Here is a 72089-nt window from a genome sequence, read left to right as displayed (position 1 = left end):
TTGACCACATACAAATACGACGAGCTGATCGGATCTCTGCTGACTCATGAGATCTTTATGAAAAACTTCGAAGCAAAAGAAAAGTCAGAGGACAAGAAACAAAAATCACTTGTCATGAAAACTGACTCAACCGAAGCTGACTCATCAGATGATGAGGAGATGCCCTTGTTTACAAGAAAAATGAAGAAGCTGTTCAGAAAGAACGATAGGAACAGCAAGAGGTCATACAAAAGAAGCGACAGGTACAAAGCTGAGTCCAGTGACATCAGATACAAAAAGGACAGCTCCAAGCCTGTCACATGCTTTGAGTGCCATCAAACTGGGCACATTAAGTCAAGATGTCCCAACTTAAAGAAAGAAAAGAAGGGAAGCAAGAAGGCAATGGTGGCCATATGGAGTGACAGTGATGACTCAACATCATCAGAAGCTGAAGCCACTGAGTCGGCAAACATCTGTTTCATGGCCGATGATGCTGCTAACCACACTCGATATGAGCAAGCTGGCCTTTCAGAGGAATCAGCACAAGAGGAACACCCCAATGAGGTAACATCCTTACACCTGCTTAGAAATGAAATGATTAATGCCTTGAGTGATCTATATACACTGACTAAAAAGTGTAATAAGAAAATAAAAGCACTCAGCAGGCGCTGTGACGAGATTGAAGAGGTCAAACTTAGTGATCTTCGATATCTTCTCCAAGACAATTCAACTTTGCATGACAACATAGAAATTATGCACAAGTTTGTCTCGAAAGTCCAATCAGATTCAAAGAAACTGAGAAAGGACGTCACAACCCTATAGAACCAAATAAAAGGTTCAACAAAAAAATCCCACGCGGAGTACTCAGGTATTGGTCAGCGTAGACAGTCCACTCAGTGTGACTGTTGTGGGAAAAGAGGTCACACAATAGATGTGTGCTGGTATAATCGGCGGATTGTCCAATGTGACTTCTGCGGAAAGAAAGGCCATACTACTAAGGTATATTGGCATGCTCAGCACAATGGTGCTGACCAAAAACAAAGTCACCCCAAAAGGGTAACATTCTGTGACTTCTGTGGTAAAGCTGGTCACACAATAAATATATGTCGTCACAAACTAAAACATGACATAGCACCTATTTATGCTAACCAACGAGGACCCAAAAAGAATTGGGTACCTAAAGATGAATAGTTTAAAATGCAGGTAAGCCTGAGATGCGTGGAGAAAACAAAACTATGGTATATTGATAGCGCATGCTCGAGGCACATGACTGGTGATGAAACTCAGTTCATCACACTTGAGCTTAAACAAGGTGGAAACTAAGCTTTGGAGACAATAAAAAGGGAAAGATAGTAGGATCAGGTACTATCGGAGGTAATCCCACTATTGACTCAGTCTCCTTAGTTAAAGGTCTCAAATACAATCTATTGAGCGTAACTCAGCTGTGTGACAGCGGTAGACAGATTGTATTTGATGCTACTCAGTGTCGGATACTCGAGAGAAAAACAAAAAATTTGATTTTAACTGCCCCTCGTGTTGACAACGTATATATGTTGAGTTTAGAAAAACAATTTTCAAAAAATATATGCTTAGTATCTAAATAGGATAACTCCTGGCTATGGCATAGGAGACTTGGTCATGTAAGCATGGACCTCCTTGCCAAATTAGCTAGAAAGCAATTAGTTGAGGGATTGCCCAAATTGAAATTTGAAAAAGATCAATTATGTAATGCTTCTCAGCAAGGTAAACAAACGAAAAAGACTTTTCAAAGTAAAAATATTGTCTCAACCAAGAGACCATTGGAATTACTACACTTGGATCTTTTCGGACCTATCCAGCCACTCAGCTTGGGAGGTAAGAAATTTCTCTTAGTCATTGTAGACGATTTCTCTCGGTACACTTGGATCATCTTGCTGAGTGGCAAGGATGAAACTTTTGAGATGTTCACAACACTGATTAAAAAGCTTGAAAATGACAAAAACCTAAGAGTAGCTCATATTAGAAGTCACAATGGCGGAAGAATTCAAAAACCAACAGTTCGATGAATTCTATGAAGTCAGTGGCATTGACCATAACTTTTCTGCTCCTAGGACACCTCAACAAAATGGGGTTGTTGAAAGGAAGAACAGAACAATAGTTGAAATTGCTAGGACAATGTTGAGCGAAAATAGGCTTCCAAAGTATTTCTGGGGTGAAGCTGTCCACACAGCATGCTATATACTCAATAGGGCTTTAGTTAGACCTATTCTTAAGAAAACCCCATATGAACTTTGGAAAGGACGAAAGCCCAACATTGGCTACTTTCGTGCCTTTGGGTGTAAATGTTTTATACTCAATACAAAAGATAACCTTGCAAAATTTGATGCTAAAGCTGACGAAGCGATCTTTTTAGGGTACTCAACTAACAGTAAAGCATATAGGGTGTATAATAAACGAACTCAAGTTGTAGAAGAGTCTATCCATATCGAGTTAGATGAAACTGACCCTGCAGGAAAGACAACTTAGTCCGCTTAAGATGAATCAAGCTCAGCTTCCGCTGACCAAACAGGAGCCGCTGAGTCATCAATACAAGGGCTCACCAAAGGTAAAAACGAAACCGAAATTACCTTTACTGACCAGTCTACTTCCGCAGATATTGTAGAAACACCTATTCCAGACAACTCAACATTACCTAAAGAAATAAAAATTCCAAGAGGACATTCGGAGAAGTCCATTCTTGATGCTGCTGACAACAAGCTGATGACAAGAGACCAGCTTAGAAAGTATCCCCGAAATGTTGCATTCGTCTCAGTACATGAGCCAAAGAACTTCTCAGAAGCTGAGCATGACGAACATTGGATCAATGCTATGCGAGAGGAGCTTGATCAATTCAAAAGAAATGAGGTATGGGATCTAGTACCAAAACCTAGGAATCAAAAGACCAAAGGAACTAAGTGGGTCTTTAGAAATAAACTAGACGAGCAAGGCAATGTGGTCAGAAACAAAGCCCGACTTGTAGCCCAAGGCTATAGTCAGCAAGAAGGCATTGACTACGGTGAGACCTTTGCTCCCGTTGCTAGGTTAGAGGCTACACGAATATTGTGTGCATATGCTAGCTATATGAACTTTAAACTATATCAAATGGATGTCAAAAGTGCTTTTCTTAATGGATTTATAAACGAAGAGGTCTATGTTAGTCAGCCTCCAAGGTTTGAAGATCCAAAACTTCCAAACCACATCTATAAAATCAAGAAGGCCCTATACGGCTTGAAACAAGCACCACGTGCTTGGTATGAGAGGTTGACCAATTTTCTGCTGACCAGGAACTATATCAGCGGCAAAGCTGACACAACCTTATTCATTAAGAAAAAGGGTAAAAATACCCTGTTGGCACAAATTTACGTAGATGACATAATTTTTGGTGCTACTGATGAATATGTGTAAAGAATTTAGTAAACAGATGCAAACTGAGTTCGAGATGTCTATGATGGGGGAACTCAACTTCTTCCTTAGTTTACAAATCAAGCAAGGGAATAACGACATCTTCATTAGTCAGTCCAAGTACGCCAAAGAAATGTTAAAGAAATTCGATATGGAAGAATGTAAGCCCATATCAACCCCAATGGGTACTGACACTGTCCTTTGGGCTGACGAGAAAGGTAAGTCAGTAGATAGCAAGCTATATCGAGGTATGATAGGCTCTCTACTTTATCTTACTGCTAGTAGACCTGACATTCAGTACTCAGTATGTTATTGCGCAAGATATCAAGCTGGCCCCAGAGAATCTCATCTTATAGCTGTAAAAAGAATTTTCAGATATTTGCAGAGCTCAGTTAATGCAGGTTTATGGTATCCAAATACAAATGACTTCACACTCATTGGATACACTGACGCTGACTATGGACGAGATAAGCTAGAACGTAAGAGCACTTCAGGAGGATGTCACTTCCTAGGAAGCTGTCTAGTATCTTGGTTCAGTAAGAAGCAATCGTCAGTAGCCCTGTCTACAACTGAAGTTGAGTACATTGCTGCTGGAAGCTGTGTGGCCCAGGTCCTATGGATTAAGCAACAGCTAAATGATTTTGGAGTCAAAACGGAAACAATAGAGGTCAAATGTGACAATAAGAGTGCCATTGACCTATCTAAAAATCCAATCCAACACAGCAGGATGAACCATGTTAGCATAAGGCATCACTTCATCAGAGATCATGTACTCAAGGGTGAGATCAAGCTGACCAACGTACCAACAGATGAACAGCTTACGGATATCTTCACTAAGCCTTTGGCTCGTGAGCAATTCAACATACTAAGGGAAGCAATCGGTATGTCTAATCCTCTTCAATAAAATTCTATGTTTAAATTGAATGATTGAGTGATTACCATGCTGAGTGAGTTGTGCCAAATTAGTAACTATTGCATGTTGAGTCAAACATAATATAAAATCACTTCATACTGAGTAGACTTACATACTGAGTGATTATCTTAAGCTAAGTTACTAAGCACACGAATAATTCTCCTACGTAAAACTGACTACTCAAAATTTCAAACGTTTAAAATTCTTAACGTTGAGTAAAAGATCCGTTGCACAATTAATGCTAGCACGCGTATTAAATAGCTACCTAGGATGACGTAATCATAATAATTAGAAGACACATGCGCCGATTGTATCATAAATGCCAGAATCATTGTCGATTGATTATCTCGAGGTCAACCCGCCATTCCAACGATTCAGATCAACTCGATACCCCTATAAATAGTGAACGGATTCCCATCTGTGTCTCTTTACACACAAAAATTCTGGTATTCAATCCCTCTCTCTATAGAATCCCAAAACCTCTCAAAATCTCTCTAAGAATCATATCAAACGATTCACAAAATATCTCCGGTGCCGGTTACGACGACAACCGCTCCGATGAAAACGCTCAATCTCCTGGTCAGCAAGAATACGTCGAGACTCCCACCAAGTCTCAAGAACACGGTCAGCATGACCAAACTCCGAGCAAGAACCCCCAGGCTGACCTTGCAACTTTCTCGAAAAAGAAACAGAAAAAGGATAAGGGGAAGAAACCGATGGAAAGAACTTACTCACTGGTATACAGCAGTGTCAGGGGATACAAGGTTGACCATTCACGCTGGTTTTCTGATGGATTCGTAAAAGCTGAAAAACCCTTCTGCGAATGGATCTCTAAAAATGGCTGGACCGAGCTATTTTCCATTCGAGAAGCTACCTACCCAGAATTAGTAAAGGAATTCTACGCCAACTTGAGGGCCGCTGATGATGACAGGGACTACATGGTCACCAAGGTCCAAGGGAAAGAAATCTTTGTCAATCCTCCCTATCTTGCTACCTTGTTCAAGCTGACCAACAAAGGAGCCAAACTCAGAACCACCAACGACCACACTAAAATTGAATATCCCACTGAGTTTTGCAAACCCGATGGTCATATTGGGGAAATCGCTAGCACTTCCATGGGTCAGAACCAGAAGATGGCCCATTACATCCTGACGAACTTTCTCTTCCCCAAGGTCAACTCCACATCCTCAGCGTCAAATTTTGAGCAATTCTTTATCTGGCATATGCTGACCTACAAACCACTCAACATGCCGGTTTTTCTCATCGGTGCTTTCCAACGAAGCACTGGCACTCTTAGGTTAGGCTCACTGATCACCAAAATTCTTAAAGACTACCAAGTGAGTTTAGTTGAGGAAATCAACGTGTGGGGAACGGAGATTTCAGCTGGCATACTGTTCGGTCTGGCCTACGACCAACCCATCGTGCCCAAGAAAGGAAAGGAGGCCGCGGTTAAGGAAACAGAGGGCATGGTGACCAGAGAGGGGAAGAAAATAAAGCAAGCTCGCACTGACAGAAAAAGGAAAACTATTCAAACCTCTTCCAAAGACATTGACGCTGCCCCGAAAAAGATTCGGATTGTATCAAGAGGAAAGAAAGTTGATGTTGAGCAAGGTCAGGAGGAACCTAAGTCAGCAGAAACACTGAAAAGGCAAGTTGAGCCTGAGGAGGAAAAAGAGGACACTCCCGAGCAGCCTCTGAGAAAGAAGAAAAAGATCTCCTCTGGGTTAAACCCTATTGATGCACCCCCTCTTGCCTCTGTAATATATGAAGACTCACACTTTGTGAGAAGTCAAGAGATTGATCTCGAGAAAACACCTACAGACCAAGAAGAAGAATTGGGTAATCTCGGAGGTCAGTTTGATGTTGAGAAGACAATGGCTGCTGAGCATGTACAGACAGTTAACGTTGAGCATGTTGAAGAACAAACTGAGCCAACAGCGAAGGATCACGCTGACCTAGAGGTAAACTCATCTTCTGAATCTCTTGACTCTATTCCAGCTGACCTCTCTCCTCCAAAGGCTAAGAAATTCAAACGGCTCAAGAAAAAGGCTCATAAATCTCCAGTCATTGACCTTCTGGATGATTCTCCTCTACGGGATCCCATCACTGACCTCACTACAATGCAATTCAAATTCTTCTCCAATGCCACTGAGCCTTCTCCAAGGAAACTCCAGAAAAAGCAAGCCTCTGTTTCTCAAGCTGAGGAACAAGCCGATCCCAAGACTCTAAAAAATCCAATCTTTATCAAGCAAGTGCTTGAAGTTCCTGCTGGTCAAATCACTGAGTCAGCGTAGGAAAAGTCTGCTCGAGTCAACTTTGAAATTCCTCAATCTTCAACTCCAATTCCAGCTGACACTGAGCCAGTCAATAACTATGCCGATCATCCTCTTCCAAATCCTTCAACGCAGAACGATAACCAGTCAGTTCTTGCTGGTAATCTGAATAAAAGTCCAGCCGCTGACCTCGCTGGCACATCTGCTTCTGGACAGCACCAAACACCTCCCCCATCCGGTGCTACTCATATTCCAACATCTGGGCAATAAAATGATGAATCCTACGCGTAATTGCATGCTACTGAGTCTGGACACCGAATCATCGACTCAGCTCAAGCCCTACTTCAGGATATTCATTAATCCAATGCTGAAGCCGCTGGGTCTGTTCACGTGGAGCCAACTCAACTTTCTTCTATCACTCAGCTTTTGACTGAAATCAAGGGTCTTAAGGATCTACTGAGTGTCATGACATCACTTCAGTCTCAACAACCCAAGCAGGAATCTATAGTGAAGTTGGCTGAACTCCAGCTGACAATGGTAAATCATATGAACTCTCTCTAGGGTCAACTCAACAATTTGTCAGCTGTGAACTCAATGTATGCGACCTCTGCTGAGGTTCATCAACTTTTTACCCAGCTCAACTCTGAGCAGAACAGAACGCGTGAATTAATCTCCTCTTCTTCCCAGTGCTCCATTGAGCAAAACAGTGAGGCTGTCCGCCTACTCAACTTAAGTAAGGAAGAAATGGAAACTGACCAAGTCAAGACGAATGAAATCCTGCAATACTCCCAAGCCACCTTCAAACATGTGCGCCACACGAATGCTCAACGTCAGTTCTACGATTCGGCTTTGCTCAAGATGTATCATCAAGCTTATGCCATACTGACTGACACTATCACCTGGGTAGGCAAATCCCAAGAATATATTTTGAGTATGCTCAGTGCCTCTATCAGGATTCCCGGTTCTGTCTTGGACGATGGTGTTCCTATTTTCGATGGTCTAAGTGAAAGCACGAAAAGGCTTAAGGCGTATTCCGTGAGATTAACTCGTGCTGCTCTCAACGACAGTTTCATTCCTCCTCCGCCCGATGCTAGCAAAATGGGGGAGAAAAAACAAGCTAATGGAACTCAGCACAAATCAAGGGAAACAGGAGGAGAAGCATCTGGCAGTCAACAACAAAGAAACGCCAAGGGAAAAGGCAAAATTAATTCTGGCCAAGTCAACAAGAAGAAATAGTTTGGCTAGATTTTCTAAGTTTAGATCTTGACTTGTAACTTTTATCTACTTGGCGTATTCTATCTTGCTGACCATCTATATATTTATGCATTTCTTATTCACATTGACTAATCTTATGTGATGCTTACTTGCGTATTGTGTTGCCTTAATTGAACAAACAAACAAAAGAAAAAGGAAAATACTCAGTACACATTAGCTTCGATACGTTTTTTGTTCTTCATAACTCTGATACCTAAACTGACCATGTATCAAACTGAGTAAACACATGTTCCAACATATTGACCTCTTCTGAAAGCTGACCTAGGCTCATCTGAATTAGATCTTAGAAGGTCTAGAATTGAACTTAGTCAGTACAAGCATGCCTTGATTTTTTCTCAATTAAATCTTGGAAGGTTTAGAGTTAAGTCAAATAGATGCAACCCTTACGGGGGAGTAATTTCAGAAGAACAAAAAATAATTCAATCAAGGGGGACTTCAAAATCGAGTTCCATAATTAAAAATTTTGCCAACATCAAAATGGGAGAGTTTGTTGAAACACCTTTCCACATGATTTTGATCTGACAAAATTATTTAAGTTAATCCATGATTAAGGGATAATTAAATTTAAGTGCTTTGATTTAATTGTACTAATATGTTTGTTCAATGTTGAGCATAAATATAAATGAAAATAGAAATAAAAAGTAAGACAGGACAAAGTCAACATGAGAACATAGCATAAGCTGAGTGAAGTGCAACTCAGCGTAATAGAAGATAAGTCATCCTCTGAACAGAAGCTTGAAGATCAAGCTAAACAATGAAGCTGAGTGGAACGCAACTCAATATCAAAAGTAGAGAAGTCTTCTTGGGAACTATATCTTGCAGAACGAAGCTAACCATGGAAGCTGAGTAAAAGAGAACTCAGTATCAGAATTGGCAACAATCATAGACAACGGCTATCAAAGTCAAGCTGAGTGATCTTCAGGACAGCGCGAATGATCCGTTTGCTAAAAGACAAGATCCGACAACTGTCTGCAACAATTCAGAAGCTTTGGAATTATGCATGGATACAGTTTCGATATGCATGGGTCAACTGTTCGTTAGCTAAAAGATGAACTGGCGCAAGAAGACGAAACCTGCGAGAAAAAGATAAACCTGACGACTGTGGAATGCAGACGACAGGATTGGCCTGCAAATCTGAAGCTGACCAGAACATGTCGCCGGAAGGAGCCGTTTGAATCCAACGGATAATTCCGGATTCGAATGATTGAGCTTTCAGGTTTCAACTATAAAAGGACAAGTATACTTCTTGGATCCTTTGCCGATTGCCGAAATACAAAAAGAAAGCATACATACAAAAGCACATCAAAACAAGAAAAAGATCTTACACCAAATTTCCAATTCTGTGTAAAAGCTAGAGTGATTTTTGTAATCATCTAAAGTGTTCTTTGTGCGAAAAAGAACAATTTTGTATCAATAGTAAATTGAGGGAGCTGTGCTGAGTACTCGGTTTTAAGTACTCAGTGGTAGAGAAATCTAGGTGTTCGGTTATAGCACTTAGTAGGAGTTGAGTAGACGAATAGAGGACGGTACTCTTGCATATTCAATTGCCTTGTAAACGGTTTGTGCTCTACCTTTAAAGAGCTCAGTATTGGATTTAAAAATCCCGAAGGGATTCTGGGGACTGGACGTAGGCGGAGAGTCCGAACCAGGATAAGTCGTGCTGAGTAATCTCTAACTCTCTCTCAATATCTGCTTGTATGTGTTGCTTGTTACATCTACTCAGTATATAAATCGCTTAAAGATAACACTGAGTAAATCAGAGTGCTGAGTTGGAAGCTGACCACAAAAGTGTCATTTCCCAACTCGCAAGTAAAACAGCTCTAGTCAGCATCTGACTAAAACTGTCTTACGCCTCACTCGGCCATGCTGACCAAAGCTGAGTTGTAAAACTCAAAGAATTATATTAAGTCAGCATAATTAAAACGCAGAAAAATTACATTAGTTCCTAACCCCCCCTCCTCTTGGAACTAATCACACGGGACCAACACCTATTTGTATGGAGAACAAGAAAAAGAACAGATCCAATGCTTACGAATTTGAATGATTAAGAAGAAAATCAAGAAGAAGAACACTCAAAGTTGATTTCAGATGCATTAGAGTTTAAATGAAAGAAAAACAAAGGAAAAGAAGAACGCAAATCCAAATTGACTAACAGAATCTTCATTAGAGTCTAACGACAGGGACTAAACAGTTCTCCGAGAAAAACGTTATGGACTAAACAGTTCACCGAGAAAAACGTTAGGGACTTTATCGTGTATTTTTGAAAATACAGGAACTAAACAGTGTGTTTTGTCAAAATATAGGGACTAATAAATTAATTACCCTAAAATTTATAACTAGTCTAAATCACGTATTCTTCTTTTTTTTTTTTGTTCTTCCAAACTTTGGTTTATTAAATTATAGTTCATACATTTTTCATGATACTTTAATTTAATTTGTTACATTTTAATTATTTATAATGACAATTTAATTTTAATATATAGTTTATTTTTTTAATATAAATATATTAGATGGATGAGGGCGAGTCCGGCTGGATTTGGGAATTAGTTATTTTAGTTTAAAAAGAATACCAGCTATTTTGTGATAGTAAGAGTGTTATTCACCTTGAAAAGAATTCCTCTTTCCATTCCAGATCAAAGCATATTAATGTGAGATATCACTGGATCAGAGATATGTTGGAGATAAAACTATTCTAACTTGAAAAGATTCATACAAATGAAAATGTATCAGACATGTTAACTAAAATTCTACCAAAAAAAAGAAAATTCAAATTCTGTCGAATGGCTGTAGATGTAACAAAAGCCCTCATATAATTGGAAGGGGGAGACTTATCGTAAAAATCCCAATTAAAGGGACCTTTTTTATAATTTGTAATATTGATTTAATAAAAATAAAGAAAAAAGAAAAAAAAAATTATTAGTTGGGTGGCACCGATTTTGGTGCCAACCCAATTAATAACTTTGTAGATATGCTCAACAAGAGTGTTGACATATGACATGTTTGCTATATAATAGCAAACATGTATTCATAGAGTATGAGAGGAAAAGAATATAGTGAGAGAAAGTAAAATTTATTTTGGTGGAGAGAGTAAGTTATTCTTGAGTTAGTGTGGTTTAATTTTTTGAAATGGTAGTCTGATTATTTTTAGAGAGATAAAATAAAAAGGGTTAAGGTGCAAAAATACCCCTAACGTTTTGGGCTAGGAGCAATTTTACCCCTAACGTCTAAAATGGTGCAATTTTACCCCTAACGTTGGAAGCCAAGAGCAATTTTACCTCTAACGTTGATAAATTGGGTCAATTTCAGACACTATTATAAAACACAGAAATTTTTATTCATTATTTTGCACCAATTGCATAACAATTCGTTCTAAAAAAAGAATTTCATGTTTTTTATAATTTAATAATAGAATTTGAGATTAATATTTATAAATTCGGTGGATTTTTTGAATTTTTTTTTGTCTAATCCGTACAAAAAAGACAGTATATTTTTTTATTTTTTTCACATCCTAACAAATGTTTGTGATTTGTTACTCATAAAATGACACATGTATGAAGTGTAGATAACAAGATTCATGACCGAGAAGAAAGTTTGATGAATTATTTCTCAAATTGACCCAATTTATTAACGTTAGGGGTAAAATTGCTCTTGGTTTCCAACGTTAGGGGTAAAATTGCACCATTTTAGACGTTAGGGGTAAAATTGCTCCTAACTCAAAACGTTAGGGGTATTTTTGCACCTTAACCCAAATAAAAATGATAAGATAATTATTTTTGGGAAAATACCTTAGTGCTACTCTTTTAGTTTTATCTCATTGTAATTCTAGTTTTTAGAAAACATCCTCTAACTGGAACATTGTAATTCTAGTTTTTAGAAAACATCCTCTAAATGATAAGATAAGTATACCTACTATTATATAGTGGAAGAATTTACTTTCGAGTTTAGTCATAGACGTAGTCCGTAACAGTGAACCACGTTAAATTATTGGTATCATTTTTATGAATTGTTTTGCTTAGTAATATTTTTCTATGGAATATTTTCACGTTATTCCTAATAGTTTTTATCCTAAAATAAATAAGAATATCAACTTGTGTAAAATAAAAGAAAACCCCACAAAAAAACAAACACGTATCCATGTTTGTGATTGTTATATAGAAACTGACCAATCACATTTCAGCGCATTGATAACCATTAGTATAATTGATGATACTACCCAATTTAATCCAAACGTTAAAAAAAATGGTAGATTTAACATTAACGTATGAAACAATGCAATTTTAATCTTAAAGTTTTCAAGTAATATCAATTTTAATCATGCGTTATCAAAAATAAGAAAAAACTGATTTGGCTCGTATTTAACTGTCACTTCAGACATTCTAAATATCAATTATATCTAAGATATTTATTGTATTACTGACAAAATTACAAAAATTCCATTAAAATGTTAAAAAGTAAATTTGTTACATATAAATTAATCATAAAAATTTTTCTCAAACTGTCGAAAATTATTTACGATGTTATTAATATAACTTTTCTCTCTCTTTTCTCTCTGCTAGGGTTTTATGGTGAAAAGGGTTAGGGATAGATCTAGGGAAAGGGGGGCGGCGGTTGGCGGTGAGGGGGTGGTGTCGACATCGGCATGGGCGGATCAGGTAGGGGGTATCGGCGGGGCTGGGAAGGGCGGGCTGGAGGAGTGGGGCGCTAGGGGAGAAGGGTGGAGGGAGGACGTGGGGCGTGAGGGGGTGATGGTTTCTCGGGAGGCGTCGGGCGGCGCGGCAGTGAGGCTGGGGGATGAGGGGCGTGAGGGCGTGAAGGAGGCTAGGGAGGCGCCGGGTGTCCAGGCTGTGCGGCTGGGGGTTAACGCTCGGGCGGTTGGGACGGGCATGGTGTCTGATGCTGGGGGCAAGGCGCCGCCGCTGCTGGGAGGCGCTGCTGGGCACTGCGAGTCGAGCGCCGGCGCTGTCAGGGAGTTTGCGGGCAGGGCTGTTTCTGTGCAGGATGGGGATGCGGCAGTGGAGCAGGCTACCTCAGGACAGATCCAGGATAGTAAAGGGGTTTCGGGTAGGTTTGGTGATGAATGTGGGGATCAGATTCAGGGGAACGCGGTTTCCCCCAAATCTAGGGTTGGTATGAATGGATCTCTCAAACCTATTGGAGAGTCGGCAAATAAATTCAGTGTTATTCCTGGATTAGGGAAAAGTTCATGGAGAGATACAGTAATGGGGGTGGTCGAGGAGGAGCCTTGTATGGAGGAAGTGTTGATGGAGGGGGAGTCTGATGAAGTGTATTCTAATTCTGATGAAGAGGATGGTGAACAAGATGATCCTCTTTGTCCTGTGATTCGGCTCTCCTCAGCGGATAAGCGGGAGCTTAGGGATAAGTGGAAGATTTCTTTAATAGTAACGGTGCTTGGGAAGAGAATTAGCTTTAACTATTTCGCTCAAAGGATCTAAGCTCAGTGGGCTAAGAAAGGAAAAGTCAGTATTACTGACTTAGAAAATGACTACTATGTCATTAAATTTACTCGAGTTGAGGATTATAATGTTGTGATCAATGGGGGTCTGTATATTATTTCTAATCATGTTCTGGCCTTACGGCCTTGGGTTCCCAATTTTAATCCTCATGATTGCTCGGTTAACAGGATTTTGATATGGGTTAGGTTCCCGGGCCTACCTATCGAATATTATAGTGAAAGTTTTCTTAATAAAATAGGAGGTCTGGTTGGGAAGGTTCACCATGTGGACAAAACTACAGTTGGGGCTATTAGAGGCAAGTTTGGAAGGGTTTGTATTGATATTGATCTTGCAAAACCTCTGTTGTCAAAATTCTGTGTTCATAACAAGGTGTACTTTATTGAGTATGAAGGTTTACATAATATTTGTTTTGATTGTGGTATGTATGGTCATACTCGGGAGGGATGCCCCAAAAGGGAGAAGGTGTTAGAGGAGGTAGTTGAGGGTGTTATCGGAAGAGCTGAAGGGATCCAAGGTGATAGGGGGAATTTTGGCCCCTGGATGGTGGCTAAGAGGTCTGCTAGACGAAGGACACGTCCTTCGGTTGTTCAAAATCGTCCCCCTGATATTAACGTTAATATAAAGTCTACCCTGCCAAATCCTATTGTCAAGGAGAAGCCTAACCCTAAAATTATGGGGGATTCTGGGGCTGCTTCAGGCATCACTTCAGGATCTAGATTTGGGGCCCTAACTATTGAGGAAGTCCAAGATTCTGACCAGGCTGACGAGCATATTGATCAAAGCATGCCAGGCTTAGAATCTGTTGAACCATCAAATAAGGTGGTTGAAAATGTTAATCCCCTTTTTGTCTCCAAAGGTGAATCCCAGGTGGGGTCCCAGGCTTTGGCATCTCAAGGGAAGAAGAAGATAAATGAGGTTAGTATTCCTAATCACTGTGGTGATCCTGGTATTGGGAAGGCTATGGGTGTTAACAAAACTAGTTTGAAAAAGCTTAAAGGGAAGCAAAAAAAGTGTCCATAACACTATGGTTTTGTCAGATAAGAGAGGGCCTGCGGGTACCTCGGCGAGGCTCTCAGGAGCCCCTAATAAATACCTGGTTTAGGGTTGTGGGTGCGGTCAGTTGTCCTCCAGTCTATGGATTTGTTGCTTTGGAATGTTAGAGGTGCGGCTAGCAAGGCTACCCGTATCCATGTTAATGATTTAATTAAACAATTTAATCCTTCTTGTTTTGCTTTAATGGAAACTAAGATTAGTGGAGCAAAAGCAGATGAGGTGGTTAAAAAGTTTAGGAACTAGAACTGTGTTAGATCGGAGGCTACTGGCCGGGCTGGTGGGATTTGGCTTTTTTGGACCCCAGATCGTGTTCATTTCGATATAATTAGTATGGATAAACAGTTTATTCATAGTAAAGTGAGTGTTTCTGGTAATAAACCCTTTTTTATTACCCTGGTGTATGCTGATCATGTCCTGGCAAATCAGAAACGGCTTTGGGAGTTTCTTTACTCTATGAGTGTTAACATAACTAAGTCTTGGTTTGTGGCTGGTGACTTTAATGATATTGCCCTTATGAGTGATCAGAGAGGGGGTTCGCATCACTATGTTAACCGTTGCCTTAATCATAAGAATAGTATGGATTTATGTGGGCTTTCTGATCTGGGTGCCTCTGGTCATAAGTTCACTTGGAAGCGCAACAATACTTTTGTTCGTTTGGACAAAGTTTATGCTAATGTTTCAGCTCAATCTAGATTTCCTGAAGGTTCTGTGTTAAATCTCTCGTTCCGTCATTCGGATCACTGTCCTATCTTATTCAGGCTGATGAGAGGCAATCGGCCTAGAGGGGAGAGACAGTTCCGGTATCAGGTGGCTTGGGAGTCTCAACCTAAGTTTAAGGAATTCGTTCAAGATAATTGGAAGCCTCACTCGAATGTCCTTCAAGCTGTTGAGGGATTCAGAAAGAATGTGCTGGGGTGGAATAAAAACGTCTTTGGGCATATTATTAGGAGGAAGAATAAATTATTGAGTAGAATTGAGGGCATTCAGCGTAGGTTGGAGGTTAGGTTCGATCACGGTTTGGATGGCCTTCTCAAAACCCTTCAGAAGGAGTTGGAAGCTGTGCTTCGGCAGGAAGAACTTCTTTGGTTTCAAAAGTCTAGGAAAGCCTGGATCAAAGATGGGGATCGGAATACCAGGTATTTTCATCTCTCTACCATCATTAGAAGACAGAGGAATAGGATTGATGCTATTAAAAACTCTAATGGTGATTGGGTTTATGAGGACGAACATATTCGGCACTTGGCCCTAGACTTCTATAGGGACCTTTTTAAAGAGGAACCTGTTGATCTGGATAAGGCTTAATCTGTTGATACCTTTCCCATGGTGGGAGAGGATAGAATTCTGGAAGCCTTCCATCCTATCTCCCTGAAAGAAATTGATCAAGCCATTTTTAGTATTGGGGCTACTAAAGCTCCTGGGGTTGATGGTCTGCCTGCTGGCTTTTACCATAAACACTGAGAGGTTGTGAAGGAAGGCATTTACAACTTCATCAAAGGTGTTTTTAATGGCTCTCAGGATATCGGGCTGGTTAACAGAACCCTTCTTGTTCTGATTTCTAAAGTTGAGAAGCCTTCTTCTTTCTTACATATGAGGCCTATCAGTCTTTGTAATGTTCTCTATAAGACTATTACAAAGATTGTGGCAAATAGAATTCGTTGCATTCTTCCTGAGATCATTAGTCAGAATCAGGGAAGCTTTGTGCCTGGTAGACAAATGATGGATAATGTGGTGATTGCCCAAGAGATGGTCCACACTATGAAGATCAAAAAGGGAAAGAAAGGTATTGTGGCTCTTAAGTTGGATCTGGAGAAAGGCTATGATCGCATTAACTGGAGTTTTCTTATGGAGAGTCTAGAGAGAGCAAGGATCCCGGACAATTGGAGAAGGTTAATAAAGGTTTGTATCTCTTCTCCTGTTTTTCAAGTTTTGATCAATGGGGATATGTTGGAGGAATTCTCTCCTGGCCGGGGTATCCGTCAAGGGGATCCTATGAGCCCTTTCTTATTTGTTATTGCAATGAAAGGTTGTCTCACCTGATCCAAGATGCTGTTGATAATTGGAAATTCCACCCGGTGGCCATCAATAAGTTCTGTCCCCAGGTTACTCACTTGTTCTTTGCAGATGATGTTCTAATCTTTCTGGAAGGTAATGAGGAGCAGTTAAGTATCATTATGGATATTCTTGATTATTTCTGTTCTGCCTCTGGTCAGAAGCTCAATGTCCAGAAGTTCAGGATGATGTGCTCTAAGAATATGAACCAGAGAGCCTGTAAAAGGATGAGTGATCTGTCTGGAATTCCTCTGACTTGCTCTCTTGGGAAGTATCTGGGTATTCCCCTCCATAGTGAGAGAGTGTCGAAAGTGTCTTTTAAAGATACTTTGGATAAAGCTAATATGAAGTGTGTCACTTGGAAAGCTAAGACTCTCTCTCTCGCTGACCGACTTACGTTGATTCAATCTGTCAATTGTGCGACTCCCAATCACATTATGCAGGCTTGTCATCTTCCTGAGCCTGTTCTCAAGGACCTTGATAAAATTAATCGTAGGTTCCTATGGGGAGAAGCTGAGGAGGGGAGGAAGATCCACCTCGTTCCTTGGAATGAGGTTTGTCAACCTAAGGATATGGGAGGTCTGGGCATTAGGAAAGCTAGAGATAATAATAAAGTCTTATTAATGAAACTCCTGTGGCGAATGTGGCAGCTTCCTTCAGCTCTTTGGGTTCAGCTTTTATGCGGGAAATATCGGAAGGATAAGGTGTTTGGGGGTCCTAAGGATAGAGTGGTTAATTGTTCCTTTCTTTGGAAAGGCATTAGTGCGGTTTTTGATGAGTTTTGTTCAGGGATTGGGTGGAATATGGGAAATGGTAGATCCATCAGCTTCTGGAATGATATATGGATTGGGAAAAAGCCTTTATTGGAAGTTTGTGCTTCTTTGCCGCCTTTGGAAATTCAAAACTGGAGGATTGCAGATGTGGTGGATTCTGAGGGTGAGTGGATTTGGTCAAAATTTGATTCCTACCTCAGTCTGGAATCGCTCCTTAGAATTAGAGGAGTTCAGATTAGTAGTAAAATTGTAGACAAGGATAGTTACTGTTGATCTTTGACGAACAACGGGGCATATTCTTGTAAATCAGCTTTTCAGGCGTTCTATCAGGAGGTGGATACCTCGTCCCCAGGGGTGTGGAAGATTATTTGGGCCTTAAAAGTGTCGTACCGTATTAGAAGTTTCCTGTGGCTAGGGGTTAAAAATAGGTTGCTTACTAATTCGGATAGGAAAAGGAGGCATCTGGTGGAGTCTGGAGCTTGTGGCAGATGCAGAGGTAATGAAGAGACTTTGTGCCATACTCTCAGGGATTGTGAGAAAAGTAAAGAGGTTTGGAGGAGAGTTCTCCCTAAGAATGTGCTTTCTTCTTTTTTAGCCCACTCTGAGAATGATTGGTTTGTGGATGTGATTAATGGGAAACTTCTGGCTGAGTTGAATCATGGTGTTCTTTTATTTGTGGTGGTTTGCCATCAGATTTGGAGATGGAGAAATGATGAGATTTTTGGAGGAGAAACAGTGTTTTTGCCGAATGTCTTAGATTTCTTTTCCAAAAAGATTAGCACCTTGGTTGATAGCTATGTTGAGGACCCCTTGGCTAGGGCTGTTCAGAGGAAGGAGGTCCATCTTTTAGGCTGGTGTAGGCCGAGCGAAGGTGTGGTTAAGCTTAACACTGATGGTTCTTGTCTAATGGACGGGAGAATTGCCGCAGGAGGGGTTCTGAGAGATGATGGTGGCAGTTGGGTTTCTGGTTTCTCTCAGAATTTGGGTATTGGTTCGTCTTTTTCTGCAGAGTTTTGGGGGATTTTTTCTGGCCTGAAGCTAGCAAAAAATCTGGGGGTGAAGAAGCTTCTTGTCGAGTCAGATAACCTTGAAGCGGTTAAAATGTTTTCTGAGAACAATGCTATTTGCCTAAATAGCCAAAACTTAATCAAAGACATTAGAAGAATTGGCTACTCCTTTGATTCTCTTAGCTTTGCTCATATTTATATGGAGCAAAATCGTGTAGCGGACCGTCTTGCGGTGGAAGGGCATTCAAGAATGTTGGGTCTCTTTATCTTTTCTTCTCCTCCGGTCTTCGTTTTTTCTATGATCTTGGAGGATGTGGTGGGGTCAGTTTTCGTAGGCTGATCCCGGGTTAAGCGGCTTTTGTTGTTTGTTTTTCTTTTCCTATCCTATCAAAAAAAAAATTAATATAACTAATAAACCAATAAAAATTTATGAAATTGCTTCAATTTATCGACACACTTGTTTAGAATGTTTAGTGTGATAGTTAAATAAAAGTAAAACCAATCTTTTTAAATTGTGATAATGTAGAGCTAAAATTGATCTTATTTAAAAATGTTAATATTAAATTTTACTGTTATCCTATAATTTAATAAAGATACAATTTGTCACATCTGTGTCTAAATTTCTAGAATTTATATCTTGATAGTAATATATATTATATTTATTAGGTGGGTGATTTTTATTTGGTGTTATATGATAAGTTTGGAGTTAATTTGAAGGGTTTATGTATAAATTAAAAGCTAAGATAATTTTAAGAGATTATAGAAAGATGGAGGATCAAATGTGATATTTACCATATTTTGGATATATATATTGCAAATTTGTTCCAGAGTGATCATCCATTATCTTCTTTCCTTTTTTTCTTTCTTTTCTTTTTCAATTCCTTTTCATCAATTTTCTCTGAAACGTTTCTTCACCGTTTCTTTGATTTACGGAGATTGGACCGTCCAAATCACTCGGAATTGGAAACATAGCATCCTTATCTATAGATCTAAGTCCTAACCGAAGAGTTTTTGAGTTTCGGTAATAGTTGGAGCGAAACGTCTTAGACAGGATTTAGACGAGAATGGAACGGGTGTATTTTAGCCGAGGTAAGTAACTATCAACTATATTTTGAGTTTTATGTATATGGATATATTTATATCAAAGAATTTTCAGAAATTGACATCTTAGGGTTTATACAGGTATTTTATAAATTGGGGTTTTTCATGATTTTGCTTTTTATTGTGAAATTACGGTTCAAATGAAGCTATTGATTATGCTTCTATGTGAATTTCAGATTTTACTTGATTATTGGTTGATTTACATATATACATATATGTTTTTTGTTTCAATATATATCTATCTTGAACAAAATGAATTTGTTAATTTCTTACGGATTGTTTTTGGATTGAGAAATCTGTTGCGGTTTTTGTTGTTATTATTTTGGATTGAAGTCCAAATATGATTTTTATGATACAAAATGGCTAATTGAAGCCAAATGATTTATGGTTATGAAATAGTTTGGAATTTGATTGTGAAAGGATATTTTGAGCACGTTATGATTTTATGATTTTATATCCATCGAGAGTTATCCGGATCGGTGGTTTTATATTTGAAGACCATGTTCAGTGAGGGACATGGCCTGTATACACAGTCTTAAGACCTATTGGGTATGGCAGCGAAGTGTTGGGTAAGACCATATGGGATAGGCAATGTTAAGAGACGTCTCGATTATATATGTGGTTATGTATTGATACTTCAGGGGAAAAACTCGAGGATGGATACAATGTTTTAAGTTCATTTGGATTATATTTTCGGTTATGATTGATTTTGATATAAGGTTTTACGTTTGATTGATTACGAGTTGGTTTGATAAAATATTTATTTGATTACAAGTTGGTTTGATAAAACATTCATTTGATTCTGAATGGGTTTGCTGAAACGTTTATTTGTTTTGATTCGTTTTGACAAGATAAAGGTTTTGATTAAATCCCTTTATAAATGTATATATGTAGCTATGTTAAATAAAGTTGGTTTTTATAGCTGATAGTTTCTTACTGAGATTTTTGTCTCACGTTTTTAAATGTTTTAATGTTTTTAGGTGAGAAAGTACAGGATATAGAGAAAGTTACCGACCGATTAGGTGAGCTTTGGAAGTTGGCTGCTTATTGTTAGAATTATGGTTAGAACTTTGGTATGTCGATTGTAATATATTGGAATTGGTAAATATATATTGAGATCCTTAGTAAATATTATGATCTTTCTATTTCACGCCCGATGCCGATTGAGGTCGTCTAGGGTCGGGTGTGACACAATTAGTATTAAATTTTTATTAATGCATGGTTGAAATTTAAATATCTAATAATACTGTATTCACTTTTTTTTTCGTAAAAAAAAAACAAATGTTCACTTTCTAAAATTTAAAAATCAAATCTCAAAAATATTATTATTATTAAAATTTTAAAATTATTCTAACCTGGTTAATTACATGACCATAAAAGACATAATATCCGTTTGGCTCTCAAAACTAAAGCTTCAAAATTAATTAGAACCTTAAATTATCAAAATCATTAATCAGATCCATGAAGAAAGCAAAAATCATCAATTGAGCTCTCATTTTAAGCAAAAATCATCAATTGAGGTCTCATCGAAAACCATTCGGTTGAACAGTTTCAGATCTTATTTCCCAAACTTATTTTGAACCAACACAGAGATTATTACGGTCTATATCAAACAGTCACAATTTCTGATTTTAGGATCGAATGGGGATCCAATTAATGGTTTTTATTTAGTTCAGATAAATGATTTTGATAGTTTAGAGTCCTAATTAACTTTGAAACTTTTAGTTTGAGGAGCAAAATGGTGTAATACCCAACATAAAATGGTCCAAATCTTTGTTATTCTAAAATATTATTATAATTGTTAGAATATAGGCATAATATCCATTTGGCTTTCTAAACTAAGGTTTCAAAATCAATTAACACCTTAAACTATAAAAATCATCAATCAGAATTCTGAGCTAATAAAAAATCATCAATTGAGTCCACATTCTAAACAAAAATCATCAATTGAGGTCTAATGGAATATCATTCGATTGAACAGTTTCAGATCATCTTTCCTAAATCCATTTCAAACCAACACAGAGATTATTACATACTATATTAAATATTCACAGTTTCTGATTTTAGAATAGAAATAGGATTCAATCGATGATTTTTGCTTAATTTAGAGATCTAATTAATGATTTTGATAGTTTAGGATCTTAATTTACTTTGAAGTTTTAGTTTAGTAACAAAAAAAAAATATGTGTAATGCCTAGAATATAAGTATTTTTTGAAAGTATTATTGATAATAGTTTTTTTAATGAATTATTAATAAGAGTTAAAAACCAAACTTGTATTCTTATTCATTTTTGAAAAATATAAAATAAAGGGTAAATAATTTATTAGTCCATATCTTTTTACCTAACACACTGTTTACTCTGCCCGATTTTGAAAAACACATTACAAGATTCCTATCTTTTATCAATATTAACTCTTTGGTCTTTCTGTCTATTTTTTTTAGATTTTTAACCGTTATATTTGACATAAACAGACAGATAGAAAATAATAGAATAACATGTTTATTTTGTATCATATTATGGATGCCTGAAAGATAAGATATGTTCGGTTAAAAATCTAAAAAAAAATAGATATAATGATAAAAAAAAATTAATATTAACAAAAAATAGAAAACTTATAATGTGTTTTTCAAAACAGAGAAATTAAACCGTACGGTTAAGTAAAAAAAAACTAATAAATTATTTACCCTAAAATAAAAATAAGTATCCATGTTTGGAATCCTTGCGTATAAAAAGGGACCAACCACAATTCAGCACAGGGACAAGACCTTTTCACTTTGCATCTTGTCCATTTTATAAGCAGATAACTTCTTCCTCTCATATATCTTCATTTGCAGCTTTTCTCAAAATCCATATGTAAACCAGCTTCTTCAATTGAATCTATATGATGGAATCCGAAGAGAAAGAAGATACAATGTTATGGATTTCTCCATCCTATCGTAGAATTAGAATTGAGAGTCTTGGAAATTTTGTAAGTATTTTCTCTACTTTTATTCATACTTATAACTCATTTATGTTTCGAAACTCTGAATCTGTTTGATTTATCTGTTGTTTGATGTTACGGTTTGCTATTGAAAAAACATAAATTCGTTGTTGTTAGAAAAAACTCATTTGCTTTTCATGTATAAAAAGACAAACAATAATTTTCTAACCAAATACCTAAAATTTTCGGTCGGTAAAGAACTTAGGTTCTTTCACTTGTAGTCATATGATCAATTTTTTTTTCTTTTACATTAATTGTTAAATCTTGGCAAAAAGCATTAGTAGCTTCCTGATCTTTCATTGTTTGGTTCGTTAAGTTTCTGATCTTTTATTTGGATACATTAAACGCCTATGACCAAAAAAATTAATTTTAAACATAAAATTCGGTTAACGTATTGTTATTCATTGCATATGCATTCAAAATTTGTATTTTTTCACTGTTTGAAAGCTATTTTGGATATGTAATGTGGCTTGTAGGAAAACTGTAAAAACCTTAATTCAAACTGTAAAATTATTTCTTTAATAATTTCAAATACAAATGAAATTAATAACGTATTTTAATAAAATCAGATGTTCATAACTTACTAATTTGGTCATAAAAGGCTTAATAAGACCAAAAATAAATGATCAGGTGTTTAATATATCTAAATAAAAGATTTGGAGTTTAATGAATCAAAAAAATGAAAGATTAGGGCCCAATGATGCTTTTTGCCTTAAATTTTTTAATTAGCGGAAATAATTGATAATTTTGTTTATGGGGTTATTTTATATAATATTAAAATAGTAAGAATAGTGTGCTCTTAGTTTAGAGAAACTAAAATATACTATTCAAAAACTAATTAAACTATAAATTTTTATATGTTAACTATTAGTTTAAATTTTTAATTCATGATATTGTATCAGAAATCAAGAGTTTAAATTATGAGCATCTTATTTATTGACTAAATTATAGGATATGGCAATTTGGACACTCAAGCTAATCTTCAGGGCCACACTAGCATTATAGCACCGCGTTGCACTCTTTGTCAGTTATCATCGAAATTTGTCCTGGTACAATGATCAACCAGCAAATATCCGTTAAGAGGATTTCGGCATCTCATCCCACCCTATGTATAGTTGTTCGATTTGGTATGTCTCGAGCAGGAGGAGGATGAGACATTTCAAGATTATTATGAAAGATGGATGGTCATGTTACAACGTCTTCGAGATCCTCCAGCCACATCAACAATCATTACTATCTTTTTGTGTGGAGCGCATCCCATGTTTCATGGGTTGATAAGGCTTGGCACACTCAACTCCTTCGAGCATGTCCGCCGAGTAGGGGTCCATATAGAAAGGCTTATAAAGGAAGAAGAATTGGGTTTAGGAACAGACAACAGCAACGCCGCCAGCAGCTTGATAAAAAAAATCTTTCTGAAAATCAATTGATAAGAAAAAAATTTAAAAACTTATCAAATATTTACACTTTAATTAGTAAATTTTAAAGAGGTCCTTATTGTTTATTTTGGATAGACTTCTAAATTGTTAGGACCGGCCCTGTTCAAACTTATTGTTTTTATCTCGGTTAATTTTATACTACTTGAAAATGGAGTGTTTTGAGACTAAGCCTTTGGTAAAAAAAAATGGTATTTATATTAGTCACATATTCTTTAATCTATGGAATCTTTATTATTGTTATTCATCCTAATGAATTGGGAGTCTTTGGAAATTTTTGTAAGCAATTTCCTATTTATTGTTTTAATTTTATTTTCATGCATGTTAGAATTGTTTGTAATGAAACCGGGTATTATCTGATCTTAATGGAACTATTCAAACCTTGTGTAAAAGAATTTGGGATGAGTATGAGATTTAAAAAATTTATATGATGAGTATGAAACGAGTATGAGATTATCCCTTTGAGTACCCAGTATCCGTTAGGATAATAGGATTGGTAATTCAAAAAATAATTGGATATAAGATTGACACTATCTGTTGTCATCCCTACTTCTATTTGTATGTATTGGCATGATTCTATGCTTTTAACATTAGGAAAAATTTAGTCGATAGCTTCCAAAATGTTGTCATTTTTACCAATAGTAAGAACTATATCGTTTTTATAGATTTATACTGGTTCGACCTTCGGCCTACGTCTAGTCCTCACAATACCTTCTTCTAAACTTTAATCCACTATTGAACTCTTTCGGAGGTAGATAACAAACATTTTACAATATAGCCTAAGTTTAAGTAAGGTACATTTCTTTACTACAACATTCAACTAAATCACTGTTTGATGCTTATAATCGAAGCAATAAAAAGCGCTACTGATTTTACAATTGAAAAGATTACACTTTTGGATGACAAATGTATTTGAACTAATCTCTCTCAAATTAATAACACGGATATGAATTAGCTTTCTGTTTTTGCTCTTTGCTATGTTTTCACTATTGCAATGTATCTCATTTTAAGCTTGATGATCGGTTGTGAATATTGAGCTTGAACTTGGGTTTTATAGGTGGAGCTTTCAAACTAATCGTTTAAATCAGAAGGAGGTTGTCGCGAAGAAACAACTTCTGTTCTTTCTGGAGCTTCTAATTGCTCTGCCCATACTTCCATTTAAGGAAACTAGTTGTTTCCTGCCTTCAAAAGATCATTGACTGTTGAGAGCTTCAATCAATGATCTTTTTCTGATTCTGATTCCGCAAACTGTAGGTTGGTCATTTCCATTTTGGTGATAACTGATAGAGATGAATTTCTGATAGAATCTTTTGTCTTCTGTATTTTATCCAGAACATGAAAGTCTTCTTTCTGACTTTGCTTATGGGTTTCTGGTTCTGGTTCTAGGCTTCTCGACTAGGCCTTTAGTTCTTAAGGCCTTTTTGCTATCTTTTGAATTAGCCACTAATGCCTTATATAATATTAATCACTTGAACAAAATTGTTAGTACATAAAAACATTATAATTATTCTGAATTTTAATAGTTAGAGGGGTCTAATTCTTTAATTGTAATTTTTGTTATATTCAAAACTTCATCAACATTGGGTTTCAACAGCGTTATTGTTTGATGAGGTAATCATTTCATTCATGAGAAGAAGTGGATAGACTCGGATATACTTATTGAGAAGGTTAGAATTTTTATCCGGGACTACTGTACATTAAACCTTGGCCCTGCGAAAGTATAGTATCCTCCTCCGAGCAGTATTGTCAGAATTAATTGCAATGCCAAATTTAGGCAAATGGTCATGCGTGTAGGGTAGGTCTAATTGCTAGAAATTCTACAGGCGTTGTAATGACTTATGTGGAAATTCCTATTGCTCCTTGTTTGACGGTGGAAGAGGCGGAACTTCGAGCTATTTCAGAGGGCATGCTCTTTGCCCGTGACTGCAGTTTTAACAAAATTATCGTGTAATCTGACGCAAAGATTGTGGTGGATGCACTCCATTCTAAGGCCTTTCCTTAGCTTTTTGGACAATTGATTTGGATGTTGCGATGTTTTTCATTGAGGATTGTCCAGCTCCAATTTGATATAATGTGTGTAATGACTAGACTACACTTTTGCATTAATAAATGGTACTGTTTCATAAAAAAAGGTCAAATCTTTGTTATGGTAAAATATTATTATAATTATTACAATATAATTATTCGTTGAGAGAGTTATGCATATGAGTTAAAATTCAAATCCACCTACAGCACTTTTATCCACGCATAAATATAAAGGTAAATAATTTATTAGTCTCAATCTTTTATCCACGCATAAATATAAAGGTAAATAATTTATTAGTCTCAATCATTTTATATAGTTTCTATATTTTGAAAAATATATTATAACGTTTCTATCTTTTGTCAATATTAACTTTTTGGTCCGTTTATTTATTTTTTTAGATTTTCAACCGAACATATCTTAGTTTCCAATACAGCCATAGTACTATATAAAATGACCATGTTACTCAGTTAAAAATCTAAAAAAATACACAGAAAAACCAAAAGATTAATAATAAGAAAGAATAAAGATATTTTAATACGTTTTTCAAAATAATGGGACTAAATAATGTGTTAAGTAAAAAGAAGGACTAATAAATTATTTACTCTATTACAATAAAGAAAAATAAGTATCATGTTGGTAATCTTTATGTATAAAAGGGACCAATCACATTTCATCACATAGATTGAGACATTTTCACTTTGCATCTCTTCTCCATGTTTTAAGTAGATATATAACTTCTTTCTTCCTCACTCTTTGTCTCTCCCTCATCCATCTCTTCTCAACATCTATATGTAAACTAGTTTCTTCAATTGAGTTTATGGAATCTCAAGAGAATGAAGATTCAATGCTACAATCTTAATCACATGCACCTTAATGAGCATGTAGAATTTGGTCATTCACCGTTAGATTTAGGCTTATTAGAATCCTAAAGTGGAGATTCAAAGCATCACGAGGCTTAGATTTAATAAACCTAGATCTAACGGTGAATGAGCAAATTCACTTGTTCATTAAGGTGCATGTGAAAATTCATGTTCAACGCTATGGATTTCTTCATCCTATCATAGAATTAGAATTGAGAGTCTTAAAATTTTAGTAAGTATTTTCTCTGCTCTTAATAATATTTGTGACTCGGTTATGTTTAGAAACTATGGACCTGTTTAGTTTTACTCTTGTTTGCTATTCGATGTTTGATGTTGTCATGGAGCCACTTTAACTAAAAGCTCGAGCTGATAGTTAAAGCCCAATCATATATATAATATTAATCTCCGACAGACACTATGGTTTTTGTTTGCTATTGCAAAAATAAAAATTCTCTATGGTGATTGGAAAACATTGTTTAAATGGAGCAAACAACCACCCCTATATACACATGGAGCAAATAAACACTATTTAAAAGTATTATTAGAGATAATGTATTAATCACTCCTCAAATTACTAATTCTAATGATCCTACTAGAAATTGATTATAAATATTGTCTTCCCATGTATGTCCTTAACCACGGTCACTTTGACGATATGAGGTAATGACTCAAAATTGTTATACACAACATATGCGTCTCCACCCCGTTAATCCCCGATAGGGATCCCGATTATTTCCTGTGATAATTGATTTTTTTGAATGATTTAAGTACATTTTAATTAGGTGATTATTTGTTTTCGATTTTTAGTTTTTCTTATGATTTGAAAAATTTGAAATTCTGCTTCTTCCCTAATGACCCCTCACTAGACACCAAAAGCTCAGACATCCTCTTACCCAGAATTTGAAATTTTAAGAGCATTAGACTAAGGTAGAGTATTAAATATGAAACCCAATAATAAACTACTATGAGATACTTTTGAATGTAATTAAACTCGTAATATAAGAGTTTATATTTAACTCGACAAACAATTTGGACTAAAACAATCAGCATAACACATAAAATAAGTATTTCTAAACCCAGATAGTTCAAAAAACCGTTTAGGATGGTGTAAAACAAAACAAAACCTGTGGAAAGAAAATCGTCTAATGTGATTTGGATGTTTGGGAACTTCCCAAACATCCAAACCACGTTAGATGGTTTTGTTTCTTTAGGTTTTGTTTTACAAGTGTAAACGGTTTTTACGACTATATAAGTTTAGAAATACTGATTTTATGTGTTATGATATTGCGATAGTTTAAATTGTGTTTAGTTAAATATAAACTCTTAGATTATGAGTTTAATCACGTCCAAGAGTATCTGGTAGTTGTTTATTATTGGGTTCTATAATACTCTACTTTAGTATAATGCTTTTGACGTTTTAAATTTAGCTTAATACACAAATAACCCCCTGAACTTGTCCAAATGTTGCAACTGCCCCCTCCAACTTTCAATTGTAACAACTTACCTCTCGAACTTGTCTAATTGTAACAATTTACCCCTTAAACTTGTCCAATTGTAAACTATAACCCCAAATTGCTGACATTGACTACAATTGAAGAGACGCGTGAAATGCAAAATCTGCAACGCTCGTGGAGTGTGATAATCAGATCTTTGACGTGATACGAATCCGGGAAAACGCTTTTACTGTTGCTTCAAGTACGGGATAAAAAAATTCCCAATTTGGGGTTATGTTTTACAATTGAACAAGTTTAAGGGGTAAGTTGTTACAATTGAAAGTTGAGGGGTGCAGTTGCAATATTTGGACAAGTTTAGGGGGTTATTTGTGTATTAGACCTTTAAATTATGGGTAAGGGGATGTATGCGCTTTTGTTGTCTAGTGAGGGGCTATTGGGAAGAATGAGCAGATTTTAAGACAGTTGATAACGTATATTATTTTCAGAAAAAGTTCAAGAAAAGCTTTATGAAAATAACTGTTTTTGGCCTTGTTTGACAATTAACTATTAGCTGATTACCTTTTTAGTTAGCTGATTTGATTAGTAGATTGTGTGAACTTGTTTAGTAAAACTTAGCTGATGTTTGTGTAAAATGATAAATAAGGACATAGTAAAACATTTATTTGAGGTTAAAAAGTATTAATTAGAGTAAAAATGTCCATAAAAAGATATGCAACAATAAGCTAATTGAAAAAGCTTTTAAAATTAGCTTTTTCAAAATTAGCTTTTTGAACTCAATAAGCTTTTTCAAATCTCTTTTCACACATCTTTTCATCAAACATCACTATTAGAGATTTGACTAATCAAAACCTCTAAATGACTCAAACTTCTAATTTTACTCCAAAAAGCTTTTTACCAAACATTAGCTTTGTAATGGTTGGGAGTTTCAAAGGGTTTGAGACCAGCGCATCCACTGTTTTTCTTATGCAGAACTGCCTTGTGGATCTACTTTTTGTGGTATTCACTTCAATGATTGATATTGTAATAATTACTTTTGAAAAATCAAATGTCAACAATTATTTAATTAAAATTATTCTAACTTGTTTAATCATCTAAAGAATCACTGTTCCATTAGATAATGGTATACAAGGGCTGACGAATAGCCTGTGCTATACGTAATGCAGTTCCATCCCTTAAGCCCGTTTCCAAAATTTGTTTAAAATATAATCAATCAATCATCTACTACAAGAAAAAAAAAAACTATTACTTGTTCAAATATAAAACTTGTCATCTTTAATATTAGAACCACATACCCGACTTATTTTACTTTTCCAAGACTTGTGTAAAGTACCCTTCCACATGTAACTTACTTTTTTGCAACTGATCGATTAATTAATTATATTCTATGCAAATTGAGAGAGTTATCTGAACATTTTATGCAGGTTGAGGGGACTATCGAGACATTTAAAAAATTCAACGGACTAATCAAACTTTTTAGACAAGTTCAAGAAGGCAAATGAAGTATTAAACCAAAAAAAAAAAAAACAAAAAAACTAATAGAATCAATGTGAAGCAGTGATATTTATTTACATGCTTGAAAATATAAAGTAGGCAACAGCTAAATTAGTCATAAAAGAGTTACAAAAATGTCTTATTCTTGGGTACAATCTGACTAAGGTTCATACAACTTCTGCCAGTTTTGTCAACGAACAAGGGGTTGGAGGTTGATGGTACCTAAACCATGACCACAGCCAACTGTTATTAATTTGAAATTCTTCTAGTGTGTATTGTTGAACTACAAACAACACAAAATGATAGGTCAGTGCAATTTCGGATTATCGTGTTATGATTATATATGATATAAATGTGCGTTATGATTATTATATATGATATGAATGTAAGAAAAATTATAATCATATTATGTCAATCAAATTGTCTTTTATAAATCATAAGGATTCTAACCTATTCGATTTTTGTTGGTTAAGCTGATTATCTTTCAATTCGAACATTTTATATCCGATGACCAAAAAAACCAGTTTTAAACGAGAAACTCGGTTAACATTAACATCATGGTACTCATTTCATAGCATTTAAAACTTGATTTTTTAATAGTTCGAAAGTAGGGTGTTATATGATGTGTCTATAAAGAAACTAAAAAAACTTTATCTCGAACTATAAAAGATACAATATGAAGGGCTTAAAAATGCCCTAAGATGATCAATTTGATCTTCGAACTTGGTTATCACAGTCACAGTCAAATAGGTCTAAAATAAACTTTGCATATCACTTTTATCCACAACTTAGATTTTTGGTCAAATTAATCCAACACGTGTTCAAAATCAGGAATCATATATGCATTACGTGTCGTTATCCTCTATCCCATTCTCCATCACATGCCATTTCTGGAGTAATTTGAGGAAATTGCCAAGTAGTTGACTAAATTGATACATAAATTTCTTTTTTGGACCTATTTGACCTTGCTAACATGAGTTCCTAGAAAAAGATAATATTGTGCATTTATTGATAACTTGGGGCCCTAGAAAAAGAAAGAAACTGCATATGCCAAACAAGTGGCACATTCATTTATTCTATAGGGTAAATTACATCCATGGCCCCTAAACTCTTTGCACTTATTTTCATTATGACCGATGAACTTCAAAATCGAACACTATAGCCCCTGAACTTTACATTTTACTTTACTGACATAATAACTCTAATAGCAGGTAACCTTCGAGTATAAAACCGATAGAAATGATGTTCTGAGCAACACTAATTCTTGAATTTTTTGATTTTGAGGATATTTAGGTTTTGTTTAATTAGGAGAGAGAAAATGATTGTTTAGACAAAGAAATACTAAAAAAATTTATTTAGAAAATTAAGAAAAAGTGGTTTCATGAGAATTATGTTCCCAAACAACTTCAATTCTTGAATTTTTCATTTTCAGATCATCATTGGTCATTTTGACGTGATCAACGTTGAAAAAAAGGGTCCTTGTGTTAGTAAAGTGTAAAGTTCAAGGGTCATAATGTTCAATTTTGAAGTTTAGGAGCTGTAATGGAAGTAAGTGCAAAGTTCAGGATCATGAGTGTAACTTACCCTTATTCTATATCATAAGGTTTTCAGCATTGCAATTCCAGAATCCACAACAGGGGAAAAGATAACACAAGAACAGATTGCAGAAAAACAATCTTGCCAATAGATAGGGATAAACTCCACCAACAGTTAATGAAGTTTCGGGTCTATTTTATAAAGATCACTAAACTTCATTTTCTTTCACTAAAATCTCACATTTGCTTTAAAAAAAAGTTATTCTAGGCAATTTGTGTAAAAAAAACTCACAGGAATGTTGAAGTAGCACAAAAGATAGTTGACTATATTATCATCTAAACGCCATATCGGACAATTATGTGCCACGTGGCACACACATGGTTGTCACATTTCTACCACGTTAACCACAGAAGTCACAAAAGTCAGACATGTCCGACATGATACTTAGTTGACATATACTCAATTGTTTTCAGTGCTACTACTCCAGTAAATTCTTATACACATATTGTCCGGAATGACTTGCTTGAAATCAAATGTGAAGTTCTGTGATTTTATTGAAAGAAAATGAAGTTTGGTGACCTTTGTGAAACAGACTCCAAACCTTATAACTGCAGTGCATTTTACCCCGACATGTCCAACATGACACTCAGTCGATATATAGTCAACTGTCTTTTGTGCCACGTCAATAATCTAGTGAATTTTTGTACACAAATTGTCCCAAATGGCTTCATTGAATCAAATGTCTTATATAGTCAACTGTCTTTTGTGCCACGTCAATAATCTAGTGAATTTTTGTACTCAAATTGTCCCAAATGGCTTCATCGAATCAAATGTGAAGTTCGGTGATTTTATTGAAAGAAAATCAAATTGAGTGACCTTTGGGAAACAGACTCCAAACCTTATCACCGTCAGTGCATTTTACCCCAATAGAACAATAAGAACAGAGTATTAAAAACCATGATTAAACACAAAATCTGAGTTACTGAAAGCAAGCCATACATACCTCTTCAATTAGTGAGACAAGCACAAGTGAAGCCATCACTAACAATTTTATTAATGGCATCTCTAAATTTGTGATAATCCTCAACTTTGTTGTAGACTTGATGTGAGATCCGAGCATAACCAGTAACTGAATCAACTTCCCCATCTTTTGGAGCTCTAAAATAAATTGGGACTTCAACCTCAAAATTATCCCTCAAATAGGTCCTTAACTTCAATGTATCTGATTCACTTGAAATCCCCAAAGAAACAGGTAATCCAACCATAATCATGCTTCCACACATCTCCGGCGGACACCCCAAATGAGTCCCCCAAGCTTTAACCAACATCTCCCCCATCTTCACCACAGTCTCATGATTCCTTTTCTTGATTCCCTCAATCCCACCTGAAAATAGGGGTTGGAGTGTCGTGTCATGTCATAATCGTGTTATGTGAACTATATACTCCACATGATTATATATGATAAGAGAAAATTACAAATTTAATTCTCATAGTTATTGGGGGATAACATATTTAGATTCCAAGTGTAAAACTGTGCAACGTTATCACTAACGTTTTGTAGATGGAGCAATTGATCAATCCATTAACGATATATCCAACAGAAGCCATTTCTCCTTAATTTAGTTCCATATCTGCGGCACCTAAGGTACAAATTTAGTACTATGTTTATTTATGGAGCAATTAAAGACTCCATTGACTATATATCAAACCAAAGTCAATTTCTTCTTAGTTTTTAGTTCCATATTTACGGCACCTAAGGTACAAATTTAGTACTATGTTTATTTAGGGAGAATAGATTTAGACTCCATAGATAAAGTTGTGCAATACTAACACTAAGGTATGGTTGTTAAAAGCGTAAGACGCACTAGAACGCAAGAGGATCCTAGAGCCTAGGCACCAGACGCAAGGTGCACACAAGACGCATTAAAACATCCTATTTTTAACTTGGAACCCTAAAACACAGACCGTGTAACTTCTAAATTTCTGCCTAGGTGCACCTCTGGCAACGCGCTAGGCTAAAAGAGACGGGGGCACGCCTGTTGAACAGAGCCCGCCTTTTGGCTTCACAAGCGATCTGCCTAGAGTCTAGCACCTTTTGAGCCTGAGGCGGACCTTTGATAAATATGAAATGTACATTAATAGAGCTTAGATAACACAGAAATGGAACCAAATTAATGGATGAAATTGCTCTATCTTAAAAACATTAGTACTAATATTGCATGATTTTGTATGTGTTGTCTAAATCTATTCAAGTCCAATAACCATAGCACTAAATTCTGTATGTGTAGTCTAAATCTATTCAGTTCCAATAACAATAGCATTAAAAGGATCGTGACCAACAGTTTATATCTAAATCGACTTGTCATGTCAAAAATTAATAGCCGTACCTGGAAATCTGTTGATGAATTCCAATGCTGAAGGAACTACTAATTGGGCACTATAATCTCTTGTACCAATCCAAGCACTCTCTATAGCTAACCCATTTCCATACTCATGGGAAACAACAGGATGATGAAGATCATCATTACCTTTACTACTTGACTTTCTGCAATACAAAAAAGCAACAGATGGTGGACAAAAAAACCATTTATGCAAATTACTAGTGTAGAAATCAGCCCCAATTTCTTTCATATCAACATCAACACACCCAATTCCATGAGCCGCATCAACAAACACCTGCTCGACACTTTCTTCTCTGCAAATTTGAACCAATTCCTTAACAGGAATCACAACACTAGGCATTGAAGTAACATGATCAATCACAGCTAATCTCACTTTCCTCCCATTACCTTTCCCCCTTTCTAAAGCCTTTCGAAATTCAGTTACAATTTCCTCCTTCGATTGCACCGGAAACGGCAATTGAACTTCAATCACATGCCCGCCGGCGCGAGTAACGTAAGCTTCAACCGATTTCTTAACAGCTCCGTACGCGTAATGAAGCATAACAGCAACATCGCCTTTATTGAATCTGCCTTCAGTGAAAGACCTAGCTGATTTCTGCAAAACAATTGCAGCCGCGGTTGTGGCGTTATCGACGAGTGAGACTTCGTCAACGTGGTCGGCGTTGATTAAGGATTTCACGATGGTTCGAGATTGAAGGATACCGGGTTTGAGGCCGTTGAAGTAGAAATCGTCAGGCTGCCGGAGGAATTTTAATTGCCATAGACGTTGAGCGGAAATGATTGACTGCGGGCAGCTGCCGAAGCTTCCGTTGTTGATACGGGCGATGCAGGGGTCATGGTGGGAGAACTCTGATTGGATTTCGGAATCGGTGATTTCCGGCGACGGAGATGAGAGTTTGGGCTTTTTAGCTACGGCGGAGTCAGAATCAGTAATGTTACCGTTTAAGGTGTGATTTGTGTGGTTGTTGTTAGTCGCCATGAGAGTGGTTGCTTCGGTTTGGAGAGAAGGGGAGACGGCATGTAAGACGGCGCCGGCGGAGGAAGTGGTGGATGGGGGAAGCGTCAATATAGAATTATAATGGCAAGTCCCATCTTTAACTGAATATGCTTTTCCATTGCCACTCCCTCCAATTTGTGAGATAAAGTACCTGCCAATAATATACTTCTTTGGATAAAAATTAAATAATATTAATTAATAATGATAATTTAATAATAATCTAAGCTTATTATTCACATGGACCTTAATGACCAAGTGAATTTGGTCATTCACCGTTAGATCTAAGCTTATTAAATCTAAGCCACAAGATGTTTTGAATCTCCACCTTAGGATTGTACTGAGTCTAGATCTAATGGTGAATGATCAAATAGTACGTGATCATTTAGGTCCATGTAATCAAAACCGAATCAATGATACAATCCTTCAATTATGAAATCTGTTCTTTATGACTCAAGAAAAACTAACTTTTAAAAATAACAATAATTAAAATAAAAATTTGATAAAATAAATAATAGTTTTAATATAGTGATAACAATAATAAAAAATAATAATTATAATTATAATAAATAATGATAAATTACTGAACTCAACGGATTACTGAATTGAACTGATTGTTATTGAAATTAAGTAATAAATGACAGAGCTATATCCTTTTTGGTAAAAAGGCTTTTAGAATAAAATGAGAAGTTTAAACCATTTTAGAGTCTAATAGTGGTATTTGAAACAGTTTATTGGGTTAAAAACTAATTTTGAAAAAGTTGTTTTTAAAAATTTTTTTAATTAGTTTATTGCTTCGCTCTTTTGAATAATATTTTTATCTCTAATTACTACTCTTTAACCTAAAAAAATTAACATATCTTATTTTCTCTGTCATTTTACACGAATAGCTAGTTAACTGACAAACAAAGTCATAGTAAATAATATAATTAATAATGAATAAGTTATGTTATTTTAATTATTAAAATAAGTTATTGTGTATATATTTCACACAGTTTTGATCACATGCACCTTAATGATCATGTATAATTTGCTCATTCACCATTAGATATAGACTTATTAGAATCCTAAGGTGGAGATTTAAACCATCCTAAAGTGGAGATTCATAGCATCCTGATATTTCACATAGTTACATATAATGCAGAAGCTAAAATAAAATACTTGGCAATAGTTAACAAAAATTTATTAAAAATTAGGAACTTTCGTCCATTGCAAAAAAATTGAAAAGATTAAAAAAAATTATACATTTAACAGCGAAAACTTTCGTTGATATTTCTAACTTTAATATTATTTCTCTAAAATTGCGATCAACAGTACTTCTCTTATTAAAGAAAATATGATGTTATACGTTCTTTTATTCAAGTTGTAACACATGACATATTTTAGTAACTTATTATATTAATATATCTCTAAACTCATGTATTTATCTAAAAAAGTCAATAACTATGTTATACTTTTAAAATATTCAATTTATCCTTAAACTGGTTTAAAGTAATTTGTTAACTCTTAAAATCCACGTGACAGAGTAAAATAAGATTTTGAAAAGGTTAAAATATGTATAGTTTAAGCATATTCATGGGTCAATAGATCACTTTATGAAAATGTTTTTTTTTTTTTATAGATCACTTTATGAAAATTAAAAGGGGAAAATATATACCTTTAAAGAGTCAATTGGTTATTTTAAATAAATTTAGACGGCTATTAAAACTTTTTAAAAGTACAGGGAAAATTTGACGTTTTTAGACAAATATTGGAGATAAAATATACTAAGCCTACTTTAATCATATAAACATAGTTTTAAGAACCGAATTGGAGCACTCGGTCCAACGGAAACTGGTTATAATTCTAAACCAAAGGTGGTTCAGTTTTTAATCTTTGAAAATCGGTCCAAACTGCTCAACCGTTAATAAGATTGAAATATGATAAGTATGTCCAGTATTATAAATTGGGTGAAAGATATGTAAGAGGATAAAGAATTGAGGACAACATATTTTCTTTCTTCTTTATTCTCCTCTCTTACAAGCACGTGTCCAATGGACGAAATAGATGGCTTGAGCATTTATAATGACGGTTCCAATGGGTGAAATAGATGGTTTAAGCATCCATTGACCATTAATAAAATGTTGGTAAAAAAATATGGAGAACCCATCGTAAGTTATGTACAAAACTTTAATTTTTTTCTCCAAAAAAAGCCTAAAAAAATCCCAATTGAGCATCATATATTACGAAGGAACACTCCAAACACTTCGATCGGCCAGTGAATCCTAAATTTGTTATTGATATGATATAAATGTAAAAAAAAAAAAGAATATTCAATATTTTGTGTCCAACATGTTTGTGTAAATAGTATAATCATAATAAAAATAAAATAGAAAATAAAATAATATTGTAATAATAATGAAGAAGTAAAATCTGACCTTTTTAAGATTTTAATTCGGTGCATTTTGATTTCCACAACCGTCGAAAATACAAAGGTATTAGATTTTATAATAAAGTTCAACCACTTTGAATCAATATATTTATAGCATAAACATTCAATAAATTGACGGAAATTTCTATAAATTTATTTTGTATTATACTTAAAAAAAAACTTTGTATAAATTATTTCATATTGATTAAATAGCTATCTATTCTTTTAATTTTAATGAAATAAACTACTGAATTTTTATATATTATTCTAACTTTTCTTTATTTGTTGCACTTTTTAGACGTATTGTTCGTTGTTTAATATTTGTTGTTGTCGGTTAATTTTTTTTTCAAAATAAATTTAAAATGAATAACCAAATAAATATTAAGTGAATATGAAATTGTTGATTTATCATTTATTTTTGTTTTTATAAGTAAATTTTTCTATTTGTATATAATATTTTTAGTCTGGTGATAAAGTTTAAAAAGAAAAATATGAGTATAGAAAAATTTTGGAGAAGAAAAATTATTTATTATTCCTATATTTTCAAAAACACATGGTAAGGTCTCTAACCTTTTTCTCAGTGAACTGTTTAGTCCTTCCGTCTGTTTGCTAGATTTTTTTACCGTTTATGACTTCGGAAATGACTAAATTATTCTTTACTATTTACCTTCAAACTTCAGAAGAGGAAATCCAATTTAGAAAAAGAAGCTATTTGTATGGAGAACAAGAAAAAGAACAGACCCAATGCTTATGAATTTGAACGATTAAGAAGAAAATCAAGAAGAATAACATTCAAAGTTGATTTCAGATGCATTAGAGTTTAAAAGGAAGGGAAAATAAAGGAAAATAAGAACGCAAATCCAAATTGACTAACAGAATCTTCATGAGAGTCTAACAGCAGGGACTAAACAGTTCACCGAGAAAAACGTTAAGGACATTACCGTGTGTTTTGAAAATACAGGAACTAAACAGTGTGTTTTATCAAAATATAGGGACTAATAAATTAATTACCCTTTTTTTTGGATCAGTATAGTTGACTTACTAAAAATTTGAACAATTCAAATAAAAATTAACAGTTGATTTAAAAAAAAAAATAACCGAAGAAATTCCATACTATATTTAAAAAAATTCATGAATAAATAAATATATCTTGCTATGATTCACCTAAATATATTTCAATAGAATAAAATAAGGCTATATTTCAATATGTTCATTGCGTTAAATATTAGGATAAAGTTCAAATAAAACTCATGTGGTTTCACTAATTTTTGGATAAAAGACTGTGGTTTACTTTTTGTCAAAACGATGGCTGAGGTTTTCAACTTTAGCAAAATAAGGATTTTTTCGATTGATACTATTAAAATCACCTTTAACAACTTCAAAAATGACATATTTTAAGAACTACTAATACTCTAAGCAACTTTAATTCTTCAACTTTTTTATTTCGAGATTATTTAGATGATGTTTGGTAAAGAGAGAGAAAGTTAATGTTTAGAGAGAGAAAGTTCCAAAAAAGATGATTTTCTAAAATCGAAAATGTAGTTCCATAGAAAACATGACATTGAACAACTTTAATTCTTGAAAATTTTCATTTTGAGGTCGTTAAAGATAGTTTTAATAGCATTATTAAAAGTGCGAAACCTCAGTCCTCGTTTTGACAAAAAGTAAACCACAGTCCTTTATCTGAAAATTAGTGAAATCACAGGGGTTTTATTTGAACTTTCCCCTAAATATTATTAGGATAAAATAAAATAAAATAAACTTATATTTTCCGATTTTAAAATAAGTTTGGGAGTTAAATCAATTTAAGCTCAAAAATATATGTGAATTAAGAAAAATTATGTCCGACACGTATAGAACACATAATAAGACCCATATGATGATGTTATGTATACACGTTTAATCTCGTATTAATAATAATGTAGCGTAAAAGTGAAATGAAATAGCGAAATTTAAGATTGATGAGAGGTTTTCTATCTTAAGACAGTCCGGTTAAAACGAAGAAAGAAACGGAATTCTCACTATACCTCTTATTACCCTGTAAGTATTTCAGAGCTAGGAAGTAAGCGTAGGGGAAAATAGGGCTTGGAACTAAGCTAAGGTATTTCCTTCTTGTGATGAGAAATATGAATTTCACTCGTGGAACAAAGAGAGAATTGGTAAAGATTGGAATCCACAAGCTCGAAGCAAAGAGAAAGCTCGGCCCAATTCTTATCTCTGTTACCTCAATCTCTTGAGCGTTTCAAAACTAACCTCTATTCTTTACTTCGAGCTTGTGGATGAGAATTAAGCTCGGTCCTGTTGTTATCTCTGTTACAGTAAAACCTCTATATAAGAATACACTTGGGACCGAGCTATTTGTATAACAATTGGGAGGTTGTTACTAAATAGAGTTTGGTTATAGAGGTTATTACCAAGTTGGGGCCGATTTTTTTATAACAAAATAGAGATTATTTCTATATATAGTATTCCTATATAGAGGCTTTACTGAACCTCAATCTCTTGAACGTTTCAGAACTAACCTCTATTCTTTACTTTCCTAGCTCTATTTCAGAGCTAGGAAAGTAAGCGCATGGGGAAATAGAGTTTGGAACTAAACTAAGGTATTTAGTTCTTGTGATGAGAAATATGAATTCACCCGTGGGACAAAAACCGAATTGGTAAAGATTGGAATCCACAAGCTCGAAGCAAAGAGAAAGTTCGGCCCAGTTATTATCTCCGTTACCTTAATCTTTCGAGCGTTTCAGAACTAACCTCTATTCTTTACTTGCTTTCTACATTACAATATTACATATACAAAGTAAAGACTGCGAAGGAAGCAGCTAACTATCCTTTCTTACATTACGTAATTAAAAGTTGACTTACTATCTAATTCTTTATCTTATCGGTTGACTTTGTACAAGCCCTATTAACTTTTTCAGCGTAACCTCACTTTTACCCTAGACTTCTTCCCCTAAATTATTTATCCAAATTATTTAGTGCAAAACAAATATAAATGGACATTGTATTTTTTCTTTTTTTTTAAATGGACATTGTATTAGTCCATTTGAATGTCCGAATAGTAAAATTATTTGATAAAATAGTGAATAATTAAATATGATTATTAGTGGAGGAATTAGGTAGAAAAAATAGATAAATTGGATAAATTAATAATTATGTGCAAGAAAACTCCAAAACTTAAAAGGTCAGAAGGCAATAACAATGGTGGGAAAGGGTCCCACCAAACATCAAATTGATATATTCAATTCCTTGACGGCAATTTTGTTTATAATTAACAAATTATTGATGCTTTAATCTTATCTTCCATGTCACTATTAAGGATATTGAAAAAAACCGAATCCGACCACAATAATTAATCCAACTCATTTTAGTCTAAACAGTTCGGTTTTGGTATTAAAATCCAATGTTTTAAAAATCGGATCGGATGTCGAATCGGATTGATATTTAGATTAAGGGTCAATTGGTTTAACCGGTTGATTCGGATTAGTTGAACCGGATGACATCATAAATAATATATATATTAATTTTATTTAAATTATAAAATTTACTAAGAGTTTAAAATTTTATTTTATATATGTTTAAAATTTAAATACTTTTTCCAAAAAAAAAATTAAATACTAAAGTAACTTTGTTTATATTGTAAAGATTAATTAAGTTTTTAATAATATTTATCATAAAATATAAAAAATCAATAAAATTTTAAATTTTAAGTACCAGTATAATACATGAGTATATAGTGTTGTTTTTAATCACAAGTTGAGAGCTAACTTAGTGGTAAGATGAACATAGTGGTTCCTAAGGACCTAAGTTTGAATCCCACCTTTAACATATTTATTTTTTTAAGTTAAACATGTGTGAATAAGGGCTTAGGTTCGAATCACACCTTTAACATATTTATTTTGTAAGTTAAACATGTGTGAATGTAACCAGACCAAACCGCTCAATTAGACCGGTTCACAGTTGACCCGACCAGTTTAAGCGGTTCAATCCGATTTATTGAACATATTAAGAACCAACATCAATCAGACTGGAGATCTGACCGGTTCACGGTTGAACCGGCCGGTCCGATCTGGTTTTCATAACATTGTTAAATTCAACATATTGGAACATATTTTCACTAGTGTCATTTGGTTTTATTTGGGCCGTGGGTTTGGACTCGATGTAAGAAACACTATAGGGGGATATCGTCTCTGGCGTCGGATCTCCGTCAACCTCTGGACCAGCTGTCGAGACTGGTTTAAGCGATCCATCATAGTCCACTAGGGACTAGGAGAGTTAGACATCCGACCTTCGCTAAGGGAGGCGGATGTCTCTGTTCGAGTGGAATCCCAACGGACATTTTGGGTGGGCTCATAGTGCGGGTTCTTTCTATATCGACGTTTAACCACAGTATACCCTTTTGGGACGGATTACGGATATATGAATTGACGAGATGCCTGATGTTAAAAGGAGATAGACCCCTTCAGATGGTGTTGGCTGGCCAAGACTCGGAAAAACCTCGGCGCCACACGGTACTTTGGCTCGGGCTCCGACATTGTCACATAGCGGGACCACACGGTGCTTTGGCTCGGGCTCCGACATTGTCACATAGCTGTTAGTTAATAGATATTATTGTTAGATGTTTACTGTTGCAATAAACTGTTTGTTTATTAGCTATTTTTTTTAATAAAAAAATAATTGAATAAAATTAATCAATAACCAATGGGCTTACAAGAGAATAAGGGATAAAAGAGGTTACAATTAGAGATGGAGAGAGTAACTCCAATTTTGCAGCTGCATCAGCTTCTTTATTTGCCTCCCTTAGGACAAAATGAAAACTACAGTTAGGAATACTGTCAGCAATAGTGCGACAATCCCTCAAAATAAGTCCCAAACTCGAATAATCATCCTTCACATCTTGAAGTAACGAGTTTATAATCAATTGTGAATCTCCCTCTACACACACATCAATGTCACCTCGTTGTTTGATCCAACTGAGTGCTTCACGGTAGGAAATTGCTTCTGCAATTGACGGCCGGACTGCCCTTGGTAATGCTTCAAAGTGTGCTCCAATGAACAAACTATGAGAATCTCGAATGGTAGCTCCAATTCTGAACTTGCCGCCAACCCCCCAAACGGATGCATCAAAGTTTACTTTGATCCCCGACATTGGTGGACTCCAAAAATCCTTTCTGTTGTACCTGCATTAAACTGGTTGTTGGTATTTATTTGGACATTCCGCCAAGAAAGTAGAAACTGTGCAGCTCGATCGGTAATTTCCAAGGGAACGAATGTGCGCCTCTCCCACACAGTTGGTTGCAGCCATGTCAGATGAACCAAAGGAGTATGGTCCTTACTGCCATCGTCTCAGGTGAGGCCGTCCGTATGTAAAATATCTATTATAGACATGTTTTAAATTAATCAATAAATTAATTATAAAATAAAAAATGTAATAGATAAATTAATAAAAATAATCATAATAAAAAAAATTAAAAATTAAAATAAATTTTTATTGAACGTAAGCAAAACCTTGTTTTCCAGCAATGATGTTATAGAAATAAAAATAATATTAAATAAAGAAATATATTTTATGAAAATAAGAATATAATTTTTATCAATAACGAACAACTACAAACAGTTGTTCATAAAAAGCTCCAAAAGAAGTTTTTCGTGAAAAGCTCCGAAACTCAACTGTTTCCATAAAAAATGTTAAACATGTACACCTAATCAAATGTTACATTTCTTACGGTTTGAAGTGAAACATCAAACGCTCCTCCGAAAAGCTGAAACAAACACCCCTTACATATTTCCAATAGTGTCATTCCTGAGTTTTTATATTAAGCTCATGTTTTCCATATCACTTGAAGAACATCCAATTCACATTTGGATACGTGTATTGTGATCTCATTTAATAAATAAAATAGTGAAATTTCTTATAATATATATAGATCCATATATTACAGATCCTAAAATATATATGGGAAGTCCTCCATTTGACATGAAGAATCACTTACTTCTAATAATTTTTCATCATTCGGTTTGATTTAATCTGCAACTTTTCTTCATTTTTTTTTCTTAATTGTAATTATTTATCTATTGAGATTAATTATAAAACTAAAATTCTAGATATAAATTCATAAATGTTAGAAAATATATTCTAAACTTCTAATTTATAAATTCTAATCCTCAAATATATTAAAAATACTGATTTTACTAGTTTGGATATAATTCAAAATTATTATTTAATATAATTATTGATAATTTTTTAAAAATGAATTTATATATAAATTTCTCAAAATGTAACTAGCAGTTAGATTTGTTTGAATGTTTAGCCGGCACAGGCCCACAATGGGCCGAACTTAGAAAGGGTTAAATAACAAGAAAATTACACAGTAAATTATTTTGGAATTTATTTTAGGGTTATTAGTCCCCTCATTTTTACCTAACTCACTGTTTAGTCTTCTATTTTGAAAAACATATTATAAAATCCTTATCTTTTATCAATATTGACCCGTTGGTCCTTCTGTCTATTTTTTTCTTGATTTTTAACCATTATATTTTGCATAAACGGACAAATAGAAAATGATAGTGTAACATGACTATTTTGTATTTACTATGACCGTCTTGAAAGCTAAGATATGTTCAATTAAAAATCTAAAAAAACTAAATAGAAGGACCAAATGATTAATATAGACAAAAGATAGAAACCTTACAATGTGTTTTTCAAAATAGAAGGACTAAACAGTGGATTAGATAAAAAGACAGCGACTAATAAATTATTTACCCTTTATTTTACAGTCAACTATCCTTTTTTTTTTAATCTATCATCATATATTTTAAAGTATCAGAATCTCTGATTGAATTATTTCACTCATCCCTCTCGTAAAAATTTAATAAAAATATAATTTTAATTGACAAAAAATTAATTTTGTATCTTATAAAAAAAAAAAAATTTGTATATTTTTTCTCCTTCATTTAGTGGTAGAATTTTTTTGAATTTTAATATTAGTATCGTATAAAATATTCACATTAATATTAAAATCAATTAACCAAATAATTTTATTAGAATAAAAATATTATATTTTTATTAGAAATATATACATAATGTTTAAAAGGGACAAAGTACTAAAATATGCCTATGATTTTTGAGAAAGTATCAATTTAGGTTCCACATATAAAATAATACCAAAATAGGTTTAACGTTTAAAAAAGGGTACCAATTTAGACCTCGATAACGGAACATGATACGTCATTTATATTACTCCGTCAAGTTCTATTAATTGTACAGAACTTAACGAAGTATTATGAATGATGTTTCACCTTCCGTAATCGAAACCTAAATTGATACCATTTTTTAAACGTTAAGTCTATATTGGTACCATTTTATACATGAAACCTAAATTGATACTTCTCCAAAAACCATAAGCTTATTTTGGTGCCTTATCCCTATTTAAAATTATAGTTTTTAATATTAGTATCGTGTAAAATATTCACATTAATATTAAAATCAATTAACCAAATAATTTTATGAGAATAAAAATATTATATTTTTATTAGAAAAAGATCCAAGAAATATATACATAATGTTTAAAAGGGACAAAGTACTAAAATATGTCTATGATTTTTGAGAAAGTATCAATTTAGGTTCCACATACAAAATAGTACCAAAATAGGTTTAACGTTTAAAAAATGATACTAATTTAGACTTCGATAACGGAACGTGACACGTCATTTATATTACTCCGTTAAGTTCTATTAATTGTACAAAACTTAACGAAGTATTATGAATGACGTATCACCTTCCGTAATCGAAACCTAAATTGATACCATTTTTTAAACGTTAAGTCTATATTGGTACCATTTTGTACATGAAACCTAAATTGATACTTCCCCAAAAACCATGCGCTTATTTTGGTACTTTATCCCTATTTAAAATAATAGTTTTTAAGTGCATAGTGTTACATAGAAATGTAGATACTAATAAATTATTTACCCTGTAATATAATTTAATTTAAAAATATATAAAAGGTGGACTTGTTTGGGATAGGCTCCGGATTTGATTTTCTAAATCCAAATTCGATTAAATTTGATAGCGAGCTAGACTAAACTTGGACCGGGTGTTTTTAGGTACGAGTCTAGCCCCGGCTCATAAACAGGTCTAAGAACAATCGATTATTGCAGCTAAGACTAAACTTGGACCGGGTGTTTTTAGGTATGAGTCTAGCCCCGACTCATAAACAGGTCTAAGAACAATCGACTAATCGTTTGTGCAATACAAATCACACGACACAGGAGTTGCAGGAAACAATCATGATCATAAACATAGGGAATGTACAATATGATATAATTCATGTCCTAGAAAAAGATTGATAGATGGTTTGTGATGAACCACTAGTTAAGTTTGTCATAAGCAACTATGTTCTGGGGTTCACATTCAGGGCTTAAGAGGCGAACCAGGAGAGCTGTTGTTGAACTCGTAGAAATAGCTCCGCAAGTAGCCCATCGAAGACTCCTAGGAATTGTAATTCTAGGACCTGCAGAGACATTGCAACCATCAATATGATATAACAAAACAAGAATCCAAATTCATCCCAAATTCACTAAGCAAATTATTTTGCATGGAAACCGAAAAGGACACCGGGAAACGTTATTTGTAAGAAAATTTAGCTAGGAAGCGGAAAAGGACATGAAACGCGGAAACGCTAGTGAACATAGCTAAGCAACATCAGCCTTGTTAGTCTGATAACGGAGAGACAATTGGCCAGTAGACCAACTGGCTCAAGTATTGACACAGTTCTGAGGAAATCTCGGTGGAGAGTATTGAATGGAACATATCAACCCAGGATATTTTCATGGGTGCTAAATTGATATTTCCCCTTCACCGTTTGGGAATTCCCGTCTCTTTTTAGTTCGACTATATGGGTAGGATTGCAATGGTTATTCTTTATAAGATCGTTTTAAAATCTGCATCCATAAAAAGATGTGTTTGTGAACTTTTTGTCGTTCCATTTTAGTCAATCTCGGCACTTGTAAAACAGTTTCTTTTCTCATTATTAATCCAACTGAACTATCGACTATAAATTATATATTCACTTCTAGGAATAACTGCAAACACACCGATTTAAATTTTTGCAAGCAGAGAAGAACACAATTCAATAGCCATGGGAACAATGTAGACATGTTCATAGGATACGCAGCGCTCTTCTTGTTGCTATAGTTAGTTATTTGTCATTCGGAGAAGCAGAAGGAACAAGCATCTCTCTAAGCAATGAGATTCTACTTAGTGCAAAACAACCAATTTTGAGTTCAATGAGAGTTCCTTTGTTAGTCTTGAAGATTCCGAAGAGAATCAGAGGACTTCGGAATCTTCAAAACTAACAAAGGAACTTATATTGAACTCAAAATTGGTTGTTTTGCGCCAAATAGAACCCATTTCTTAGAGAGGATGTTTGTTCTTGCTGCTTCTTTGAATGGAAAATAACTAACTATAGCAACAAGAAGAGAGGTAGCCTAGAACATGTTACATTGTTTCCATGCCTATTGAATTGTGTTCTCTCTACCTGCAAAAATTTAAATAGGTGAATATAACTTTTGGGGAAAATGTGTGCGTTTGCGGTTATTCCTATTAGTGATGATACAATTTATAGTCGACAATTTAGTTAAATAATGACAAAAGAAATTGTTTTATAACTGTCGAGATGGACTAAAATAGAACCAACGGCAAAAGGTTCACCAACACATATTAAAACGATTTTATAAAGAACAGCCATTAAAATCCTATCCGTATAGCCGTGGAGAACAATGTAGACATGTTCATAGGCTACAAAGCTCTCTTCTTGTTGCTATAGTTAGTTATTTGTCATTCGAAGTAGCAAGAACAAACATCCTCTCTAAGCAATGAGATTCTAGTTGGCGCGAAACAACCAATCTCGAATTCAATGAGAGTTTCTTTGTTAATTTTGAAGAATCGGAAGAGAATCAGAGGATTCAAAGAAACCAATTCATGTTTGAATCCTCTGATTCTCTTCCGATTCTTCAAGATTAACAAATAAAACACTCATTGAACTCGAGATTGGTTGCTTTGCGCCGAATAGAACCCCATTGCTTAGAGAGGATGCTTGTTCTTGCTGCTTTTTTGAATGGAAAACAACTAACTATAACAACAAGAGGTAGCCTAGAACATGTCTACATTGTTCGCATGGCTATTGAATTGTGTTCTCTCTAACTTTGACACTCATGACATCAAGATTGAGTGATGCTTATTCGAATTCCTTCATACCTAACTTAAATCAACACAACAAGCAAGTTGGTGCCTTTTTTCACAAGATTTAATTTAATAACAGAAACACTCCGGGAAGAGATGATTAACTAACTTAAACAGCAATAGCTAAAGGCAATACAAAAGCTCAATTTGTAACAAATGCTCCCAAGAAATCAATTGCAATTCTCTAAATATACACATAAAAAGCAATGAAACAGATACAGTAAACATACCATAATGCAATCTACAAAGAACCCAGAAACCCAATGCTCCTCCAACAGTAAAAATTCCTGCGGTTTGCCTCATTAATCTGGAGCAAGGCTTACAATCCGACCTCATTAACTCGCCATCCGAGAACCCAAGGAAGCGTCTTAACGCCATCTATCCCTAAATCTGCCATAATCATATATCATGGTGATAACATTGTTAGAGAAAGTCAAATTAATGTGCTATTAAAACCTTAATAAAGATAACATAAAATCTTCCAGTGTGGCATTTTGTCGAACAGTTAGGTAACAACTAAACACACAAATCAAAATACAGCTTAAATCTGCCACAATCATATATCATGTTGATAACATTGTTAGGGAAAATCAAATTAAAGTCCTATTAAGCTTCTACAATAAAAATAACATAAAAATCTTTCAGTGCAGCATTTTGTCGAACAGTTATGTAGCAACTAAACAAAAATTAAAATACACAGTAAATCTGCCCTAAGCATATATCATATTGATAACATTACAAGAGAAAATGAAATTGAAATGCTATTAAGCTTCTACCATAAAGATAGGATGAATATTTACAAAACAGAATTGAAATACGTAGTTTTGTTTCAACAAATGACCAAGGAATCCAACTTTGGAGAAGGAAAGGTGAATTCTCTTATCGAACGTAATATGCATAGAATTGCTTCAATTGAGCATTTCATCGAACAGGTAATGTCCATAAAATTGCTCCATTTATGCATAAAATTGCTCCGATTGAGCATTTCATCGAACAGGTAATACGCATAGAATTGCTTCAATTCAGCCCATCAAGCAGGTAATATGCTTAAAATGGATTCAATTGACCATTTCATCGAACAGGTAATATGCATAAAATTGATTCAATTGAGCATTTCATCGAGCAGGTAATATGCATAAAATTGATTCAATTGGTCGTTTCATCGAACAGGTAATATGCATAAAAGTGAACAGATTTTCGAAGATCGATTGAGAAAGAAAAGCTAACAAAATAAAATTACCCATTATTCTAGTATTTCAGGAAAAAAAGAACAAACAGAAAAGAGAAAAGAGAGAAGATTGTACCTGTTTTGGCACTCAGAACCGTATGAAGTATCGGTGAAGAACCCTATTGAAATAACTCTTGAATGGCTTGTTCGCTTATTTATAGACTCTGGCAACTGAGGTCAAAGATTGAAGTTTGAAATTTGCCGCACTAATTATGCTCCATGTCCAACCGTCAAATTGAATCTACGAACGGATTTTAAAATTTCAAATCACTCTGGTTCTATTCCGGTCAGCAAAATAATCAGCAACTGAATTGAAATTTTATTTTGGTTCGGTTTATTTAACAATCTGGTTTGGTTTAATTAATTTTGGGTTAGTTTGATAATAGATTATCCGTTCAACTATTAGAAAAAAAAAAATACAAATACAAATAGGGTAATTAATTTATTAGTCCTATATTTTGAAAAAACACACGGTTTCGTTCCTGTATTTTCAAAAACACACGGTGAGGTCCCTAATCTTTTTTCTCAGTAAACTGTTTAGTCCTTCCGTCTGTTTGTTAGATTTTTTACCATTTATGAATTCGGAAATGACTAAATTACCCTTTACTATTTATCAGCCAAAAACAATTCACACCTCTGTGTTTTTCTCTCACAACTCGCGCTCACAAAAAAAATGGAGAAAGGATTGAATCTCTAACCCATAATCGAATCACTCATGCTCACTCTTTCTGTTTAAATTGAAGATAGAAATCGACTCAAATCTCTCTCGCTTACTCTTAATGGTGAGTTTAATTTGACTCAAATCCAAATTGACTAACAGAATCTTCATGAGAATCTAACAGCATAGACTAAACAGTTCACCGAAAAAAATGTTAGGGATTAAACAGTTCATCGAGAAAAATGTTAGAAATCTTACCGTATGTTTTTAAAAATACATGGACTAAACAGTGTGTTTTATCAAAATATAGGAACTAATAAATTAATTACCCATATAAATATAAAAAATACAATTTTAGAAATAACTTATAAAATATAAATTCCATTACAAAATATAATTCTATCTCAATTATATAAATTTTTATTTAGTGTCCTATAATTTCTTCAATTGTAATTTTTGAACAAGTGTATTATTTGAAAACTAATAAAACAAAAAATGTACAAAAAAAAAAAAAAATTATGAATTTTTTATTATTCGATCGATACCTGAACCAAACCGAATAAAAAAAAAGTAGGTTTGCTAATATTCGGTTCTAAAAATAGGACATATTTTGGTTCGGTTAGTAACCGGATCAAACCAATACCCACCCCTGTATTCAATAACTTCTATTTTTATCCAATCGCATTCAATGATCATACTCTTGTCTAATAACATTCAATAACCTCTCTATTCTTGTACAATTACATTCAATTGTTATGTAAATTTTCAATTTTTTTAATTATTTGTCTATTTGGAATTTTCTTTTTGAGACGTTGCGATCATTTTGACATGTGGCGGAGCACGTCTTTAGTTTTTTTTGCATCCAACAAATTTTATTGAGAAACTGGAGGTTGTTACATATAATTGGATAAAAATAAGGATCATTTAAAACTTTTAAAAGTTCACAGAAATAACTGAAGTTTTAGGCCAAGTACAGAAATATTCGATTTCATTAAGACTGAACTCTCGATTAAAAACATCTTGAGTCTTCATATTATATCTTTTCAATTTTATTTGATCTTTTAATTTTGACTTGGTCCACTATCCGTCACCAATCCATCAAATTGTCATAAAAGTCATTTATTACATAATTTTGAAAGGCTAACCATTTTGATCTTGCTATTTATAGTTTGATTCAATGCTTCAAAGCGTGTCTACAGCACCGGGATTAAGTCTGTGGTCGAGAAGAAAAAAAAATATCGTTGTTATAGGTCTCGTTAGGACCTTGCATTCTTACATGTACGGGTTTGGATCTATTACCTTTCACTACAAGAAAAAAGCTTATTACGAACAAAAATTTCCGTCTATCAAATCTATCAGAAAATCTTCGATTGAATTTTGACGGAAAGGCTAACCATGACTGATCTTGTTATTCACAAGGTTTCAAAATTTGTCTCCAGCAATGCGATTAAATTAGTGGTCGAGAAGGAAAATACGGAGGGGTCATCCATTGGAAACGATGTTCTATGCACTGCCTGTGAGATGCTTGTCATTTGGGTTCGGAACTCAACTAAAATAGAAGCAAACAAAGGAGGCTACTTTCAAATATGTAGATAAGGTAAACTAGTTTCGAAAATGCTACTCGATTATGAATCCGTTTTGTTAATGTTTTCGACTATTGATCGTCGAGAGTCGATAACCGATTGTGCTAGCATTTCAGGCATGCCAAACATCACATTCACCATAGGAGAGAAACCTTTCCAACTCACACTGGAGCAAGTTCGTCTCGCTTTTGGTTACGCCTTTTCTAACGAGTTTTCGCTCCGTAATCAGTCTTTTTTTTATGAAAACAACTTGCAGTTTGCATTAGTGGATTCATGGCTTTAGATATGCCTCCTCCAGGAGATTATCTTTGGTATGTTATTGATCCCCCAACATTCAAGTTTATACCTATGTGTTTTAAGTTCTCTGATAAATTACATCCATGGTCCTTCAACTTTATTTTTACATTCTTTATGACATATGAGCTTCAAAATCGGACATTAAAACCTCGTGACTTTTGAAGCAAATATTAATATAAAGTGTCTTTTTAGGTTGACCAAAAGATTACTCTTGTAGAGCTGATAGAAGTAGGGATGGCAACGGGTAATATACCCGCGGGTACCCAGCACTATTCGATTCTAATGGGACTACTCGTACCTTGTATAAAGGATATGAGACAGGTATGGGATCAAAACCATTGCCCGTTAGGATAATGGGAAGGGTATGGGAATACCCCCTAGGGTACCCGTTACCCGTTATAACTCTTGATCAAAAAATCATCTACCATATCCAAGCCACGCCTTTGCTGCAAGGCCGCTAAACCCAATTATAAAGCAACAGTTGGTCTAATCCATCTACCATTCCAAAAATTTAGATCAGATCTCCGTCCAATCCACCAACAACAATTATCTAAAACCAAAGAATACACTCCTCTAATCGAATCCCAGATGGACGAATTGAGAAGCCAAGGCCTATGTTGACCCGATAAAATAAAAGGAACTTTATTGAAATACAAATGAAAATCGAGTAACTTTATTGAAACAAAATGAAGTTCAATATCTTTTTTAAAACTGAGCCCAAACTTTAGTAATGGTTGATGCAATTTACTCGGTATTATTTGTTAGGAGAGAGAAACAAATTGTTTAGAAAAATAAATCTCTGAAAAGCATGACGTGGAAAATCGAAAACGATGGTTCTATGAAAAATCTAAACAATTCAAATTTTTTTACTTTTCCATTTATAGATTGTTATCAATTCTAACTTAGATCACTGGTAAATTAAACCATTATGTTAGTAAAATGCAAAGTTTATTACTGAATCTGAAAATTACAAACGCCCAAGATTCTTAGAGATCTGTTTACGAGAGTTTATCACCGTGTTTGATTTCGGTGATCTTCAATCCGGTTTTGGTGAGGTTGTTTGATAGCCATTTTATGTTCTTACAACATGATGGTTTGATTTAGTCATCATTTGCTCTCAATTTAAATCAGAGTTAGGAAAATTCGGTTGTCATGTCATAAACATACACATGTTATTTCATTTATATATTCGATAAAGTTCTTTATATAATAAAAATGATAATAATGTCAATCATGTCGTGTTAATCGGATTGTTTTGTTGTAGTATTAGAAATAGCTTCTAAAATTCAAATACAGTGCCTTTCTTGTTTCCAATTTGATATGTAACTACTTTTACGGGGTGATTTATCCCATAAAACACAAGAAACCTATTATATAAATTCTAAATTGTTAATCAAACAAAGACAATCGAGTGTAATAGGATAGATCCCTTTACAGATGCAAAGCTCTCCCACCAAATATTTGATCACAATTATATTCTTATCTTCAAGATTCGATCCTGATTGAATGGTTAACCTGATCCAGTATCTTAACCACTTGGATCACGTGCAAGTTATGGTTATTTTGTTTTTGACAAAGCAATCATTACTTTGTTTTTTTCACCATTAGATGATGAGATTGAAAATTAATCCAATGGTGGAAAAAAAAAAAACAAAATGTGAAAAAAAAACAAAATAATGATTACTTTATTAAAAATAAAGTAACTATACTATCTACCTAATTACATATATAATTTTCCAACTATAAAAAAATAAAACTAAATTAGTATAACTCAAATCTCTTACTCAACCCATTTACCGAAAGTGCGATTGTGGACACCATATAAATCATTTCTAGCAACATTGAAAATAATTATAAAAAGGTCTAATACTCTCTCAACCCCTTAACTTTTCTAAATTGGTAAATAGGACATTCGATAAATTCGATAATTATAAATCGAATATCCTATTTACCCTCTTAACTCCATAAAAATTGTATTTTTCACTCCCTTAACTTGTCCAAATTAATAATTTTACCCCAAAAACTCCTCGAATGTTCTATTTACCCCCCTTAATTCCATAAAAGTGGTATTTCTCACCCCTTATGATCATACGTGGCAGTAACTTTTTATGTGTGTGCAACAAAGGTATGAATCGCGTGAATGTGGAAAATTGGACACTAACGGTAACAATTTTTTTTTAAAAAAAAATCCCTAAAATCTAATATCTAAATCCCTAATTCTTATTTCCTTCCGATTCCTCTTCTTTCTTCTTTATTCCTGTTGAATATAATCTTCTCCATTCTTGTTTTATCTCCTTCGTTACTCGATTTATAGGTTAAGTGTTTTGTTCTTCATCTGCAATTCGAATCTTTTCCATTAATTTGGAAATTTCAGCTCCAAATCATGTCATAGCAAGCGATAATGTATGTTATTATGGTGAAACGGTTGATATGAAGGTATGCTATTGACCGAATTTTACGTGGTATTTGAGAAGTCAGACTTCAAGCGCGTCCTTTACACCGATCAATTCTAACATTCGAGAATGAAAATAGAGAGGTGAGAAATACTACTTTTATGGAATTAAAGTGGTAAATAGGACATTCGATAAATTGGAAAATAAAATAACCAATTTCGACAAGTTAAAAGGGCTAAGGGAGCATTAGGCCTTTAAAAAAACATAAAACATCCTCAGCTTCTCAAGTTGTTCAAAAACTGTCATTGACCCACGAAAACATAACACCTAACATCCTACTATGATACACTGTTATGTGGCATTTAAGATTTGTTCCAAATAAAAACTTAACTTAAAGAACAGAGGATGTATTAAGCCTAAGAAAAGAACAAAATTTATTATCATTTTTTCATCAATTCTTACAAGCAACAACTCCTGACAATGGAAGATGTACCTAGGGGTGCCAACGAGCTTGTATAGTTTGCAAACAGTTCGAGTTCGGTTCGATCAAAACTCGGTCCGATTGCGCTCGGCTCGAGTTCGAGATCGGCTCAAAGATTAGTGAATCAAAACACGAGCTTTCTTAGGTTCGACTCGAAAACTCGCGAGCAAGCTCGATTAATTTTTGATATATATTTTACCAATTCTTAATATATAGATATATATACATATTTCAATAATTTTAAATTTTATTAAGTCATAAGTTATAAGTCCATTGATAAATTATCACAATTTTTTTCGGCCCAACATAATTTATCCAAATCCAACACGTTTTAAACTTGGGCCAAGCATAAAAAAAAAAAAAATTATTTTTAAAAATTAAAATAGAAAGAAATCCTACTTCACCCATCATTCTTATCGTCGTTTCACTCTTCTACCGCCTGCCTAACAGTCTCCTCTCCTCTCCTCTTTACTCTAACTAAGCCACACTTTCTCTTCTAAACCACAGTCTCCTCTCTAAGCATGATAACGATGATGAAGACAAACCTACAAAAATCATCATTCCCATTCCTTAGAATTATAGTTGTTCTATTAAGATGTTTTCATTTCACCTTTTCGTTTGATGTTAAATTTGTTGCAAATGTTGCAAGTTGACTGTGTTAAATTTAAATTGTTTTGACATTTTATTTTGCTTATCTAATGACTTCTTTAATTTTTTTCTTTATTCTGAAAATTATTTGTTAAATTGGATAATAACAATATTAAATTTGAACTTGAAACTCGAGCCGAATCATGAGCTTTTTTCGAACCGAGCCCATTACAAGCTCGAAAATATAAAAACCAAACGAGCTCACGCTGGCTCGAAAAGAATCGAGCTCGAGCCGAGCTTAGAAAATCCAAGCTCGACGAGCTTCGAGCTCGAGCCGAGCCGAGCCAAGTTAGGTTTCGGTATCGGTTCGGCTCGTTGACACCCCTAGATGTACCAATAAAAAAATAAGAACAGTACTAAATAATAGCAAAATTTTATAAATGAAGAAGCATTAAAGAAGACTTAAAAAAAACAATACTACTTTATATATCTCCCATCTTTAATAACTAATATTCACTATCTTTTTTATTAGTTACAATACAATTAAAATAAATAAATTTGTAAAATAACACCATCTTCTCTTTATTCTCACTTAATATTCCCATAAACTTTGCATATTCTTCCAAAGAATCAAACTGTATCTTTTCTTAAAAATGAGCCTATAATTCAGTAATTTCTCGCTCCCTTAAACAACATGTAATTCAACCTATAATTCAAAATGGAGGGATATGAATATGAAATTTCAACATTGATAAAACAATCATCACATCAAGTTTAAGAAGCACAAGATCTGAAGTTCTAACACCAACAATTTGTCTGGAAAAAAAAATAAAACCCACCTAAAAATTTCTAACAGGTTTTCGCATCGTCGTACAGATTATACCATGGTGATTTTCACAAATACAAGCCATAAATACAAATTGCCAACCAAATAGCATAACAATATCTCATATAAGGTACAGTACAGTACACAGCTGATATCCAGCCACATTGTAAAAGCTTACTGTTCTTCTTCACTCTCATTGCCAAACACCGACGCGACAGCAACAACTTTCGGTTTCTTTGCACCAGACCATGATGACTTCTACAAGTTCAGAGAAAAAAAAGGAACAAATCAACGGGAGCATATTAAGATTGTTAGAATAGTGACATACTAGCAGTTCTATACGTGTTAAACGGAGTTTGAGTTACAGGTACATAAAGACTGTTCAAAAGAGCTTAATGTGTTCAACATAGTTATTAAAGGCCAGCCTTAGCGCCTCTGGAGCCCAAAGGCGGGCGCAGTCAGTCAGGCGCGCACCTTGGCACGCCTCGGCTACCTTAGGGTAATTTAGGGCATTTTAGGGTTTTGAGGGTATTTTAGGGTTTTTCAAGTTCAGAAAATAAAAGAAAAGCAGAGAAACAAAAGATCGACAGTTTTTACTCTACATATCGCAGCAGACATTTTGCTCTCCTCCCTCCAACGGTGCTTCCATCTAGGAAGTTAAAAATTAGTTGTTTTCTAGAGTCAAGACTATTAGTGTTTTCTTTAATTTTAACTTTTAAGTCGCCTTAGTAGTTAACTATAACTTAAGGGATGCATTTTATTGTTTTATTGTTGGTATTTGACTATTTGTGATTATTTGTGACTAGTATCATGAATTGATTTTTTTTATGCGCCTTGAGTCGCTCGGGTGCGCGCCTTAAGTTGCGCCAAGGCTCCAGGACCCCCCTTGCGCCTTAGTGTGCCTTGCGCCTTTAGTAACTATGGTGTTCAAAAAAGAAAATTGATCAAAGGCGTGTATACATTTAAAAGATCAGAAGCTTGATGTGTTCGAAACAAATTGATCAAGGGATTAATGTATCCTTTGACCGGAGGTTTAATCAATCAAAATCGAATAGATCAGGGGTTTAAAAATGCGTTTTTCCTGAAAGAAAATCAGAAGCTACTTCAAACAGCCATATGCCTTAGAAATGATAAAGTTTTGATGTTGCTATTCTTAGGAGCTACTTTATACAAATTTTCAGCAATGCCATATAAAGGATATTGATGAAACTATCATATTCACTGAAAAAAGCTTCTTTTGTAGTCATACTGAATAGTTTCCAACATAGTTGTTAAAGTCGCACCTCAGGCGAGGCTCAAGGCCTTGCGTCTAATAAGTCCTAGACGAGGCTCTGTTTAAAAGGCTCTCGCCTTGTGCGCCTCAGATGGGCTTTGAAGGCGCACCTCAGGTGAGGCTCAAGGTCTTGCGCCTAATAAGTCCTAGACGAGGCTCTCGCCTTGTGCGCCTGACATGGGCTTTGTAGGCTCTCCCCAGACTGCCTCTTCTGCGTTTTGATTAATGATTAGATTTTTAATTTCTTTTACTGCTGCAATTCTAGCATCTTAGCTCTATTGTCATCACTTAACTTGGTGTTTCCTATGTTCAATATTATGTTTTCACGTAGTTTTTGTCATGTTTGTGTGGTTATAAATGTGTTTTTAGTTCATAATAACTTGTGCCTAAACTACTAATAGAGTATTAGTGACATTAGTATTTGTCAAATATTAATATGAATTGGCCTTTAATTATCAGCTTAAACTTTTTAGTACAATTAGTTCCATGACATGGTATCCGAGCGTTTTTTGATTTACCAAGTGATCGAGGGTTCGATTCCTGACAACCTCATTTGTTGATTTAATTTCAATACATGATAAGATGAGTCTGTGTTGTTCACACTTCGAGCCCAGTTGGCATTAGCGTGCAGAGGTGTGTCAGATATTAATATGAATTGGCCCTTTAACTACCGGCTTAAGCTTTTAGTTCAATTGGTTCCGTGATAATTAGATTTCCTATCTCTTTTTTATCATTTTCTGCACTTCATGCTCATCAGGCGTGCGCCCTAGGCTATAGGACCCTTTAGCGCCTTAGTGAGCCTTGCGTCTTTAACAACTTTTCTTCCCAAGCAAAGTTGCCTACCTTAGAAGTGGCACTCTTGGAAGAAAACCCAAACTTTAACACCTTCCGCTGCTCCTGATTTGCGAGAGGAGTTGCACTTTTCAAAGAATTGGAACTCAGGGTCGATCGAGGTTCCTCAAGTTGTTGTTGCTGTTGCTGTTTACGAGCATCAGCCCTAGATATTCATAAACGAAGGGATAAAAAAATGAAGCCGTAAAAATGATGTAAGATGCTAAAAATCGAAAGCTAACATATATCAAGAAAACCAAGTATGAGTTGTTACATCTGGGCAAACTTGGCCATTTCTCTTTCTTGTCGCTGTAATTCTCGTTTTTGTCTATCATCACGGCTGCTAGAGCCTTGCATCTCCCTCATCTCCTTAAAACGCTGCAACCATCAAGAAAGCCGAGAATTAAAACATAAAACGTAACACCACTTTGAATGAAAAGAAAACTTAGTAATATTTTAAATAAGTCGTATACCTTTCTGTGATTGTGATCATATGAGCTTAGATGAACTTCAAATTCCATGGCCAATTTGTATTGCTTGTTGCAGAGATCACAATAGAACACCTTCCTTATCTCTTTCACCTCCGTTTGAATTTTCTGCTCACGTTCTGCTAACACCTGAATTTTCATAATGTGCACGAAGCAGGCAGTAGAAGCCACCAGGTAATAAAAACTGCAGGAAATTCTCAAGATCTTCCAAACTTGATGTTCTCCTATGATATACCATTCCCGTCAAAAGACATGCATATATGCTATATGCTGCCTTCTGCTATTAGATGCGGGTTTCAGAAAAAGTAACGCATCAACCTCAATATAGTATCTACTGGTCAAAGTATTTATGGCCATCTCTACAAGTTTATAGACATACCTCTCGTTTCTTTGCGTGTTCCTCCGTTTCCTCAAGCTCAATTTCAAGCTTTTTTCTTTGGATGTTTTCTTCTGCAGTGAAAAAATCATCTTCTTCTTGTTTTCCTATCCCTAACTTGGGATCTCGAATCCCCGATTTTATTGGCTCAATTATTCCTGAGGAAAAAACCCTAAAAGATTGTGAAAACCAGAAGAAGCTAAACAAATAAAGATATTTTGAAACAAAATCCACAAAAGAGCCTCAACTATCATATCATAGAACTAGGGCTGTAATTGAGCCGAGCTTAGCTTTGGCCTGCTCATGCTCAGCTTGGCAAAAAATGGACGAGCTCAAGCTCGGTTCATTAAAAAAATTAGTTGATCGTCAAGTAGCTCGTTTATTTGTTCACGAGCTTTGCTAGTGAGCCGCTCATTAATACTATTCAAGTATTTTGCTGACAGCTCATTAATTATGTTCACAAGCTACGTAGTTTTGAAACCTACAAAACTAAAGTTTCATAGAGAACTACATAGTTTTACATCTCCCGTTTTATAGAATTACTATTATTAAAAAAATAATTGAACCGAGCTTCCTCACGAGCCTGTTCATAAACATTATGATCGAGGCTTATTCACGAACCTATAACCGAGTGTGCTCGAAACTCGAGCAGAACTTCACAGTTCTAAAACTCGGCTTGTTTATAAATCGAGCCGAACGTCGAGCCACTCATGAGCGACTAGACTCATTTACAGCCCTACACAGAAGGGTCGGGCTATATCTATAATCATGTGCAAAAACTTATCCAATAAAGGATAAAAGAAAAAAAACTTGCAAGAACCAGGAAACCCGAATTTACTGCAAAATTGGCTGAATATAGAGATGTAAGATTAAATTTAAGATCATTTACAAGAGTTCAAGATAAAGCTAACAGTTTACGAGAAAAATCAGACATATAAGATCATTTCACGAATTCAAATAACAAGACATGCAATATTGTCATAAGTTTATGGGTTCTGAACATACCCTGCTCATCCTTCCCAAGACCTTTCCCTTTCCATCCCATTTTCTGAAGAAGCCTAAACCCGATATTAGATGCTGTCAACATTGTGTCCAATGAAGCTTGTTCAACATTATCCAGGTCAACATTTTCTGTCGGTTTTTGATTAATAGGCAAACAAAAATCTTCTACCAAATCCTCAATAAGAGAATCCTGATGAGAAAAGAGCAGAAAGAGCAAACATTACAAGTCAAAACAGTGAAGCATGGACAAATCTTCTCATGAAGCAAACTTCGTTTACGACATATATATAGATAAAAAAATATGGAAAAACAAGCGCTTCTCCCAGCTAAGCCAGTTCAGATGCAAACCATTAATGCAGCAATGAAAAAAAAACATATATGAAGAAAAACGTGTGGAACCGATATTCCTTACTTGTTCACTATCTCGTTGACCTTTATCATGAGCATCTATTTCCTGCTTACCGCCGTACCATTCGTTTTCCATTTAATACACCTAAATTGCAGACCAAGAAAAAATATAATAACATAAAACAAATTAAAATGCTTATCTGAAGGTGAAGAGAATGAGGAGATCAAGAAACATCTAAATAAGAAGTCTCAAGACAGTACAATTTAGGGATAAAAATAAAATTTGCCCCTAGCATTATTGGGAAATATCTAACTTTACCCTTATTGTTTAAAATAGTCCAATTTCACCCTCATGTTAGAAACTTTAGCTCAAATTTAACATTAAGATAGAAAATTTAGTTCAATTTTATACTTTTCCAAGTAAATGTTGATGAAAATTAGCAATCGAATTTCTTGGAAAATGATAAATTGACCAAGGATTTCTACCATGAGTGATCGGATTTCTTGGAAAATGATAAATTAACCAAGGATTTCTACCATGAGGTGCAAAATTGAGTCGGTTTTATACAATGAGGGAAAATTTGAGCTTCCCCAATAACCTTAGGGGGAGAATCGACTTTTATCCCTAAAATTCATGTAGGCTGCACACAAGTTCATCCGAGCAAGTAAATCAAAAGCAGAAATTCATATGAAAACATCAATTAGAACCCTTAAGCGGATAAACCTTTATCTGATAGCCAAGAGAAAAACTCAGAAAAGAAAAAAGAAAAGGTTTCTTTATCCCCCATCCCAATCCTAAGGAGCAAATTACCAACGTTGGGTAAATCATCTCTAATCTTTAAAACTTGCAACTGGATTAGGCTACCTTGAAATTATAAAAGCATAAAAACTAGGTGATTAATCTAAAATATCCACATAGCTACAGAATTTAAAATTTCTCAAAGGGTTCTTTAAATTGAACACAAGCCCATAACAAAAAATCCTTTCAGTTTACTAGATAAATATTCAGGAAGCTATTTAAGATTAGAACTAAGAATCCCCTAATCTAGACTACCAGCAAAGCCATTATTATCAAAGCAAACTGAGATTAAGGTCATGAAGTCTCCCCAAAAATTGAGTAACTAGGGTATGAAATTACATCGATTGACGAATACCAAATTTATGATTGAAGAGAAACATACCTGTTTCTGAACTCCGATCGGCGTTTCCTGGAATCGGATTCTTCGTCTCCGTTTGGTTGAATTGATTTGGGATCGGTCGACTTTCTTCCTTCTTCATAAATGGCTATAAAAGAACTATGGGCTGGGCCGGGCTGGGCTGGGCTTCAAGACTAGCATTTTTTGGACAAATGTAGCAATGAAATGTTATAAAATTACTCTCTCAAAAAAAAAACTGTTATAAAATTACATTCAAAATCAAACTACAAAATTTAATTCTCAATATGTAAACAAACGTACATAATATATCATAAAGGAAATATATTTTTATATCTTAATTTATAAATTTTAGATCCAAATTATAAATTTAAATCTTAAAATATATATTATAAATTCAAAAAAAATAAACCTTAGACCTTAATTTATAAATTCTAATTCTTAAAATATATTAAAAATAAGGATTTTTTTTTAAGTTATGCGTATGTGATTGGAACCCATGACCTAGATAAGCTCTCAACCAACAGGCTAAGAACTAAATTTCACTGTAAATTTTTCTATTTTATTTAGGGAATATTTTGAAACATTTCAATTTGTGATTATATAAACGATTATACTTAAAATATTATTTGACATATGACCTATAAGATAAATATTTACGTTTCTCTTTGATATGTTAATTTGTTACACTTAACCCCTCTAATGTATAATAATCAATCACATTTAATCATGTCGGATAGCAATCAATTATATTTGATATAATTGAGAGGAAAATTGGTGTGTATATGAGGTGACCCCTTAAAACATGTGTAAGATAACTGATATCTGGACAAAAATGCCTAATATTCGTAGAAGCGGAGAAACAAATGGTTACGGGGTGAGATATTATATGAAAATTAAGGCAACTAAGCCAATTGGCGAAATAATTAGGAATAGGAGTAGAGCGCCGCCGCCCAAAACCTAAGAATTTTAGACTCTCTCGCTTTTGCCGAGCCCCAGCCGCCGCCGCCCAAACTCTTCCCCAACCTCACCTTGATCTTCACTGAAACAATGGAATCCTTGATTGATATGAGTGCCTACATTACCTTGGAATCCGCCACGGGTCTCATTCCTCCAGCCAGACGACGCTGCGACACAACCCAAACCAAAAACATGGAGCTTGATTGGTTCCTTCCTTACGGATCGCCCGGTGAAAATCCCGTTCATCTGTCGGGATAGCTCGGGGTCATTTACTGCAGCTGGAAACGGGCTGTTACGCTGCCGACTTGATCCGTTCCTCGTCGAAGCCCTCTCCTTCCGCGAGGCACTGAGCTGGTTGAAGACAAAGGGATGGACTAGTGTTGTGTTGGAGTCAGATTCACAATTGTTAGTGTATGCCCTTAAGCGAGAAAGGTCATTTGCTGCGGCTGGAAACGGGCTGTTACGCTGCCGACTTGATCTGTTCCTCGTCGAAGCCCTCTCCTTCCGCGAGGAACTGAGCTGGTTGAAGACAAAGGGATGGACAGGTACTGTGTTGGAGTTGGATTCATAATTGTTAGTGTATGCCCTTAAGCGAGAAACTAACAGCAATTCGGCTTTAGATTTGATTATCGACGACTGCAAATCCTTATTACAGGATATAACAGCTTCTTCTACCTGTTTTGTTCATAGATCAGCGAATTTTGTAGCCCATGCTCCGGTGGCAGTTTCTAGCACTGATCGTGAGGTGTGGATAAATGAGCCACCTCTTTTCGTTTGTAATGCTTTAATTACCAATTAATGAATTAATCTTTCCTGACAAAAAAAAAAGCCAATTGGCGAAATCATATTACAATTGTGTGTGATTAATCATCAAACACATACATTTAATGAGTCTCTTTATATACGAGTTAATTTTTGTCTAAATTGTACGAAATGTGATGGATTGTTATCGCCAAGAGGTAAATATTACAAAATAAAGGTTAAACGAAAAATATAAATTTTAATAAGTCGAAATATGAATATCACAAAATAATAATGTCAAAGGAAAAACACAAACATTACTGATACTATAGGAGATAAGTAACACTTTAAGTGAAACGATGACTAAAACATCATTTTTCCACATGTGCGTGATGATCATTCATCAATAACATATCAAAAATATGTCTACACACGTAGCATCGTGTGAATTTAATCTCATTTAAATTCTTATCGCTTGTTTTATATATGTTGGATAAAAAAAAATCAAATATGTTATCAAATTTGAAGGCATTCCAACTCTAACTACAAAAATCACAAAATCTCTGAATCAATTAATGAACAATTGGTATAGAAAAACGTGAATTTAATATTTGAGATTTTTTTATGATGTTTGAAATTTATACAACTTATTAACATTAGATTTTTAATTATATTATTTATGACGTTAGAAATAAAATTGATGAAAATATATATTTTTAGATTTTTCCTTTTTATGTTTTACTCGTAAATTTTCTTAATCAAGTTGCAATATATCTTAAATTTACCATCTTTCAATAGATGTGGTTTAATTTATAGATTTTTACATAAAAAAAAATCATAATTAGTTATAATATTATAATGGGATAAGGTACAAATTTGTCCTTAACGTTTTTAACGAAGATCACATTTACCCCTTAAGTATGAAATAACAAAAGTTTAGGTCTATGGTTTTATTAGAGGTGCAATTTTGGACCTCTTGGATGCCTCGTCTATTATATTCAGAATTATATGTCTTCATTTCCATCTTCTTCCCTTCTGCAGATTCTTGTCTCCTTCTTCCCTTCAATTGGGATTTTGATTCTGCTAGCCGCTTTCCTTTTTCGCTTCACTCGCAATTCTGCTCTCATTGTCTTTCTTATCTTCAATCACGATCTCTATCTCCTTCTCCTTTATCCTATTTCTTTCATGAAATCATTTTCAATTTTGAAAAGCCTTCCACCTTTAAACAATCTAAAGATCCAGAAATTTCTGCCATGAAATCATTTTCAATTCACGTCCTATTTCTTCCCAGAATTCATTTCTACCCTTATACCGCGATGTAGGCCAACTCAAATCAAGGAAAAAACACTTTAATTTTCTGATAATGCATTATAGTTTTTTTTTTTTTTTTAGTTGTTAATTTGTAGAATTTTGTAGAATAGTATTAGTAAGAGCCGGAACTGAAAATGATTTTAGGGAATGATAGGTTGAAACCAACAATGGATTTTGCTTCTCTTTCCTCACTAGTTTTCTGTAATCGATTTCGGATTTAGTTAGTGGAAGGGAGACGAAGAGCCTTGCAAATTAAACAACATAGATTCAAAAATTAAAGGACAAAGGGATAGCAGAAAATAAGGTCGAATGAGAGAAAAAAAAAGACAGGAGAGTAGGAAACACGAGTTGAGGGTGAAGAAAAAGGATAGAATTTAACGGTGTTTAACTTTTCCATTCAAGAGACCCAAAATTGCACCTATAGTAAAACTATAGACTTAAAATTTTCTACTTCATATTTAAGGGGTAAATGCGATCCTCCCCAAAAACATTAGAGGTAAAATTGCACCTTATCCTTATTATAATTAAATTATATTACTAAAATTGATTCTCAAAATGTCACTATTTTCTATATATCACAAATAACAAATAGAATATACTTTTATACCCTAATTTAAAAAAATTAGACTCTAATTCATAAATCTTAAATCCTAAAAAAAATATATCTTAAATCTCTAATTTATAAACCGTAATTCTTAAAATATGTTTAAAAGTAATGATATATTTAGCTTTGATATAATTTAAAGGCTTACTTTGTTAAAAACAAAGTAAGCATAGCCTAAATGGTAGAAATTTGTATGTAAATTTTCTGTTAATTTAATTTAAGATAGACCTACTAACGCTCCATCTTATCTGGCCCAACTAGGTCCAGTTTCAATTATAATAGACTTGGGCTTATGCAAAACAAAAATCTAAAACCCAGCCCCAAGTTGTATATCATCATTATTATTTAGTTGATTTTATGTAGAAAAATAGAAAATATTTTATTATATTTATATCATATATAATCATATAAAATATATAAATAGTTTCAAAAAAAAAAATATAAAAAATATAAATATATTTATGATAAAAGAAACCCAAACTAATATTCCTTATATTACTTTCATAATTTAGGTAATAAATAGATGTCAATTTAATATATTTTGAATTTTAAGGGAATGGAACATTTTTGAAATATTTAGATCATCTCCAACTTATTATTCTATTTTGAAATCTAAAAGGAATTCCTTTCTACATATAACAGTTTATTTTTTTGGTAAATTACATATAACAGTTTATTATTATCATATATAATTTTTTTTATCGTAATAAAATATATCGAAAACTTATAATATGTATCTTTCATATTATAATGTCTATTTATGAATTTTATTGACTATATGTAAATTTAGTTCATACAATTACAATTTAATATTTAAATGTGAAATACATAAAAATGATATTAATTAAAAAAACACACAAATAACACATACCCAACAAATTATAAAATACAAGATATATACTTAATAAAAAATATTGTCATGCTCTTATTTTTTTATATTTTTTTTTGGTAGAAAAGGTCATGCTCTTATTGAAGATGGGCATATATACTTAACACATACCCAAGAAATTATAAAATACAAGATATATACTTAATAAAAAATATTGTCATGCTCTTTTTTTTTTTTTGGTAGAAAAGGTCATGCTCTTATTGAAGATGGGCATATATAATAAATATATTTTCAAGATAATTAATTATAAATTAAAATAAATATATAAAATCCATCATTTTGAAGATATCTTCCATGCAATTAGTAAGAATCACATGTTACCAAAAAGATTAAAAAATAACCATAATATATAATATTTATGAGTGAGTGTAACATCAATGAAAACAAACAAAATAACTAAAAGTGTTAAAGTAGGTTTTTTTTTTTACAAAGTTGTGGTATTTTCCAATAATATGAAAGAGAAATATATTCTTAACAATGACATCAATATAATTAAAGCAAAGGAACTTTCCAATATGAGCATATATAATATATATCTTCTTATGAAATTTCCTATTTGATAATTAATTTAGTCATTTCCATTCATTGATTAGAGAGTATACGTGCTTTAGTTATAATTCTAGAAGATCACATATATAAAAGACTCGGTTTGAAATGAATGGTGTCGTAATAAAAGGCGTGAGTAATGAGTGGTTCTAAGGAAATATGTTGATATGAATGAACTGAATCACAAAATAAGTGTTAAAAAGATGGAAGTCGAGAGAGTGGAGGTTCAAAACCCTAACAAATGGAGGAGTGGATGTTGTCTCTCTTGTAGGCCGACACGCTAAAACGTCGAAAGGAATTGATGGTCATCTAGATGAAAACCCATAAACCCTAATAACCCTTTGGAATCCCTTGCTAAAAGGAAAATTTCCTAGAAGAATATCCTAACTGGTCAGACTGAGGAGGATGATTGTATGGAGAACGATTCATGTTCGGAAGGTGGTTGGCTAGACGACTTTGATCCAGATTCAGAGGGTGATAAGGATAAGGAAGAGGACCCCAAATTTCCTATTGTGTGACTGTCAAAGGATGAAAAATGGATTCTTTAAGGTTGTTAGAGGTGGTCCTTCATATTCAATGTTATGGTTAGAAAGGCAGGTTTCACTACTTAGCACAACGTTTCAAGCAATTATTCGCTAAGAGTGGGACAATTGATATAATTGACCTTGCTAATGAATACTACGTAATTAATTTTATAAACTAGAGTGACTACCAAGCTGCAATCCAAAAAGATCCATATATCGTTGCTAACCATTTTGTTATCTAACCATATACATATCAAATTAAAAGGGTAATTACCTAGTGAGATTACCTAAAAGTCTTGATAACATCCAGAAAAAGCCATTGGGGCGTATCTATAAAAACCCATAAAGAGGAAGGATCGAATAGTGAAAGTATTCCGCTGAAAGAGATCCGTCAAGCAGAGACAGGACGTACACCATGAAAAACCAGTCATAGGGATCCGCCTTGTTAAGGAGATCCGTATCCGCCAGATAGGCATAAACATGCCTATCTGGGTGGATCCACCTAAAGGTTTCTAGGCCATTATCAAAGAAGAAACCTTCCTTATTTATGATACTAATAGTTCCAGTAAAGCTAAAAACCATCAAGCATAAAGAATGTAGCATTAAACTACATTTAAAAGCAATAAAGGGGGATTGTTACGAGTGTTACAGAATCCTATATAAATACCTGTTGAAACACATTTCCACATAATTTTGATTTGACAAAATTGTTTAAGTGTAATTAAAAAAAATATTCTAAACACACTAAGTTTAAATGCTTTGATTTATTCTACTAATGTGTTTGTTCAATGTTGAGTTAAATTGTTTATAAGACACAAAGATTAAAAGGCCCAAAGCCCAATACGGAAGTCAAAGCCCAAGTCAAACCGTTTAAGGCAACTCGGCCCACGTATGTCAAAACACTGTCGTTATGTACAAAACGCAGCTCAGCGGAAGAAGGATCTAGAAGACCTTCGTGGAACAACTTCGGGACGAAGCTGCTGAGTTGATTCGACAAAGAGTACAAGACAGCAGCTGAGCAAGAACAACTTCCAGACAAAGTGTTTCCATTTTGGGTAAAGTTCAGAAGACACAGAATGCTGTCTAGTTGACCTTACCATAAATGGAGAGACATTCTGCCGAGCTGACCAAAAGCTGACCGAGGACAGAAGATACTCAAATCTGATTGGCCGAGAGCTCTGAGCAAGACTGGGTGACAACGACAGGAAGTCGTTTCCCTCCAACGGTTATTTCGAAATTCGAAATGACCGATGCCTCAGACGTCTCTATAAATAGAGCCCTTCAGATGCTTCATTCAACACAGAACTTGATCAAGCCATTACGCTGATCAAAATTCTACTCAAAGTTCTGCAAGAAAAAGTAAAGCAATCTTACACCAAATTTCATATCTTTTGTGTAAAAGTCTAGAGTGATTATTCAATCATCTAAGGTGTCTTAGCAATCGTTGTTTAGGACAAACACTTATCATTTCTAGAATTAGAAAGGAGAGGCTGAGTACTCGGTTATAGTACTCATCGAGAGATTAGGATTGAGTAGAGGTATAGAGGAAGGTACTCTTGTTATACTCAGTTTCTAAGATTGTAAAAGGTTTGATGCTCTACCGTTAAAGAGCTCAGTAGAGAATTCGAAATCTTAGAACGTGTTCCGGGGACAAGACGTAGGCTTGGAGGCCGAACCTGGATAAATCTGCTGAGTAACATATTTCTAACCTTAAACTCCTTTATATATTTATTGCTTGCTTAAACAAAAACTGACCAAGTAAAGAGGTCAAGCTGAGTTGTGCGCATTGAATATCTGAGCTCAGGAATAGACTCTAAGTGCTATCTCCTGACTCAAGTAAAGAAACTGACCTAGTCACCAGTTGACTAAGCCAGTATCTTGCTATTCACTCAGCGCCGCTGTTAAAACCTTTTTCTCATGAAAAAGAAGTCTGCCCTAACAAAATTTTTTAAATAGTTCCTAACCCCCCCCTTGGAACTATACTTGTAACGTTATAAGGGACCAACAATACCCCCACTATCTGGTGCTTAAGGTACACATTATTCTAACTCTACTTTTGTGATTACAGATTATTCTCTCAAGAATATTATTAACTTTGGCATCGAAGTGTCCCCGACCGATCCCAACGGCGCCTTACAAGGATGAAATCCGGTGAAGAAAAATCGACGAGATATCAAGTCTCAAATCAATCGAATTAAAAAACAAAATTTTGATTTTAAAAAATTTATAAGGGGAGGAATCGCATATACACGATCTTAATCATGATATATATATATATATATATATATGTATATTAGATCTGAACCGCATGTACATGGTACAAATTTTCCAAAAGGGTGTATCCATAGGACTATATATACAAATTCTGGTGGATAATACAGACCACGTATAATGGATCTGGATTGGCCCAAGAGGAAGCATTTAGGAGACTGTGTATAAATAGTCCCATGAACGATCCAGACCATGTATACATGGTTCGAATTGGTTCAAACATGGAAGCGTACATGATCGCATATACCTAGTCCCACACATGATCATGACTGCGTATACATGGTCTTAATCGCACCATGATATGCACCATAGGTGGGTCACGAGATGGCTTATGCACTCACAGAACTTTTGGGAAACGTATCTCCCAAACCAAGAGTTCAATTCAAACCCGTTCAGTTTCGTTAGATTTGTAATGAGACTCTATCTATGACTACGTAATGACTTTTAAAGTGAAACTTAATTTTAAACTGGTAAATGTTCTAGTTAAATCTCGGGTTTGTCTCAAACTTCTAAGGAGTATGACTTACTCGATACGACTCTGAATTTAGCCTAGTTAGTCTCGTCGAGATGCTAGTCTTGAATACGAAAAGTCTCGTAGATCCTTGACATCCAACTAGATCCCGCTAAAGAGTTTGACTTTCGGAAACTTCTTACTTTGATCAGAACTTCTGTAGAGCATAACTTTCTCATTATGCGCCCGAATTAGACAAGGTCAGTTGCGTTTGGAAGCTTTTGATGCATATTACACATTTCATGAATATTTAAAACCAAATTTACATCAAAATAATAGTTATAAATTCTCTATCCTACTGTGGTTGACCGATCTCTAAACTTGTAGGACTTTTCTTCCCCAAATGATATTCCAGATTTCTACATTGATTGATATAAGATTTTCATTATTGGAGCTTTGGCTCTAGTATCTGAATTCAATTTACACATCAACGGTTGTAAGCCTCAATTAACAACAACTATGTCTTGGGATAAAGGAAAAGGGCAGAGCAATTAAGTCTGTTTCACACCAATGTTCAAGTTAAGAGATATGGCAAAATCTATTCCAGACTAAGTGCAACTAGAAGCCCACATCGCTTTCCGTTCCATTTTCAAAATCCCACTAATGAAAGAGAGACCCATAACAGAAACTACCCCACTTCCAATGCCTTGGATAAAGTGGTAGTTTGATGACTAACAACTTATAAATAAATAACCATTACTTTCTCTTTCTTCATTATGACATATTATCATTCTCTCATTCTGATTGGGTACTAACTTTGACATTGGAGTGTATCCAAAGGATCCACCTTAGCGTAGGTCAATAGATAACTGGTGAATAAACACATAACTCGGACCAAATGGGAGACTCATTTACATATTTAACTCATTTACTCAACCTACTACATATCTAGACTGTTTTTGTGTGACTTTCCCATAATACCATCAATATGTTTATAATTTTACGGCGCGGCTATCTCCCTCCCGTCTGACTTCGCAGATTCTAGCATATGTGAAGCCTACGAAGCTAATGTTTGGTTTAGTTGATGATTTTAATTAGCATATGCGAAGTCTGGATGTGTTTTTAACAAAATTCGCTAAGTGGTATATAACAAAAAATGCCAAACAACAACGGATTCTAACATTAAAATCACAACATTATCAAAATTTACAACAAGATTGATATAATAACAACATTAAAATTATAATATTATCAAAATTTACAACAAGATTGCCACAATAAACTCCTAACAAATCACTTCAAAGTGAACGTGACGAATCTGGACAAAAATTTCTCCTTGGACTAGAATTCCATAATTTTTGGGATGATAAATGGAAGTCCATACTTTTTGGGATGGATGTGTCTCACGGTACAAAACAAGATTGACACAATAACTCTTAACTAATCACTTTAAAGTTGAATGTGACCAATCTTGAAATGGAAGTCCAGGCCTTTTCGGATGGATGTCTCTCATGGCACCCCAGTACGCCGCCTTCTAGAAATGGATGTTATGTATTCAACCACTTTCAGAAAAATTTAATCGTGTTAGACAAAAAAAAGGACAATTTGGCTTCGCGAAATGAGGATTCGCTAAGTATGCGAAAATAAATGTGCAAGGAAGAGGATGATTTTACTTAGCAAAACGATGAATTCGCGATGTCTGTGAGGAGAAATGTGACACTCTGACTTCGCGAAACGATGATTATGCGGAGTCTATGAGAAATTTATCGAATTACCTCGTAAACTTCACGTAATAATCATTTCGCGAAGTCAAATCGATAAATTTCTCCCCGCAGACTTCGCGAAAACGGCATACACTAAGTGAATTTCTGAAAAAAAAAACACAGAGGAAACAATATATACTTAGATTTTTCAATAAAAACAATATGATAAACTGAGAAAACGATGTAAATAACGTAGAATCACCATTTCTTTGATGGTCACAAGAAAAAAGAAACCAAAAAACGAGCAGGAAATGGAAGATGAAGAACCATGATTTCGTTTTCTAGGATTAGGAAGATGAAGAATCAAGAGATGAAGAGAAGAAGAGGATAAATACATGGTGATTTGGAGAAATGGTGCAGATTTCGTGCAATTTAAAGGAAGAGAGGAAGATCAAAGGTCTGGGAAGAGGAAAGGTTAAGGCAGTGTAAGGAAGAGACCGTTCGCGTAAGGGGGAAGAGGAAAGGTTAGGGGTATTATGGGAAAGTCACACAAAAACAGTTTAGATATGTAGCAGGTTTAGTAAATGGATTAAATATGTAAATGAGTCTCTCATTTGACCCAATTTTATAATTTTCCCTTACATATATAGTTTCTTGTAGTTGATATATATTTATTGATTTTCTTTTCAAAATAGTTACAAAGAGTTGTTTCTCAATTCTAACCAAACACTTATATCTACTGATTGAAGTGAAGTAAAATTTTTTTATCAAGAAAAGGCATAATATATTTGGTTGTAATAAAAAAAAAAATACTTCATCCGTCCGTACTACATGTCTTTCTAGAGAATTTTGTTTTGTTCTATAATATATGTCATTTTGATTCAATCCATGCATATTAATTGATTTTTACCAAATATATCCTCATTTAAGTTGTCCTTTTACTTTGAGAATAGATAAAAATTAATTACTAAATGCAATTAATACAGAAGTAATAAAGTATTTTAATTAAAATTAATTGATTTTCTTAATTTTTGTACCTTAACATTAAAAGATATATATTATGCAACAGAGAAAATAGTTATTTTTAAATAATTAGAATTAATGTTGCATTGGTCTTGATGAAAAGTCTTATACGATGTATAAAAAAGAACTACTAGAGTATTCTCTAAGTAAAAGTAATATTTTGACTAATTAAGGTTTTTACATTGAATGATTGGGTTAATTAGTTATCCTCAATCAAGTTTTGTGCCTTAACCCAATAACAAAATAATAAAGATTTTGATATAAATAAAAAGAGTAAAGTTCAATTAAAATAGGTAGACAATGCATGCATTTCACACACAAGAGAGTATCTACACCTAACAATTGGCCAAACTATATAATATATCTACAAAATCCTAATTAAAAATTAAAGA

At 34.3% G+C, this 72089-nt stretch overlaps 3 protein-coding genes across 5 annotated transcripts; all 3 read right to left on the bottom strand.

Annotated features, from left to right (window-relative positions):
• Positions 1-29592: 29592 nt before the first annotated feature.
• LOC136205828 (probable L-cysteine desulfhydrase, chloroplastic) lies at positions 29593-34632 on the bottom strand. 2 transcript variants are annotated; one of them, XM_065996633.1, is made up of 3 exons: positions 33487-34632; positions 32103-32483; positions 29593-29846 (listed from the first exon to the last, which is right to left on the bottom strand). In XM_065996633.1, exons 1-2 carry the CDS (start codon positions 34478-34480, stop codon positions 32107-32109), a joined length of 1371 nt encoding a protein of 456 aa, XP_065852705.1. In that variant the 5' UTR covers positions 34481-34632; the 3' UTR covers positions 29593-29846; positions 32103-32106. The 2 variants fall into 2 exon arrangements, with proteins under 2 accessions (XP_065852705.1, XP_065852703.1); XM_065996631.1 differs by having other exon boundaries at positions 29593-29785; positions 33487-34624.
• Positions 34633-45179: 10547 nt separating this feature from the next.
• Positions 45180-48684, bottom strand: LOC136206431 (uncharacterized). The gene is made up of 3 exons (XM_065997485.1): positions 48453-48684; positions 47379-47538; positions 45180-45418 (listed from the first exon to the last, which is right to left on the bottom strand). The coding sequence occupies exons 2-3, from the start codon at positions 47524-47526 to the stop codon at positions 45276-45278; spliced, it is 291 nt and encodes a 96-aa protein (XP_065853557.1). The 5' UTR covers positions 47527-47538; positions 48453-48684; the 3' UTR covers positions 45180-45275.
• A 6421-nt stretch (positions 48685-55105) lies between these two features.
• Positions 55106-60772, bottom strand: LOC136206707 (uncharacterized). 2 transcript variants are annotated; one of them, XM_065997850.1, is made up of 8 exons: positions 60702-60772; positions 59585-59665; positions 59176-59362; positions 58174-58328; positions 57780-57923; positions 57581-57684; positions 57319-57472; positions 55106-55460 (listed from the first exon to the last, which is right to left on the bottom strand). In XM_065997850.1, the coding sequence occupies exons 2-8, from the start codon at positions 59654-59656 to the stop codon at positions 55377-55379; spliced, it is 900 nt and encodes a 299-aa protein (XP_065853922.1). In that variant the 5' UTR covers positions 59657-59665; positions 60702-60772; the 3' UTR covers positions 55106-55376. The 2 variants fall into 2 exon arrangements, with proteins under 2 accessions (XP_065853922.1, XP_065853923.1); XM_065997851.1 differs by having other exon boundaries at positions 55106-55457.
• Between the last annotated feature and the right edge of the window lie 11317 nt (positions 60773-72089).

Source organism: Euphorbia lathyris, chromosome 9, assembly GCF_963576675.1.
Source record: "Euphorbia lathyris chromosome 9, ddEupLath1.1, whole genome shotgun sequence".
NCBI classification, from domain to species: Eukaryota; Viridiplantae; Streptophyta; class Magnoliopsida; order Malpighiales; family Euphorbiaceae; genus Euphorbia; species Euphorbia lathyris.
Note: the sequence above shows the minus strand (reverse complement) of the source record. Positions and strands in the feature narration are given on the sequence as shown.

What these genes read in the sequence shown, in the direction of transcription:
- LOC136205828 (XM_065996633.1), bottom strand. Translation starts at nt 34,480, where the DNA reads ATGGCGACTAACAACAACCACACAAATCACACCTTAAACGGTAACATT. An exon ending in ATTCATCAACAGATTTCCAG is followed by an intron (nt 32,484 to 33,486) that starts GTACGGCTATTA and finishes CCCTATTTTCAG; the next exon opens with GTGGGATTGAGGGAATCAAG.
- LOC136206431 (XM_065997485.1), bottom strand. Translation starts at nt 47,526, where the DNA reads ATGGCGTTAAGACGCTTCCTTGGGTTCTCGGATGGCGAGTTAATGAGG. An exon ending in TCTTTGTAGATTGCATTATG is followed by an intron (nt 45,419 to 47,378) that starts GTATGTTTACTG and finishes ATGTCTCTGCAG; the next exon opens with GTCCTAGAATTACAATTCCT.
- LOC136206707 (XM_065997850.1), bottom strand. Translation starts at nt 59,656, where the DNA reads ATGGAAAACGAATGGTACGGCGGTAAGCAGGAAATAGATGCTCATGAT. An exon ending in ATGATCACAATCACAGAAAG is followed by an intron (nt 57,685 to 57,779) that starts GTATACGACTTA and finishes TGATGGTTGCAG; the next exon opens with CGTTTTAAGGAGATGAGGGA. An exon ending in ATGGCCAAGTTTGCCCAGAT is followed by an intron (nt 57,473 to 57,580) that starts GTAACAACTCAT and finishes ATGAATATCTAG; the next exon opens with GGCTGATGCTCGTAAACAGC.